This window comes from Dreissena polymorpha, chromosome 9, assembly GCF_020536995.1.
Source record: "Dreissena polymorpha isolate Duluth1 chromosome 9, UMN_Dpol_1.0, whole genome shotgun sequence".
Lineage (NCBI taxonomy): Eukaryota > Metazoa > Mollusca > Bivalvia > Myida > Dreissenidae > Dreissena > Dreissena polymorpha.
This window is the reverse complement of record NC_068363.1, coordinates 15,959,835-16,031,923: the sequence shown is the minus strand read 5'-3', so window position 1 is coordinate 16,031,923 and position 72,089 is coordinate 15,959,835. Positions and strand designations below refer to the sequence as shown.

The 72,089-nt window shown below is 35.1% G+C and overlaps 3 protein-coding genes across 6 annotated transcripts; 2 read left to right on the top strand and 1 right to left on the bottom strand.

Moving 5' to 3' along the window:
* Positions 1 to 14,708: 14,708 nt before the first annotated feature.
* LOC127843924 (uncharacterized) lies at positions 14,709 to 49,921 on the top strand. Of its 3 annotated transcripts, XM_052373821.1 has the most exons (10): positions 14,709 to 14,831; positions 27,796 to 27,922; positions 39,503 to 39,701; positions 40,903 to 40,974; positions 41,196 to 41,279; positions 41,500 to 42,340; positions 44,642 to 44,710; positions 46,937 to 46,999; positions 47,981 to 48,622; positions 49,325 to 49,921. In XM_052373821.1, the coding sequence occupies exons 1-10, from the start codon at positions 14,786 to 14,788 to the stop codon at positions 49,492 to 49,494; spliced, it is 2,313 nt and encodes a 770-aa protein (XP_052229781.1). In that variant the 5' UTR covers positions 14,709 to 14,785; the 3' UTR covers positions 49,495 to 49,921. The 3 variants fall into 3 exon arrangements, with proteins under 3 accessions (XP_052229781.1, XP_052229783.1, XP_052229782.1); XM_052373823.1 differs by lacking the exons at positions 44,642 to 44,710; positions 46,937 to 46,999; positions 47,981 to 48,622 and adding exons at positions 43,067 to 43,330; positions 47,264 to 47,311 and having other exon boundaries at positions 41,500 to 42,076; XM_052373822.1 differs by lacking the exons at positions 44,642 to 44,710; positions 46,937 to 46,999; positions 47,981 to 48,622 and adding exons at positions 43,067 to 43,330; positions 47,264 to 47,311 and having other exon boundaries at positions 41,500 to 42,472.
* Positions 49,922 to 57,626: 7,705 nt separating this feature from the next.
* LOC127843927 (uncharacterized) lies at positions 57,627 to 62,020 on the top strand. 2 transcript variants are annotated; one of them, XM_052373829.1, is made up of 5 exons: positions 57,627 to 57,777; positions 58,580 to 58,747; positions 60,170 to 60,311; positions 61,097 to 61,174; positions 61,864 to 62,020. In XM_052373829.1, exons 1-5 carry the CDS (start codon positions 57,642 to 57,644, stop codon positions 61,979 to 61,981), a joined length of 642 nt encoding a protein of 213 aa, XP_052229789.1. In that variant the 5' UTR covers positions 57,627 to 57,641; the 3' UTR covers positions 61,982 to 62,020. The 2 variants fall into 2 exon arrangements, with proteins under 2 accessions (XP_052229789.1, XP_052229790.1); XM_052373830.1 differs by lacking the exon at positions 61,097 to 61,174.
* Positions 62,021 to 63,156: 1,136 nt separating this feature from the next.
* Positions 63,157 to 64,968, bottom strand: LOC127845881 (putative nuclease HARBI1). The gene is made up of 3 exons (XM_052377056.1): positions 64,489 to 64,968; positions 63,645 to 63,871; positions 63,157 to 63,319 (listed from the first exon to the last, which is right to left on the bottom strand). The coding sequence occupies exons 1-3, from the start codon at positions 64,966 to 64,968 to the stop codon at positions 63,157 to 63,159; spliced, it is 870 nt and encodes a 289-aa protein (XP_052233016.1).
* Positions 64,969 to 72,089: the final 7,121 nt, after the last annotated feature.

The window sequence follows — 72,089 nt, the reverse complement described above, 5'->3', positions numbered from 1 at the left end:
AAGCAACACTCAACACTAAAAGTTACACTAGTTTGCGAAATCTGCATACAACTTTCTCTTTCATTCTTTTCAACTTTTCCCTCAATAAGTGAAATACGGTCCGTGACCATATTTTCCTCTTGTGTCTTAAATAAAAGCATTGGAATATTATAGAAGTCACGTTAATTACCCTCTCTACGTAAAATTTGTTCAGAAAATTAAGAAACAATGCACTTATCTGCGCGGGGTTAAACATGCTTCTTTGAAAACATGGTTGCCGGGTGTTGGGAAAGTTTTTATTGTTGATCTGTTGTGAAAGCTAGTGAACACTACCTGCTGAGAACAGTTCAGCTCCTTAGGTTATCAGGTGAGTGCCTTAGAATCTTTGGTCGACGTGTAATTATTCACCCCGTTGTTATTTCCTTGTAATTTATCCATGAACATATCAGTTTTCTTCTCAACTTTTGTTTGTCTACATTTGTGATTTAATTAGTTTTAAAAAGTCGTAGCGTAAAATATCAGCTCTGTCACACATTTTGATCTGTAATATTATAATAATTCCAATAACGTGGTTTCATGATATAAAACGCCGTCGCCTCGATTGCAACAGCGAAGTGCAGGTTGCTTATATATGCATAAAAGAATCGCATTTAGACGGCATTTACAAAATAAAGTCGATATGAGACGAACGACAATGTGAAAGGATATGACTAGCAGTTGCGGTAATTCTTTTCAGAAGTTTTGCTTTTTTGTGGTTTATATTATTCTGTAGCCGGAGGAACACCAGTTCAATTAGTGAAACTAGATACCATGTATAGACGTATGTATGTATATATATATATATGAATATATGAATATATATAATATATAGGCATTTCCCCAGGCGGTTTTAGCACAGCGGGCCCGCTGTGCCTGAACTTCGAAATCCATTTTGCCGCGGCGCTTGATTTTCCGATCATGTCGCCGCGACGCTTGTAAATTTGTCAAGCCCTTGCAAGCCGTGATCCATATATTTTGATGAGACGCAAGCACGATTTACGGGTCGTGTATAGGGGTCAGTTATGGTGTCTGTCCACTTAAAATGGTCAAAAGAGATCCATTATAAACCGGTATACGCGGCGTAAGAGTAATTAAAGGTATGCTCAATTTTGTGTTGTTTTATTTTAATTGCATGCAAATATTTATATATATATATATTATTTTTTTTATTCATATTTATTCCTTTATTTATTTATACATATATATTCATGACATTTTATGAGATAAAACAATTTATTGCATTTCCTGTCTCTCGATAGAAGGACTCGGGTAATACCTTTCATAAACAATTATATTCCAATGTCATTTTATTAATTAATTATTTATTAAGGTCGTGATTATTCATTTGCCAGTATATTCTCTATTTAAACACCTGAAGTGTACATCATTGCCGGCACCAATTTGCTATGCATAATAAATAATATTGTATTAAATCATATGTATCCAATTAGAGCATAGATAGTGATAGGCTTATATAATATAATCAAAATATTTTTTCCGATATTTACAGCAATTAGATACTTGATTTACCAAAAGTGGTCCAACGTTGAACAGAACATTTGACACAATTGTGAACCAAAAAGCGAAAGTTCTTAAAATGACATCCAATGTATCAATCTTCTGTGCAGGTGATTGGGACAACTGTTCTCTTCTAAACTTGACTCGAAACATGCCAGTAATAACGCAGGAAATTCTAGCGGCCTACAATATGTTTCTCTACGCCATCATCGCATTGGGTGTGTTGGGAAATCTTATTGTACTTTTCGTCTTCGTCAAGCACAAACCTGCTAGTACGACGGACTGGTTCATTTTGTTCATAGCGACCTGCGACTTTTTCTCATCTGTATTCAACGTTCTAGTCTATGTCACATTTACAAATACAGTCTGGACAAAATACGGAAATGACGTCATCTGCAAAATCCACATGTTCTTAAGCCAGTCCATAGTTTTATCTTTATCATTTCTGATTTGTGGGCTGGCAGTCGATCGATACCTTAAAATCTGCAAAGCAAGCAGTTTACTATTAACTTACAAACGGGCTAGAAACGGTTGCCTCGTGGTGAATCTTGTCACAACGGTGATGTCATACCATGTTTCTGGCTGTTTCAAAATGTTGGTGGATTGTGCAAATCAGTTTCGATGGACACCAATTTGTTTTTCTATTATCTTATGGTCTTCATCGTGTTTTGTTGTGCCACACTAACTGTCATCATAAGTTACACTAACGTGGCACTTACCGTGCGAAAAAGTGAGCGAACAATTCTGGACATCAAAAAATCTGCTTTTGAGAGACAAACACAGAGACCAAGAGGATCTTCTTTCTTTTCGAGGCTTAACGTTAAACGAAATAGAGTGGAACCTTTATCGACCCTTTTCGTTGTTGCTGAAACAAACAGTACGAGGTTCACAAGCCCTTCTAAACAAACTACATAATCTGCCACCACTATGGAACTTAAAGCATTCCCTTCATTTAAAGATGACCTGACAGATGCACCTAAACAAATGAAGAAAATTACTTTATCACATTCGGTGAAAAGTGAAATGGTCAAGCTAACATATCTTATGACAGCATCAATTTCGGAACCGGTGACACCAGGTATATCGCCTGCAACAGACCAAGCAATGGTTCGAGGTATTCGGAGCGCGATCAATAGATCACACACTTCGGAGAAGATTACGCCAAATGTATCGTCTGCAAGAAACCAACCAATGCTTCGAGGTTTCCGAGGCCTGACCGTTAGAACATCAACATCGGAGCAAGCAAAATAAAATGTTTCGTCTGCAAGAAACCGACCAATGGTTCGAGGTATTTGAAGCCTGAGCGTTAGAACACCAACATCGGAGCAGAAAAAATCAAATGTTTTGCCTGCAAGAGAACAACCAATGGTTCAAGGTATTCGCTTCGCGAGCACAAGAGCCGTTTGCACCACTTTCTTGGTTTGCGACATCTTTGTTATTTCATGGATACCACATTGGATTTGCTTTTTTCTCGTTACCGAGCCGGGCCATAAGTTAAAGCCTACGGTCGTCCGCTACATGTTGTTTGGAAGGATGACCTACTTGCTTAAAACAGTAGCAAATCCAATAATTTACTCTGCGTTCAATAAGAAATTCCTGGAAAAGGTCCGAGGACTTGTAAGTTTCAAGTAATGATGAGAGCAAGCTTTTTCTGTATTCATTCTTGAACAGTACAGAAATGAAATAAAATAATACATAGTTGTCCCAATAGTAGTCAAATTGTGTTAGACTAAAAAATGTTCGCATTATCGTTTTTAATCGGTTAATACACAACTTCTGTTTTCGTCCTGATGCAGGATTATTTACGAACTCAAGATAACGCCCTCGTGGTTTGCCTCCCATGCACCTGAATTCCATGGTTCGTGTTTGATTGGCTAATATTATTGGTAGCCTCTTCTATAAACATTTATGAAAACGTCGTCAATAATTGTATTCATCTTATTTCCAATGTTGACTTTCATGTAAGTATTTATTGAAAATGTTATATTTGCAAACCTCTTAGCAGTTATCATACGTTCTTTGTTAACTTCATGTAAGGATATAGCGTATGTTTTATGTTAATTTTCTCGCAAGCATTTATTTAACGTCTTATGCTTACTTTTATGTAAGCATTTATTGCATGCTCTTTGTACACTTTTATTTAAGCATATAGTGTATGTTCTATGTTAACTTTAATGTAATTTAATAGTATACTGTATGTAAAATTTAATGAAAACATTAATTGTAGGCTCTATATTAATTTTTATGTAATCATATATTGAATGCTCGATGTTAAATTTCATGTAAACATGTATTGTATTAACTATGTTTCCTTTCATGTAAAAACGTATTGTTTGCTCGATGATGACTTTCATGTTATCAGGTCTGGTATACTATATGTTACTTTTCATGTAAGCATTAATTGTTTGCTCTTTATCAATTGTCGCGTTATCATTTATTGAATGCTATGTCAATTCTTCATGTTAGAATTAAACGCGTGCTTAATGTTAATTTTCATATGCGCGTTCTCAATGAAATGTTAACTTTCATGCTAGCAGGTATTATATAGTCTGTTTTAACTTTCATGTAAGCATGTTTTTATGCTCCATATTAACTTTCATGTAAGAATTTCATGCATGCTCTGTATTAACATTTAAGTAATCGTATGCTCGATATTAACTTAAGCATTTATTGATTTTTCCGTTTAACTTTCCTTTAAGCAATCTTTTTACGCTCGATGTTCAGTCGATATAACTTGATATGTGTCGTAATACTACGTCAAATGATGTCGTTAACAAAGTGCACATACCAGGTAATGTTGTGTGTAAGCATTTATTTTACATATGATTGTTTCTTTCTAGATATCTGACACAATATGTAAGTCAACACGTGTCTTTGACTATTTATTAAGTGTGCACATAATTTCGTTTGCATTTGTTATAAATGTGGCAGAAAAATATACATATTTTTTATGAATCTTTTAACATGATCAGTATTTCTTGCATATCAATTATTAAAGGCGTCTGAGTGTTTAAAATGCATATAAAACTAGACATGACCCAATAAGAAACGGATGAATCATACTATGCAGTCTTGTCTGTTATGTTTCAGAAAAGTTTGTTTCAAATGATACTGAAATTGAGTTTATTTTCGGAGTGTTGTATCTATGCAAGGTCCAAAATTTTGTCATTGTTTTCTAAAGTCAGTATTTTTGGCAAAATGTATACGAACTACCTTCAATTCAATTTCAAGCAAACTCTCGATATACCTTTGTATTTAAATCAAAGAGACAGCGATGTTTGTGATTTCGAAATTATTTACTTAATTTACTAACAAACCTTAAATATATAGTTTTACAAATTTATAACAACACATATAAACATAAAATAAAACCAATTTGCCATACTCGGGAACTCTAGCAGCACAAGCGAACATGCTACCACCACACCACGTTGGCCTTTTAATCGGAACTCTATATTATGCCGCCAATACACGTATTTATGTTCGCTTAATTATCTACGGAAAACAAATGTTTCAAACGCTCTATTATTTTTCCGATTGAAACTGATGATTGACACAAACATAGCGGGCGGAGGCTGAAAGGGGCAGGGGGAGATAAAAAAAAATACGCAAAGAGGCAGGCAATGACGTGAAAAAGTACTTAAGTATTTCTATATTGAATATATTTCCGAAATAATGTGTGTTGATTTATTTTTGTTCCTATACAAATGCAACACAACTAAGCATGTATAAATTGCAGAAAATGTTAATTGTATTTATCTCAAATTGTTAGCTTTGTTTAAATATGCTATGAGCAAACAATCATAGTCTTTTTTTCAAATTGTTAACCACGTCTGTAAACATATATTTTGCAAAATCGAATGTAGATTCAATGTTTTATAATTTTCAGAAATGGTGTCGTCATTTATGTTTACTTACAGCGAGATTATACAATTTTTTATATGTGTTAAATTGTAATATATCTATAAAATATATTACAATTACACAACATAGGTAAGGCAAAATATACATTTAAGACGAATTTCATAAAATGCAGCAAAGACAAATTAGCGCCTAGAGCCGATTGTGACAAAGATATTACATACATATTTTCTTACAATAACCGAAGCATTAGTATTTTTAGTTAGTGTTCGTGGGTCGTATGAATATATATCGTTGCAGGAATTTAAAATGAACCGTTAAACTAAATTTAGATTCACATCGTACATGCATGATTTACATGCTGGCGAATTCGACTGTACAGACATTTTTGATTTCGGAATTAAATATCTGGCTTATTTCGCATTTTTCGACACATGTTCTTCTTAACTTTTATTTCAATTTATATAGAAATATATGTTTAATAAGTGTTTAACACATTTTATATAAATTAATATATATTTGATAAAATCGTTTTATTACGCGTTAACACCTTTCGATTTATTGTTTTTTTTTTTTTTTTTAAATACGAACATGAGAATGCCTTATTATATTGACATATTCTTTATAAATGTATTTGTCGAGGCGATGTACTATGTACAAGTCCTCAATAAAAATGTCTGTCTGTATGTTTGTAATTGGAAGTTCAAAGGTTCATTCTATGAGGACACGGAGTGTTTGTAGTCGTATTATATAGTTATGTTAACAGTTTGTTAAGTTGGATAAAAAGATTATTAAACGATTGAAAAAACTTGTGCTAGTGGACAGTTGGTTTGTCAGATGCACTTTCGTTTACAATCGGTAGTAAGTTAGCCGGCTTACAGCAGTGGACAGTTGAACAGTCGGATAATGTGAACGTTTAATCATCGAACAGTCGGTCAGTCAAATAAATTGAACATTTGACTGTAGTAGACAGTTCGGAAGTCGGCATTTGACTGAAGAGAACACAATATGGCAGACGGATAAAATTAACATTTGACCGCCGTTGACCGTACGTCGGTCGCATGATTTTGATAGTTAACCTCAGTAAACAATGTAGCAGTCGGATGAATTGAGCATTTAAATAAAGTGGACAGTCCTATGATTTGAACTTTTGACCACGGTGGAAGGTACGGAAGTCTATTTGATCGTCTTGGAAAGTCGGTCTCTCGGATGATTTGAATATTCGACCACAGTGACGAGTTGATATGTCGGATAATTTTATTTTATAATTTTATGCAGTGGACATTTGGGTGATATTTACTTTTGACTGCAGTTAACATTTTTGAGATTTTTACTGTTACCTCAAGGAACAGTTGGGAAGATGTTTTATCATTTAACCGTACTGGAACGATGGCCAGAACATCATTTCGGCAGTCTTAGATGTCGTCTCATCCAAGCTGCCATCTCAATTGTTGTCACATTTGACTTTCCAAATTAGATGACGACTTACGCGGTTGCTCACAGCGGATGCCCTTTTATCATGACGACCATCTTTAATGATTTACAACCCGAGTTCTATTTTCAGGGGGACACGCGTATACGGGAGCTAACCGCGTTTAAGTGAGAAAGTTGTTGCAAAACTTCAAAGATGACGTCGTTTAAGTGTTTTTCGTGAACGAGTAGCGGATACTTTCACCCGGTAAGCCAGTTTATATTTATATTTCTTTTAAATGAATAAGCCCTTTCGGCTCTACGGTGTTTGTGCTCCCCTCGGTTTTTTGTTTCAAAACCTTAGACGTCGGAATAAAAAAGTTATTGAAGCAAAACCGTCAACAAATTTGTTGTTTAATTACTTGACCTTCGAGATGTTGGATGTTCGAATATCATTTTCTCTCATAATAAATAGTATTTGTGCATGTGTACAGTAAAATATAACATAAATCACGAATATTTTATTTTATTTTATGCTTTCCGGTGGTTTATAGAGAAATATCAGTGAATTAAAACTGATAATTTCACTGTTTCAAACAATGAAAATTATCAGTGAAAATTATCGATAATTTTCACTGTTTATGTTAAATGACGTCATTTTTTTGACGAAATGACGTCATTTTCCAAGCGAAATTCTTCAGTTAAACCCTTTAACAATGTATATAAACTGTGAAAAAAAAGCATAAAATAAAAAGAAAATTTGTTGGGTTCGGTGGATTATCGATTTTAATTCACTCGTGATCATAGAAAATATATATTTTCACTCGTGGCTGCGCCACTCGTGAAAATATTATTTTCTATGATCACTCGTGAATTAAAATCGATAATCCACCGAATCCAACAAATATCCTCTATATCTCGACGCGTTGTTATGTCTATTAATTCATTTTATGCCGAATTATAACGGGTTAACCCCCATTTTTGGAACTAAACTTCCTTTCAAGCACATTTTGGGACCTGACTGCCAAATGATTAACAGCTCTTTCCTATGTTACAAGGTTTTATGCGAAATAACTTTCGTGAATAAATTCCGCATTGGTGCGAATGTCTTGGAAAACATTTTCACTTGAAGAAATCAAGAGTTTTCTTTTTTCTATTAATTGTTTTATTATTAATTTGTATTATTATATGTTTTATCGCGTACTTAACGCTAACATTTAGTGTGTGTAATATAAGACATTCGACGGTATTATAAACACAGTGTAATTCTTACCTGTTTATTTTAACACATATTGACATACTTATGTTTGAATATGCATCCAACGGAATACTATGCTTACTATTTCCAGATATCTAAACGCCAAGTGTATATGTTGAGAATGCCAAGATTAAAAAAGACGACGTAACGAAGTGTGTACCGCTCTAGAATGCGATATGTACATGAAAACCCACCAATCAAACAAAAAAGATTACGTGGAAGTACCTTGCCAAACAATCACATATACGTGCAATAAAAGTGTAATGACAAACAGAAGAGGGTACAGCCGGTTTGATACTAGTATAAGGTTGATGTAACCAAATACTGCCATTGTTGCGATTCGGAATACATGAAGCAATTTGGAATACCTGACATCTGCTTAGAAGATGCATATCGATGGATGTTTTTTTTTTATGATACTTAAATATGAATTGTTTATTTAATACAATGACATTTGACGCGTTTTACCATAACAATACTGATACATGTATGTGACTTTGATGTAACACATTTTGGACGACCTTCTTTTAAACCAGTTCTGAGTTGGTCACTATATTATAATCGCAAAAAGTAAATTTGTAGTGGATAGAAAGATTTGTGCAAATGCAATACACGATATGATTTCAGTAGAAGTGATCAATATAATTTTTATACATGTATGTTTTTTCACTTTTATACCTATATGAATACATATTATTTATGACTGTTGTATTGAGGGAATAAAGTATTGGTTCACTTAGAAAGATTATTTCGTTTGTTCCTAACATTGCCTTTTAATCGTAAGTAATGTTAATATGTCAAATGCAAAACGAATTAAATCCGACCCAAATCTTTTTTTTATCATGTAAATAAGTAGCACTCATAGCAATTATATGTCAGACGTGTCTATGAAGACTTTATAAATAAAACAAAAACACTACCAACATCAGCTGTACATGTTTTGTTATGTTCGTGTTTTTATTTGCTGTTTTAGTCCGGCTCTGTTCAAGGATTCTTTCTTGCATATTCTACATTTAAGCTCATTGGTCCATGAATGGGGCATGATATCTCAATCCTCCCCTGATGTAAAATTCCTCATTACATATACTGCAACGAAAGATGCACTTATTTTCGCCCTTTAACCTGCATCAAAAGACAGTAAAAGAATGGTTAAAAAAAGTTCATAGCAGAATAAGGTCGACATGTCATAAAATACATGAAATTAATTATAATATTACTGAAAGATTAACGTTCTATTATCTCGTACATCAGCCACCACACAACCCATCTTCTTGAAAATATTGATTCAATTGGTCGGCAGGTTTTTCGAACAGCATTTTTATTATTCTACAGTAAGTAACGTGATTAAGAAAACACTTATATTGCACCTGGTAACATGCTATAAAACTATAATATTGAAGTACACATATACACTTTATTTAAGATGGGTAGGTATATCATGTCAAGCTCTTTTACATATGAAAGAGCTGTTTGTCATTTGGAAGTCAGGTCCCAAAATGTGCTTAAAAGGAAGTCAGTTCCAAATAAGGGGGTTAAACCAATAATGTTTGCCAATAAATTAATTATCAGTGATAAAACGGCGTCGGTAAAATGAAATAATAATGATTTCATTTATATTTTACTGTTCACGTGTGTCAATACTGTGTATTATAAGAGAAAATGATATTTGTAGATCCAATTTCTCGAACGTCCCGTAAGTAGACAACAGATTTGTGGACGGTTTTCCTTCAATAACTTTTTTATCCCGACGTCTACGATCTTGAAACAAAAAACCGAGGGAAGCACACACACCGGAGAGCCGAAACGGCGTATTCATTTAAAATAATTATAAATACAAAGGGGCTTACCGGGTGAAAATATCCTCCCTTTCTTTAAGAAAATCAAACAAACGACGCCATCTTTGAAGTTTTGCAACAACTTTCTCACTTAAACGCGGTAAGCTCCCGTATACGCGTGCCCCCCTGATTTTGGATGACGTAAATATTGTGTTTCCATTTAGAATAACGTCAAACTCTGATCGCTATATTTGATGTAGCAACATCCGGATTGCATCTTTGAAAATAATCTACATGAAAAAACAACATCATTTAAATGATATTTTTTAATTTGTTTTGCTTATGATAAAAATAAATAGCCATGGTTGTATAGTTTCTGACTCTATGCCTTTTATTTTTTTGTACATTAAATGTACTTGATCACAGACATGGAGATTTGTTTGAATGTATCAATCAACGCTAGTTGACGGATTTGCGTATTTTCAAAATGGTCATAAAATGAATGTATAAATACTTATAATAACAAGGCAAACAAATACGATAAACAATTGTGCCCGGCTTGGAATTGGAACCTGAGGCCTCATGAAGCAAAAGTTAATATGCTACCACAACACGACGCAAGCTTTTAAAAGGGATGGTAGTTATAGTTTGTTAATGCTATCGATTGATGATTTTCAATAAATGACATATATTTTAAAATGGGTTTCTAGTGTGAAGTATAATTTGCTTGTTCGAATAAATTGCACGCTCTTTACTTATACATTTTTTTTATCTGTAAAAAATAAAAACCGCAACTATAAACTCCATTATGATAAGACGAATATAATTAAAACACAGGGCATTATATGAAAACAGTTGTTTGGGGCTCAAACCAGTATCATGTGGATTTGAAGGCTATCATCGTAACCACACGGTCATTCGAATTGTTATAAAAAATTATTTTTTATACGTTATGTCAGCGATCCACGTTTTGTTACAAATGAAACAAATCAACAGACGCATTCCAAATTATTCAATCGTTTTGCGTTTGTAACTTTTTAGACTTTCATAGATATCAAACTATCATTTTTCATCATATTAGTGTCACTTGCTTAGTGAGATAGAATGTTCTTTTTAACAGTCAAACATAAATTGGCAAATTGTAATTTTGATATTTTTTAAATCCCTTTATCGAAGCATTCAATAGTATTTTTTACAATTCGAGTGTCTGTAATATCTAATAAAAAATAGAAAAGCTGACATGGTATAATCTTTGTTAACTGTAAACATTTAATTTCGATGTATATATGTATTTGTGTTTCTCGTAATTTTGGTTTAATACGTCCAAATTTTTAACGGCGTGGATTTTTATTTTTAGTCAAATATACAAAAGTGCGTTATTAAGCCGTTTTGTTGTTACCTAAACGAATATGTCTTTTTCCCCTAAAAACTCTGAATAAGCCCTTGGAAAAAAGTATAGCAGATTTATTTAGTCTTGAAGCGTGTGACTATTAAATGTCTCCCAAAATGTTTCAATTTATGAAATTATCGATTGTATTGGTGATATAGAACAAAATAAAACCATGATGCGCACACGAATATTATAGCAAAATATGATTAAGCCTTAAAAACTACGTTCACTTAAAAACATGAGCTGATAACACTTGCTATGCCTGGTTTGCTAATTATGTGGCCTAAGATTGTTGATCATAGATAGGCAGCTATGTAACAACACACATGATATAGGCAGCTATAATGCCACATAAGTGAGATAGGCAGGTATGTTGCCACACAGGTGAGAGGCAGCTTTGTAAAACACAGGTGATATAGGCAGCTATAATGCCACATTGGTGAAATAAGACAGCTATGTTGCAACATATTTGAGATAGGCAGCTATGTTACCACACAAGTGCAATATGAAGCTATGTTGCTACACATGTTAATAGGCAGCTATGTTACCACACAGGTGAGATCGGAAGTTATGTTACCATGCAAGTTAGAAAGGCAGCTATGTTTCTACACAGGTGAGAGAGACAGCTATGTTGCCACACAGGCGAGATAGGCAGCTATTTTACCACAAAGGTGAGATAGGCAGCTATGTTTCTACGAAGGTGAGATAGGCAGCTATGTTGCCACACATGTTAAATAAGCAGCTATGTTGCAACACATGCGAAATAAGCAGCTATGTTACCACACAGGTGAGATGGAAAGCTATGTTACCATGCAGAGCAGATAGGCAGCTATGTTTCTACACATGTGGGATAGACAGCTATGCTGCCACACACGTGAGATCAGCTTTGTTGCAACTTAGGTGAGATATGAAGTTGTGTTGCAACACAGATGAGATAGCCAACAATTTTGCCAAACGTATGAGATAGGCAGATGTGTTACTACACAGGTTAGAAATGAAGCTATGTTGTCACACAGGTGAGATAGTCATCTATGTTGCAACGAAGGTAAGATAGGAAGCTATGTAACTACACAGGTGAGATAGGCAGCTATGGTGTCACACGAGTGAGATAGGCAGCTATGATGCTACTTAGTTGAGATAAACAGGTTTGTTGCTTCACATGTACGATAGGCTACTATCTTTCCACACAGGTGAGATGGACAGCTATGTTAGCACAGAGATGAGATAAGCAGCTGAGTTGCCAGACAGGCAGTTTTGTTACCACACACGTGAGATTGGCAGATATGTTACCACAAAGGTGAGATAAGAAGCTATGTTACAAAAAAAGGTGAGATAGGCAACTATTTTTCCACACTGGTGAGATAGGCAGCTATGTTACCACTTAGATGAGATATGCAGCTATGTTACCACACAAGTTTGATTGGTATCTATGTAACAACAACGGTGAGATAGGCAGCTATGTTTCCATACAGGTGATCTATGTTTCCACAAGGGTGAGATAAGCAGCTATGTTGTCACATGGGTCAGATAGGCAGCTATGTTGCTACAAAGTTGAGATAAGCAGCTTCGTGAATTCAAGTTGAGATAAGCAGCTTTGTTGCTTTACATGTACGATAGGCTGCGATGTTGCCACTAGGTGAGATGGGCAGCTATGTAAGCACACAGATGAGAAAAGTAGCTAAGTTGCCTGACTGGTTAGATAGGCAGTTATGTTACCAATCACGTGAGATTGGCAGCTATGTTACCACAAAGGTGAGATATGAAGCTATGTTACCACACAGGTGTGATAGACAGCTATGTTACCACACAAGTGAGATTGGCAGCTATGTTTCGTCACAGGTGAGATAGGCAACTATGTTACCACAAAGTGAGATATGCAGCTGCGTTGCCACAAAGGTGACATAGGAAGCGATGTTGCCATACAGGTGAGATAGCCAACAATGTTGCCAAACGTAAGAGATAGGCAGCTCCGTTACTACACAGGTTAGAAAGGAAGCTATGTTGTCACACAGGTGAGATAGTCATCTATGTCGCCACAAGGCCAAAATGGTGAGATAGGCAGCAATGTTGTCACATGGGTCAGATAGGCAGCTATGTTGCTACAATGTTGAGATAAGCAGCTTCGTTTATTCACATGAAAGGTTTGTTATGTTACCACACAGGAGATATAGGCGGCTAGGTATCCACACAGGTGACATAGGCAGCTATGTTACCATACAGGCGAAATATGCAGTTAGTGCGTCCATTTTTGTGTGGTTTGGAAATTAAGTGGAGTATTTATGATGTATATTATTGTAATCCATTTGAGTTTGAGAGGATTATATCGGAGTCACTGTTTGTTCTTGTTAGTTGGTTGGTATGTCAATCGGCATAAAATGAAATAATTGTTTATAGCAAACTATGTCAACATTTCTCAAGAAATACATAAGAAACTTGAAACATGTCGTAATTATATAATGAAGATGCTTAAGAAAATATAAATCCCCAGTAATACACACATTTCTATTTGATTTACCATTGAATATAGCTGACAAAGTGGTGAATGAGTATAACTAACATTTGAGATAAAAAGCCCTTGCGTTGCATATTAAAATATTTCTTTAACTTCAATATTTTTACCATGTTGGACTTAAATCAAACTTACAGTTTGTCCATAGTTATGCTGTTTGCTGCCCAGTATGTCATTAAGCAAAATGGTTATGATCAGTTTTCATTTTTCATCTCTGGGTGCACGTTCACGAGCTAAGCAGCTTTGCATGCAACAATTAATTGCGACGATGTGTATGAGGTATGTTTCAGCAACACCTGCTCAAGGTCAAGGTTAAACGTTAAGATAAAAGGTTTTATCTGCTATTTTCGTGAACTCATCTCCTAAACCCATTGAAGATGTTTATGATACAATGCCGACCGACGGCGTTAATGCATAAATCAGGCGTAATTTCTAGCCAATTCATACACCGATTTAATCTACCAATTTTGTTTATTGCATCTCAATCGTAAGCGTAATGTGCTTACAAGCTTTAATTTTTTTAACTCTAAAGACCACAACGGACTTTAAATTGCTGGCGTTAAAATCTCGTTTCACTTTGTGTTTGATCTTCTATGAACTGCACACAGGTAACATTCATGACACATAAATATTTTTTATCGAGTACAAATCCCATAATGCACTGAAATAGATAAGATAAAAGCTCTAAATAATCATAGTGGAATTTAGAATGTAAGCATTTAATGTCGTATGAACCAATACAATAATAATAAGCATACAATATGTCCCCTAGGTACATTACAAACTTAAGTTGTGGGAGGAGAACAAACAATTCAAATTATGCCTGAACGCCTTATTACGTTATCAGACTAGTATCTCGACAAGGGAAAGCAGTGTGGTGAAAAGCTTGAACAATCTTCCAGTTGTTTCCCCTCGGTATAACACAACCAAGCCCGGATGACAAGATAATTTATCAGATAACATCAGATAGTTTTCGAGTCAGGTGATGGCGAGTCCACAACTTTCGATTTCAGTTTTATAATAAGCATATGTAATAGACAGGGACCATGGGGCAGAGGGAAAGCTATCCGAAACTGACAGACTGTGTCAGAGGTACGTTTATGAATTGTACATTACCGTTTTTAGTATCAAAATTAAGATCAAATCGTTTCGAATAGAAGATACTATATGGTTACGCTTTTATCTTTACGTTTCCTTTTTCTAAAAACTTCTTCCAAAGCAAAATATACAACTGCTCTTTGATAAGAAATTCAGATGGGAAGCTTTTTGTACATGACATATTTGTCAACTGAGAGCGTCAATCTATCTGAAGACAATATATACATGAATTGTCAATAATTCAACTCTCAGCTTTATAATCCAAAGGGTTGCTGAGAGTTACAATTCCCTTTCTATTGTCCTAAGGTGCAAAATTTGATTACCACTGCAAGTGCTAAGGGACACTGATACTGCAAACACTTATCAACGTTTACCTGTTTAAAGCACAAACTCAATCATGCAAATGGTATCATTTTAAAGGCAAGAAATAATTGCTTATTTACTTTGTTATTCTTTCATACGCTCTATCCACCATATTTGAAGACTGTCGTAATGTTGCCGACTTAAATTGTCGCTATCGTCGAGGTCGTAGTACACAAATCAACTCAACTCAGTTTATTAAGTAAATAAAGGCCGTTGGCCCAAAATACACAGTATTTGATACACAATATAACACATGTTTGTAGTTGCGAACACGTCATCTTAATACTACAATATGTCAACATATTAAATTGTGTTAATGTTACATTAAAATATATCAGCTTATTCAATTTTGTTCAAGATGATACACATACAAACACAATTTCAATAGTGTGTCATTATCTGTTTTGCTCATCAGATTATAAAAGTCATGTACAGAATTTCCACCCATATATATTTACCAGTTATATAGAAATTCTCTAAGGACAACGTCATATTTACTGCATTGAAAAAAAAACGCATGGTATTCACAATCAATAATAGATAAATGTTTCTCGTTAAAACAAACATCATAAATTCTCAAATTATATGCAAGATGCAACTGCCTACCAATTTCAATAGTTTATTTGTGATTGGAGCATCTAAACTTGGCAAAGGCTATCTGATATTTTAGCGGAATTTCCAACTGCAAATATCTTTTGGTGTTAAGTAGAGATTTATAGTTCTTATAATGGTTACCTCTAGATGCATTGTTAACTTCACTGTGCCAATTTTGTGTGACGCAATCAATTATATAAATACGCTGACGAAAATTACACACATATAAGTCTACGTTGCCAACATCCTGAGAGATCCAGACGAATCCGAAACCATATATAAATATTGAAGATTTTAAATGTGTTGCCCAGCAAGTACGCCCGGCATTATCTACTGATATTAACATATTATAGCATTGTTTAGGAAATCTGTTATTAGGCATCATTAACAGTTTACACCAATATTTTATGCAATTAACAAAATATGTAACAGATAAGGGTAGTCGGCCACATTTGCCAAGGGCGATACATGTATTAGTAGTTTTCCTTTCATGCAAAATGCGTTTACAAAATTTATTTTGGACAGTTTTAATGGCATTTACATATTCATATCCCAATATCTGTGAGCCGTAACACAATGTTAGCTTTACCATGCTATCAAAAAGTAAATAGAGTTCTTTAATAGGGAAGTTTCCAAAAGTATCTTTATAACTTTAAATTGAGAATATTGCTTTTTGAGCTTGTGAACATAGTTTTTCTTGCGCCGCGTTCCACGATAATTTGGGTGTAAACAATTATCCCATGTATTTATAAGCGGAAGTGGTATTTATTTTCGTACCCCGATATGTCCAGCGCTCGTAATTTCTTAAAGGTCCGCCATTTCGAAAAACAAGAACTTCAGTTTTATCTAAATTAATCTCCATTCCCGTGGTAATGCAAAATTGATCAACAGCGTTTAACTATTGTTGAAGTTTAAAGGCCGTTTCAGCCCAGCTGGCAATATCGTCCGCAAACATGAGGCATAAAATGTCAGGTATTTCATTTGAAATAAAAATTCGGGACCCACATGTTTCACGTAGCATAACTGATAATTCATCTATAAATATGCAAATAGGGTAGAACTGGTCTTGTCAATCTGACGGGTACCAATATTACATTGAAAAATCTCTGATATAGTAATTTGACAATTGGTTCTATACTTCGCCGCAAAACCAGTGTCGGTTGTATTTATTATGTACTTTAACACAGGAAAAGAGAGAGCTGTACATATTTTTTAATACGTCAATGAATTTACCTTTAATTCCCTTTTTGATAAATGCTTGAAACATTACATTGTAGTTTATTTTATCAAATGCCTTTCTAAAGTCTATATATAAACAATATAATCTACACCCCTCTTTTGACAAATATTTTTGAGCCATCGCTTGAAGGCAAAAAACATTAGCCAGAGCTGAATAGCCGGCCCAAAAACCTGCATGAGATTCATCAAATTTATTGCTACTTTCCGCCCATTCATATAACCGTTTATTTAATATACCGGCAAATATTTTGTACATTATATTAATTAAAGAGATTCCATGGTAATTTCCAATAATATGAGTAGGTCTAGATTTGTGTATTGAAAATTATACTCTGACCCCAAGTTTTAGGAAAATAACCTGAATAAAAAATTCGATTAAAAAGTAATACTAAGAAGGGTGTAACATTGTTTAATGAATTTTTATAAAACTCAGCTGGTATTCCATCGATGCCACTGCTTTTATTATTTATTAAATTACGGATTTGAAATTCGACTTCTGCGAGTGTAAATGGCTCATTTAACGAAATCACATCATCGTTTACGGCATCTGCGTTATTGTTTATAACAATTCAAAGCGCTTGATCGCTGTATAATAAACTACGAAAGTAGTCGGGCCATTCATTAGCCTCGATACTAGTAGAAATGTTTTGTTTCGGTTTAGCTTGCTTTTTTTCCACAAGACATTCGGATTTTTTTCGATTCTGGAGTTGTTCCGCTCTATTTTTGTCTTTGTAACTCAAACATTTTAGCATTGCAATAATTTTTAAATATATTTCTGCGATCCTTATACTCATTCAGATCAGATGCTAAATTTGAAGCTCGAAATTTTCGTAAATATGTGTATTTTTGTTTCTAAGATTATCACATTGTTTATCCCACCAAAGTGGCTGTAATGATCGTTTGTAGTTAGGTAATAAAAGCATATTTTTGCCTGCCTCATAGTATACAGCGTTAATTTTGTCAATCACCGCTTCAATATTTGTAGTAATGAGATTCATTATTATATTATAATTTTCATTTAAGAGCGTATTTGTATTAAGTAAACGCGAAAGGCATCAGCAAATCTTTCTTGCCATTTGTATTTATTTACGCGCGAAACTTCTTTATTATTACCTAAATCATTGCGGTTGTTATTTATGTGTTCCAAGTTTATTCGACAGTTAATTGGAAAATTATCAGACTCTGAGCGGTCAAGTACTTTGAACATGCACAAATACGCGCGCGCTCGCGCACACACACACACACACGTGCACACACGCATACGAGCACGCATAATCCCGCACGCGAGCTCGCGCACACGTACGAACGCGCGCTCGCACAAACACAAACCATACACAAACAAGCACACATACACATACGCGCGCACGAACACAGGCACACGGACACACATTCACACACACGCGCATACACACACATACTTGAATCCGCGCGCACACTCCTTGACACGAACAAGCACAACACACGCGCATTACACACGCGCGGAACACACGCACACACACCCGCACGCACAAACACAAACACACACGCTCCGAATCATCCCCCACACAATTTGTACTGTCATATTATTATTATTATAAGTTACCATACAATCAACGGTGTTATATATATACGGTTTGTTTTCTCAATCACTATTTGAAGTAGTTTGTGTATTTCCATTATACTGAAGTGCGCTTTTTTATGCCTCTCATGAACTGTGATTTAAGGATATTTATCTATATCTGTATTTACATATGTAAGGGATATATTGTATATACTCTACAAATCAACTTCACTTATGTTGTCAATTAACCTCTTTCCAAACAGGACAACATATTTTTGTAATCTTTTTTGTTAATACAATTTACAATATTTATAGAGAGTAAGACGCTCATAATTTTTGTTACAATGGTATAAACACATCTGGTGGTAAGTCTAGTTCATTGTTTTCGGAACTAGATTAACTGTAGGCCAGATACAGTCAAAGCGAGAATACAAGAGTAACATTCCAGAGGTACAAACTGCTTAAAAACTTTTCCTTATCAAACAAAAACGTATGAATGTCCGTCACTCGATCTAATTAGTTTTTCGTTATCGTACGTTGTTAGATCGACAATGCGACGGACATAAGAATGTACTCGTGTATATGTCTCTTGATCTCAACACATTTCGTGTTATTTTGAAATGTGCTAAACGTCTCCTAGATAACATATTACTAAAACGTGTACTGATGGCATTAATTGTGTTTAACAATAAATGAGGATATACAGATATATTCAATAGATGATTTTAAATACAATAGTTGCATAGATTCTTTTTAACTATCATGAACCTCTTAACAAATAATAACACAACAAATGTTTGTATCAGGATAACTTTTTTGTCATTGCAATAGTCTTGCTATAGTCGTTATTGTAACATAAGCTTATTTATTTTTATATTTATAACGTGTCTAACGAGATACAGGTACTCGCAGTGAAAAATAATAATACAGCGAGAAGTTTGAAACACATTCATGTATACACACATACACTCACACGTATACAAACACACAAAACACACGCGCGCACTCAACCGCAGACACACGCGCATCCGCACACGCGCACACATGCATACGTACACACACAAACACACGCACTCGCGCACACACCCACACAACCGCGTGTTTTTGCACAGCTAGTACACATACACATACGCGCGCGCTCGCTCGCGCACACACAAGTGCGCACACACGCATACAAACACACAAAACACACGCGCGCACTCAACCGCAGACACATGCGCATCCGCACACGCGCGTCTTTTTTTCTTTTTACACAACTAGCACACACACACACACACACACACATACGCGTGCGCTCGCTCGCGCGCACACACACAAGTACGCACACACACGCATACGGGCACACACACACGCGCGCTCGCGCACACACACGCACACTGGCACACGAACCCACAACTGTACGCAAACAAGCACACACGCGCACACACATTCACACACACGCGCATACTCACACACACACACACACTAACAAACCCGTGCGCACACTCATTTACACGTGCATGCACAACACACGCGCATAAAACGCACAAGCAACACGCGCGCACACCCCCGCACACACCCGCACACACAAACACACACGCACCGAACCACCCTCCACACACGCTCAAGAAGTTCTTCTTATTATATTATTATTATTATTATAAGTTACCATACAATCTAACGTGTAATATGTGTACTTTTTGCTTCTCAGATCACTATTCGTCAATCAGTTTGTGTATTTTCCAGCGAACGGAAGTACGCTTTTTTGTGTCTCTATTGGGGACTTGTCGTTTTATTGTTGTTGTTTTTTCTCATTATTGTTATTTTTTTCATTTCTTCTTTTTCTATGGAATATTCAACTGTTTGTATCCATAATTTTTGTCTTCTATTTTTGTTTGCATATGTAGACATCTTATGTCTTATATATACTAATTGTTTTTAATGAAAATTCAATACTGCTCCAGCAGCTGGAGTTTCACTTCTTTATATTATAGTAGAATCTAACTGAACAGGTTTTAAAAATAGAAACTTACTGGACAAACACACACAAATTATCATTTATATCACCCACCACTTTTTAAATGATTAAATTATGTACTCTAAATGTTAAAGGGCTAAACAATAAAGACAAACGCATAAAATTTTTCAAATGGTTAGACGAAAAATAAATAGTATATGCCTATTACAGGAAAGTCACTTAACACATACTTTAGCACCAACCTTAAAAGATGAATGGGACGGTGACATCTATCTTAGTGGACAACATACTAATAAACAAGGCATTGCCTTTCTGATAAAAAATAATATAGGGATCACAGTCGATAACTTTAATGAAATAATTATTGGCAGACAAGCAAGTATAGATATCAAAATACACGAAACACAATTAACATTAATCAACATTTACGGCCCTAACATAGATGATCCTACTTTTTACGAAACATTACAATCCTTTATAATTAATAATCAAGATAAAAACATTATAGTCGGTGGTGATTTCAATATTGTTCTTAACCCATTATTAGATAAAAGAAAGGGAAACCTTTATACTCATCCTAAAAATAGAAACATTTTAAATAACATACTTGAAAACTACAATATGATAGACATATGGCGCACAGTTAATCCCAACGAAAGCAAATACACCTGGCACTCAAACACAAAACCAACAATATTTTGTAGATTACACTATTTTTTAATATCAGAGTCACTTTGCAACATTATTGAAACATGTAACATAAAACCAGGATTTATGACTGACCACTCTCTAGTTGAACTTAAACTGCACACAATACAACCTGAAAGAGGCCCAGGATACTTTAAAATTAACAACAACATCTTATTGGATACACAATATCAAACACAAATAAAACAGGAAATATTAAATACAGTTCAAAATAATAAAGATGCAAACCAAAACACCTTATGGGAAGTAATTAAAGGAAATATACGTAACACAACAATTAGATACACATCATTTAAACAAAAAGAAACACACAAACTTGAAACTGAAACCATCAAAACCATTGAAACACTTGAAAAACAATTGCATCAAACAAAAACAAATGATACCACCGACATTGAAAACGAAATAACATTAAAAAAACAAATATTAGATGGAATCTATCATACACATCTCAATGGAATAATACTAAGAGCGCGTGCACAGCATGTTGAACACAATGAAAGAAATACAAAATACTTCGCAAACATTGAAAAACGTAGAAGTGAACAAAAAACTGTTCACAAATTAGTAGTCAATGGTAAAGATATAACAAACATAACTCAAATACTAGAAGAACAACGTTTATTTTTCGAAACCCTCTATAAACGAAAAAATGTTGAAAATAACACCCTTTTTAAAAATACACATCACGCTTTAAACCAAGAGGAAAAAGAACTGTGCGACGGATTGCTTAATGAATATGGATGTGGATTAGCACTAAAAGAAATGCAAAATAACAAAAGCCCAGGATCTGATGGCATCACAATCGAATTTTATAAAATATTCTGGAACGATATAAAACACATCTAATTAATTCACTTAACTATTCATTTAACAACGAAAACTTAACTACGCTACAAAAACAAGGTATAATATCACTTATTCCAAAACCTGGAAAAAACTTAGAATCCTTATCAAACTGGCGCCCGATTAGTTTACTAAACAATGATTATAAAATTGCAACTAAAAGCATAGCAAACAGAATAAAAAAAATATTACCATCAATCATTTCAAAATCTCAATCTGGTTTCATAAAAGGACGTTACATTGGTGAAAACGTTCGTCTTATCCAAGAATGCATAAACTATTTCAACAACTCAAACAATCCTGGTCTAATATTCTTTGCAGACTTTGAAAAGGCATTCGATTCGCTTGATCATTCATTTATGTTCTCTTGCTTAGAAAATATGAACTTTGGTGAAAGTCTCATTCAATGGGTCAAACTATTCTATACCGATATTAACAGTATAATCATTAACAATGGCTTCTTTTCAAACAGTTTTAACATCGAACGAGGGGTTCGACAAGGATGTCCACTCTCATCATCGCTATTTATTATTTGCATCGAGTATCTATCACATCACATCCAATCAAATACACACATAAAAGGCATATCACTAGAACCTGATGAAGATATCACACAGTCCCTATTTGCTGACGATGCAACTTATTTTTTAAACGACAATTACGATTCTTTCCATAACCTAATAGAGTCACTAACCCTTTACGGAATGACATCGGGTCTTAAACTAAACAAAAGTAAATGTACTGTGCTACGAGTAGGTAAATTAAAACAAAGTAATGTCCTATATAAAAAAGAAATGAAATTTAATTGGACATCCGATGAAGCCACAACGTTAGGAATTACTTTCACAAATAATGAAAAGGATACAGTTCTTAAAAACATACTACCTAAATAACAGAATTTTAAAAACTGCTTAAAATCATGGCATCACCGTAAACTTACACTAATCGGAAAAACACAGTATTGAAAACGTTTGCACTTCCTAAATTAATTTATGTATTAACAGTTCTCCCAAATCCACCAAATGATGTTATTAACGATATAAAATCAGCAATATTTAATTTCATATGGGACGGTAAGCCTGATAAAATAAAACGAACTCAGTTAATTCAATCTGTAGAAAATGGAGGTATCCAATTAACGAACATTGACTCATTCTTGAATGCAATCAAATGCAGCTGGGTTAAAAGATACCTAGATGATACCAATACAAGTAAATGGAAATTATTCTACCAGAAAATCCTAAAAAAATATGGTGACTCATTACTCTTTGAATGCAACATCAGCAATACTATCTTACATGAAATTGCAAACGAAAACATATTTCTGTCTGATGTTCTATTAGCATGGAGTGATGTCACTCATAACCTAGAAACCCAAACCAGCAGTAAAATTATTTTATGGAACAATAAAGACATAACTTTAAACAATAAGACGTTTTTCTATAAAGATTGGTTTGAACGAAGCATTAAATATGTCGACCAATTATATGACTACAGAATTAAAGGGGCCTTTTCACAGATTTTGGCATTTTTTAACTTATTCATTTAATGCTTTATATCGATAAATGTAAACATTGGATCGTAAAAGCTCCAGTAAAAAATCAAGAATAAAATTTAAAAAAGGAAAAGAACATTGCCCGGACCAGGTTTCGAACAAGTGACCCCTGGAGTCCTGCCAGAGTCCTGAAGTAAAAACGCTCTAGCCTACTAAGCTATTCCGCCGAGTACATATACTTGAAGTATTTTATACCTTATATAAGCAATCTTCGTAGTTTCACAAAATTTAACGACAAAAACAGAACTCTCCAAATTATTCAATCGTTTCGCGTTGCAACGCTTTATAATTTTTAGGTTTTAAAATCGTCAAAAGATGCATATAATGGCTATATTAGACCATGGTAAATGTTCAGTATTACTGTTTCCTCACAAATATCATAACTAAAACGAAAATTTGCGAATCTGAAACAACTTTTTTCAATTTTTTTAATTTACCAAAGCGTGAAAAGATCCCTTTTAGGATTTCTACTCTTTTGATGATATATGCTACATATACGGAATACCTTCAAATAATTTTCTGAAGTACTACACACTAATCAAAAGCATACCCATACATATTAAATCTGAAATCAATACAAATAATACACCATGTACTCAAACAACATTCGTAGAAAACATACTTGGAAGAAAAAACAAACCGAATAAAATATTTTACACACTACAAATTAAAAACCCTACAGAAAACTCCAAAACCCACAATAAATGGCAAGTCTTTTTCGGAGAACATGAACTTAATTGGAAACACATATTTACCATGCCATATAAAGCAACTATTGAAAGCACACTGAGAAATTTTCAATATAAATACATCCATAGAATTATAGCTACAAATAAATATCTTTTTAAATGCAAATTATCTAACTCAAATCTGCGTGACTTCTGCGGTGAAAACATCGAAACTATAGAACATCTTTTTTGGGAGTGCAAACACATCCAGCCTATTTGGAATCAATTAGTATCTTTTCTTGAACAACAGCAACTAAACGTTAAACTATCTTTCTTAAATGTAAGTTTCGGAATTTATTCATTGAAATCAATAGACTGTAATAATATTGTGAATTTTATTATTATATTGATGAAATATTTTATCTTTAACATGAAGTACAAAAAACAAGTACCAAATTTTAATTGTTTTGTCCATAGTCTTAAACTAAAAATCCAGATTGAGAAAGAAATAGCCCTCAGTAATGACACATTACAAATCTTTGAACAAAAATGGAATCGGATTAAATTCTCATGTTTGTCCACTTATATACATTTCACTCTAATGTTAGTTTATCTTTCTAAAATATTTGTGTATATTTTTTTCAATCTTATAAGATCATTGTGAATATACAAAAAAAAAACACACAAGTCCAGTATGCTTTCTTCCGACTTTATACAACTCATCATTTTTCATAACTATTCTTCTGTTGTTCTTTTCTTTTCTCTTTAGAAAAAATATATATTAGCATATATTGTATAACATGTCTGAACTCTATTGCTTTTTAAAATCACTATGTTGTATGATCATATACATGAATAAATTGTATGTATTATATTGAATAAAAAAAAAACACCAAAAAAAATAAATTCTGATGAAGCAATCATGTACTCTACAACAATTGTCCCTTCGTTTGAAACACATGTGAAATGGCCTTCCTTATCGTTCGCGAATCTTCCATTTAGAATATGTACATCAAACACACATCATAAATTGACTAACGATTTTCCAAAATTATTTCCCCTTAATTTATCTCTATTAGCGCGTTGCATTACAAAATCACTGCCTTCATAATCTATGTCTCCAAATATGTAATATAAATCATCGCAAGGTATGAAATCTAAGTAATCTTGCGTTCTAGAATTTAAGTCTCCTGATAAGAAAAATAGAGCATCGGGATATGTAAATTTTAGCTATTCTAAGTTAGGAAACATACAATGTATACCATTCTTCTCATCTGTTAGGTTATATATTGATGACATCTCTGGGGAGATATAAGTATTATACATAATGGCATATTTTGACTTAAACAATTTAGAAAATTTACAGTACAAAACAACACAATCATAAAAGTGAGTATTAATACGTGAGATTATATTTAACTTCTGTAAATGGTTAAAAATAAAAACACATATGCCTCTACTGTTACGTATACTGTTTGGATTTAACTCTCTAACATGATCATAACATGATCATAACATGTGTAGGATTCTAATTATGAATTAAATTCACCACAACAGTTTCCCAAAGTTTCACATAGACTAATAGTATCAAATGAAGATAAATATGTTTTAAATTCTAGATTGGTTATACGTTTACGTAAGCCTGCAATATTCCAGCTATCGATATTTATATCGAGCAATTTCCTCGTGCTGTCATTGTTTGTTGTGTTTCGGCAAAATTCCTAGTCCATGAATGAAGTGTCGGAGCGTACGTCATCCTCGTGAGAGCTTATATCGTCTCTGGTTGGTGGATTCTCATCATATGGCGGGATGCGTTCACTTACGTCTTCATTCACGTGGTTGATCCTGTTATTACCATCCAATCGGTGATGTGCATCATTATTGTTGCCTGGGTGACCAATGGAAACAATTGACTGTGTAATGTCGTTGTTTTTGTACACTTGGTCATTCACAATTAATTTATCATAGCGTATTACGTCATAGTTATAATTTCTACTCTCTTGTTCTATACGCTCTCCGAGAATTTGTCTATGTTTACGTACTTTGTCGCTGAAGTCCTGTTGAACAGAGTGTGACCGATTATGTTGTAACTGCCTATTCGCCCGTCCTAAAATCAGTTCACAGTCCTTGAACCGTGTAAACCGTACCATGATTGTACATTTGCTTGGGTCCCGAGATTTTATGCGATGTGCACGATCGATTTCGAACGTATCTTCTTCGTCCCCAAAATTCAATGTATCTTTTAGAAATGAGCGCGCTTTTCTTTCCGAAACATCCCAGTTTTCAGTTAAAAATCCGTCTATACCGTTAAAAAGAAGATTGTTTCGACGGGATTGATTTTCAAGCTGATCCAACTTATTTTTCATTTGTGACACTTCCTCCCGTAGTAATATGTTATCACTCCAAAGCCGGTCATTGTCTTGCTTTAATTCGCTGATGGTTGAACAAATTGAGTCAATTTTAGAATTTATACCGCCGATTTATGTGACTAAGCGTTCATTTTGTTTATTAAGGTCGATTTTCATATTTCTTAGAAAAGTAAACATTTCAGAATCATTACTGGAATCAATGGTTGACCTACTTTGGTTATTTTGAGTAGTCCCGCTGGTATTCAATGGCGATGGCGACGGTTGAGAAAAGGCATAAGATGACATTGTCCGCTGCCTCGTCACCACGCCGTCTAATGTATCGTGTCGAGGGTTGTGGCTTTAGAGAGACCTTCACAGGCCCGTGATTCTAGAGGCTGCTTTTTGTTACGTGCCCGGTCATGTCTAGGCGGACCAGGATTTCTCTCCACATCGCCACACAAAAAAAAGACAGCCATGCACGTGTTCAGGCGCCAAATGAGAGAAATCGACTGTTTAACTCCTTTTGACAATATTTGCACCTTTACACATTTGGTACGTCTTTGTTTAACCACAAAACATCCAATTCGCACACGCCAGGTAGTAATATCCACTCCCATTTTACTAAAATATTGAAAAAATCGGCAAAACTAGACACGTGCAAAAAACACATCCATCTTATTCAAGGGACGCAACTTCTGCCAATATCGTTTGTACATCGTGATGTTTGATGTAGCCTAAGTCGATTACGAACAAATGTCGAATATTTACACTGTTCCGAATTTCAACATAAAACTGTCAACAAAAATAGTGTGTTGAAACATCGATGTGTTTTTATAGGGTTCATGCGAAGAATAACTTCCATAGGTTGTAATTCAGGTAAATTTAATGTGTCTTAAAAGTGTATTCATCGTTTTCCTTAATTGGTTACGAACGTCTGTTTAGTGATGCGCACGGAATCGCTGTGCAGAACTGCGGTTGTGTTTAAGAAAGGGTGCCTAAGGACTCCCAGAGGCGTCATAGCAAAAATTATCAAAGAATCTGGGGGTCTTTTATTTTATTATGGACTAGATATACATGTAGATAATTAATTGTCATACGAACACATTTTTATGTAATAGTTTACTGGTTACGCCCATACAGGTGAACACGCACATGAAGACCAAATGCTGGCCGTTACACCACCGAAAAAAGACTATAAACAAGCGTATAAACGCACTGAAGCTGAAAAAATAAGGCTGCAACAACAAAAGGAGGCATTAGAACGAAGGTAATTTGTTTTTAAACATAACAAAACAAAATATGAGAACGAATCTATTTTTTATTGTCCTTCCGGATGAAAACAACAATAACAGTTATTTATTGACTACGATTGTACGAAAATACGATTTTTTTCGAAAATATTAGGAGGTGTAAAGAGAACTTCATTTAACAACGTTCATCTCTCTAAATCGTTATTGCCGGTGCATTTCGTTTTAAATATTTATAATTGTATCATTATACTAAATTTGTGAGTATTGTTTTAGAAATCTTCAATTTTTAATCACAGTTTCCTACACCATTTATTCAAATGGGGTGTTTAGGAGTTAGATACCAGATAATTAATATATTTCCTCCTTGTTTTGCGAAATTAGTGCTTTTAATTTCCCCGTTGTTCTAACAATATATATAAGCAGTAGTGGGTAAAATCACTTTAATTGTCACCTAAGCGAAGGAAGCATTTCGTAATTGTGATTCCTGATGTGTATTTTATGCCTCAGTCCGGATAATTCTGATATTTCGAAATAAACTAAAGAAATGATGATCATATTAAAACAACGTTTTGCTTGCAACAGCCATTTGCTGTAGGCCATGTCCTAATAGGGGTCTCCATGCCCCCTCCCCCCCCCCCTCTGAGAATAATTTTCACCTATACCAAGTTGTTCAGTAACTCAAGTAAGTAAATTTTTTCACTTGTCCTCAAAGATAAACTCAATTGAAAGTGATCATATCAACCAGTTTCCATGGCAACCGCGACTCAAAATTGGAAAACTGACCAGGGCGACTATATCACATTATTATTATATTATATCTTATCGTAATACAAACAAATTAGTGTTTAAACAAAGGCTACACATTGTACTTTATTTCAAAGACCAAATTTTATATTATTATCATATTCATGAATATTACTGAGAAACTAACAAAATCGGGTAAAAAAACTATTAATGATCATAACTTTGTAACTATATAATCAAGTTTGATGAATTTGGTGTCTATACCTAGGTTTTAAGGGACAAAGAACACATAAAGATCATCCAAACTTGATTAAGTTTACAACAGGACACATAAATCAAACATGGCGTCCAAAATGGCCGCCAAGATGGCCGCCAAAACCTATAAATGATCATAACTATGTAAATATCCACTCAAATTTGATTTTTTGGTGGCCATACATAGGTTTCAAGGGCCAAAGAACACATTAAGATCATCATACATTGTTTAAGTTTAATATAGTGCACACAAATCCAACAGGCGTCAAAAATGGCCACCAAGATGGCCGCAAAGATGGCCGCCAAAACCTATTTAACATAACTATGTAACTTTCCCTCAAATTTGATGAATTTTGTGTCTATACCAAGGTTTCAGGGGGCAAAGAACACATTTATATCATCAGACAAAGTGTAAGTTAAATATGTAAATAATCCATAATGAAATCCATAATGTTGTCAAAAATGGCCGCCAAGGTGGCCGCAAAAACCTATTAATGATTATAACTATGTTACTATCCACTCAAATTTGACGATTTTGGTGTCCATACATAGGTTTCAGGGGGCACAGAACACATTAAGATCATCAAACATTGTTCAAGTTTATTACATTCCACACAAACCCAACACAGCATCCAAAATGGCCGCCAAGATGGCCGCCAAAACCTATTTATGATCATAAAAGATAACTATGTAACTATCCACTAAAATTTGATGAATTTGGTGTCTATACCCAGGTTTCGGGGAGCAAAAACATATTAATATCACATTTATGTCATCAGACAAAATGTAAGCTAATTATGTTACACAGAAATCCAATACGGCGTCCAAAATGGCCATCGACACAATACGTTGGACCACAAGTCCATAACTTGTTACTCAAACGTTATGGTTGTTATGTAAAACGCCATAGTTTAGGAGACAATTAACACTTTAATCGAATTGAGGTTATCACTAAGCAGTTAAATAATCATAAAATCCAATTTACGACATTTGGAAGAGACAATGAACTAGCACATGACTTCATGATAGGATCAGGTTTTACAAACTTTTGTAGACTTCATTTTTTACCGTTGCTAAAAATCCTTGAAGATTAATTACAGCCTGAATAAGCATGAGTTTTTTCAAAAGGTTAATATTATACACTTTGTATTCCTTTGACTATTTATTTACATCAAAACGGAAGTAGATGGTCTTATTGTCCCTTTCGGAGTAAAGCAGGATCAAGATGAGCAAATCTGTATCCTCGCCCACCAACGTTGTGGTGCTACGACGGGATCGTTATAATGTTGATTTAACAAATTTAACGTCTGCATCCACTGAAGACAGAACAACATAGCATCCCACTTTAGTCAGAGTTGTGTTGATCAGAGCAATCATGCCGACCTTGTTTCTGTCACGAGACAAAAAGTCTTCCTTTTTTACATGAGCATTCTGTTTCTTTGCTTAAACTCACAATATGATTCACGTTTGTTTCATCGTCTCCGGTGCGTGTTGTCCTTGTTATAATGACAGTCTTCGTAGCCATCGAACCCCACTGGCGCTTGTCCGTAATGCCTTTTTTCTGAATCTTCATAAGACTCGGCTATTGCGTTATTTCAGTCGCCCTTGTCAATGGTCAACGATGCAGCAAGTGCCACCATCATGCATCTGTTTCGTGAATACAGTGTATCATAGCCTCACATGATTTTTCTACAGCATACTCACAAATTGCCTGAGCGATCTGAGGCTTATCTGCTGTACAAAGTATGTTCTTGGCTTCAAAGAAGGCAGCAGGATGGAAGCTCAGTGCATAAGACAATACGACTGCAAGGGAAGGATCTCCAGATTTGGACACAACAAGGAAACGCTTGAACTGAAGAGCAGGATAACAAGCACGGTCAGAAGCGATCTTAAAAGCCAAGGTATTCCCAATAGCTTTGGCTCTGTATTTTCTCGTAAATTTATAAGCAAAGACTGACTTTCCAATCATATCTCTTATGATCGTTTTCCAAACCGCCTTAATTGAATGAACATTAATATCTGATCCAGCCAAAGTCCCATTGACCATGTTTCTCAGAGTAGGGTCAGCTGTGTATGGTGAGCAGTTTGTAATATGTGTCTGCATTTTCTCTAGATTAGAAGAATCCCCTTTGATTCACGCCTCTGTTGAGTCTTTGTGTTGACTTGTAGTATAGGTCAGTTCTGTGAAATCCTGCATTGCACTGTTGTGCTAGGATGTTGCAGATAGGGTCCAAGGGGTTTGCATTTCCTCGGTCATTCCACTGCCGCGAGTTAGACTACATGAATTCATTAGAAACATCATTAATGTTTACTCGATGACAAACTCACGTCCTAGCCCAGCTCAGCACATATTGCACCTACGAACAACGTGAAAACCAATACCGAACTTCGATACACGTACAGGTGCGTTTCCCCTAGGTTGCTTATTTGCTGCAGATACATGTAGTTATAAGCAGATTGCAGGTAATGTACCCAGCTGCAGCAAAGATGGATAGCATATCGGACACTGCCTGCTAATGCATCAGCCAACACACAGTACGATATGCTTGAATTTGTAATCATAAGCGGATAATTCAGCCATACTATGCTTGTCCTTTAAGTCATGGCAAGTTCATGTTTTTTCTTCTCTGTAGCCCTCTCGAGTTTGATCAAAATCGCATAGCATTCATCATCTGCTAGCGTCGTTTTGCCCCTAAGAAGGGAAGAGTACAAGTGGCATGATCCAGCAGTATCTGATCTTCCTTGGTCATTTCGGCTGTAAGATTGCTGTGTATGCACTTTTCAATAAGAAGATGGTCCCGTGAAGCCCTCTGGGCAGCTTTTCGTGTCAAAATGTGCACAATTGCCTTTTCTCCATAGACAGCCTCAAGTATGTTTTTAAGGCAGTTTCTTCCATGAGGGATTCTTTGCCCCCCCCCCCACTTGTTCATACGTTTATGAAACATCTCAAATTCTGAACAACATGTTCAACTACATTGTGGCGCATCAATGATGATTTCGGCAGCCTTCCAATACAAGGGTTGGTCAAACGTTACATTTGTGTGAAGGTTGTGGCAAGGTTGCAAACTAAGGCTTATGTTGACAGAATGCACGCTTTGTCCCCATTGTACATATTATTCATATGCAAGAATTTGACTGACAACAACCCAGGGTTCAGGCTTTTCTAATGCAAGATACGCATCATTCCCAGCCAACTCAGTGATGCATAATGCTGAAAAATATCGATCCTCTTGTCAAAATCCAGAAATCTTGGCAAGTCCAAACTATTTCACATAACACGCATCACGTCGAAAGTAATGGACTTGTGGTCCTTCATATTTTTGTCGTTGGACGCCATGTGAGATTTCTGTGCAACATAATACACTTAAACTATGTCTGACAATCTCAATGTGTTCTTTGCCCCTCGAAACCTCGGTTTATATATCAAAATCATCAAATGTGAGTGGATAGTTACATAGTTATGCTCATTAATAGGTTATGGTGGCCATCTTTGCGGCCATTTTGGACGCTATGTTTGATTTGTGTGTAATAAAATAAACTAAAACAATGTGTGATGATCTTAATGTGTTCTTTGCCAATTAAACCTATGTATAGCTACCAAAATAATCAACTTTGAGTGAATATTTACATAGTTATGATTATTAATAGGTTGTGGTGGCCATCTTGGCGGCCATGTTAGACGCAATTTAGGATTCTTGTGTACTATTGTAAACTTAAACAATGTCTGGTGATCTGTAAGTGTTCTTTGCCCCTTGAAACCTAGGTAAAGACACCAAATTCATCAAATTTGAGTGGATAGTTACATAGGTATGATCATTTATAGGTCATGGTGGCCATGATCTTGGCGGCCATTTTGGACGTTATGTTGGATTTGTGTGTAATATAATAAACTTAAACAATGTATGATGATCCTATAGGTTCTTCGGCCCTTGAAACCTATGTATGGCCACCAAAAAAATCAAATTTGAGTGGATATTTACATAGTTGAGATCATTTGTAGGTTTTGGCGGCCATCTTGGCGGCCATTTTGGACGCCATGTTTGATTTATGTGTCCTATTGTAAACTTTAACAAGTTGTGACGATCTTTATGTGTTCTTTGTCCCTTGAAACCTAGGTATAAACACCAAATTCATCAAACTTGATTGTATAGTTACAAAGTTATGATCATTAATAGTTATTTTACCCGATTTTGCTAGTTTCTCATTTATATTCATGAATATGCAAATGAGATAAATATAAAATTTGGTCTTTAAAATAAAGTACAATGTGTAGTCTTTGTCTAAACACGAATTTGTTTGTATTACGATAAGATATAATATAATAATGATGTGATATAGTCGCCCTGGTCCGTTTTCCAATTTTGAGTCGCGGTTGCCATGGAAACTGGTTGATATGAACACTTTCAATTGAGTTTATCTTTGAGGACAAGTAAAAAAAAATTACTTACTTGAGTTACTGAACAACTTGGTATGGGTGAAAATTAATCCCAGGGGGGGGGGTTGCATGGAGACCCCTATTAGGACATGGCCTAATACTTACAGATAACAAGGGGGCCATGATGGACTTGATTCGCTCCACTGTTTATTTAGGCGAAAAAAGCTTGCAATGCGCATGGGTTGAAATGTACTCAAGCATGTAACTTTCTCTTTCTATCCCTCGTCCCAATGGGCATTTAAACTTTGACGGGTGAGCATTTTTATATATGGAAAACGTTACTACGGTGTTAACTAAACAGACTAAAAAGCCCGGGAATTGTCACACAGATCCTTTGCTTATAACGTAGGTACATTTATCTTTCCAAAAGATATTGTCGTTCTTTCTATTTCACATATTTTTAAATGCTGAAGATCAAATCTACGCATGTTCTACAAGATTAATGAAAGTTCCTTCATTCAATCATGAATCTTTTTCCAAAATTCCAAAAAGTGTTTGTAGGTTTCAAAGTTTCTGTTACTTATATAGTTCATGACATATGCAAAATACCTAATGACGTAGATCACCTGAACTTTACTTCATTCTTGAGGCATAAGTGAGTGTAGCAGGATTCTTAACGTGGTGAAGAAATTGTTTATTGTACAGAGAGGATATTTGCCTGAGGAAACATTAAGTTAAGAGTTTTTCAGGTTCATGAGGTGCCGAAAGGCAGTAGGAATGATAACTTTGTAGAGGTTGTTTGTTAAACAAAGTAAATGTTGTGTTGCGACATTTTTTCCCACAGCTTCGTGACCCGATTTCCGATTATCTCTATAAACATACATTTCCAAAAAATAAAATAAATAGTTGCGCATCTGCTTACATGTATTGATAGATTTTTTATTGATAAACATCTCCCATGCTTCAAAAAGTGAAGATAATGTCTACAAACGGACGCAAAAAGACTTGATTCCCATACATGCATGTAGGTTTGTTGTTGTGGTTGTTGTTGTTGTGACCTTTCACGCTCGACATGTATGCATTTATCTCTTATAATTAAAAAGTTATTCCAAGTGTATTTTGATAAACTTTTAGTTTGAGAAGAAAATAGTTTATTCATCCCATAATGAATAAATAGCAAAAAAAGCATAAACATGCAAAGTTCAACGACTAACTGTGGCCATGTTTTTTGACGAATCAAATTTTCTTGAACAACTTTTTAATGGGAGCCTTCAAGGGATAAATTTTGCCCCAGGGGCATAATTTGAACAAACTTGGTAGAGAACTATGAGATGTCACTACATACCAAATTTGGTAGCCCAAGGCCCATTGGTTATGGACAGGAAGATTTGTAAAGTCTGCACAAAAGAGGCTTTATATAAGCATATGTTCAGTTTTGTGACACCCGGGGCAGGGTCAAATTTGAGCCCAGGCGAATAATTTGAACAAATTTGTTAGAGGAATATAAGATGTCACTACATACCAAATTTGGTAGCCCTAGGCTCTATAATTATGAACAAGAAGATTTTTAAAGTTTGCACAATATAGGCCTTATTTAAGCATATATTCATTTTTGTGACCACCGGGGCAGGGTCAAATTTGACCCGAGGGGCATAATTTGAAAAAAACTTGGTAGAGAACTTTTAATACATACCAAATTTGGTAGAAAAAGGCCCAATGGTTATGGACAAAAAGCTTTTTAAAGTTTGCACAAAATAGGCCCAATATAAGCATATGTTCAATTTTGTGATCCCTGGGGAACGGTCAAATTTGATCCCAGGGGAATAATTTAAACAAACTTGGTAGAGGACTATTAGATGTCACTACATACCAAATTTGGTAGCCCTATGTCATACGGTTATGGACAAGTAGATTTTTGATGTTTGCACAAAATAGGCATTATTTAAGCGTATGTTCATTTTTGTGACCCCCGGGGCAGGGTCAAATTTGAACCCAGGGCCATAATTTGAACAAACTAAGTAGAAAACTATTAGATGTCACTACATACCGAATTTGGTAGCCATATGCCCTACGGTAATGGACAAGTAGATTTTTAAAGTTTGCACATAAAAGGCTTTATATAAGCATATGTTCATTTTTGTGACCCCAGGGACAGGGTCAAATTTGACCCCAGAGGCATAATTTGAACAAATTTGGTAGAGGACTATTAGATGTCACTACATACCAAATTTGGTAGCCCTATGCCATACGGTTATGGACAAGTAGATTTTTAAAGTTTGCACAAAATAGGCCTTATTTACGCGTATGTTCATTTTTGTGACCCCCGGGGCAGGGTCAAATTTGACCCCAGGGGCATAATTTGAACAAATTAAGTAGAGAACTATTAGATGTCACTACATACCGAATTCGGTAGCCCTAGGCCCTACGTTTATGGAAAAGAAGCGTTTTAAAGTTTGCACAAAATAGGCTAAATATAAGCATTTGTTCATTTTCGTGACCCCCGGGACAGGGTCAAATTTGACCCCAGGGGCATAATTTGAACAAACTTGGTAGAGGACTATTAGATGTCACTACATACCAAATTTGGTAGCCCTATGCCATACGGTTATGGAAAAATAGATTTTTAATGTTTGCACAAATAGGCCTTATTTAAGCGTATGTTCATTTTTGTGACCCCGGGGCAGGGTCAAATTTGACCCAAGGGGCATAATTTGAACAAACTAAGTAGATAACTATTAGATGTCACTGCATACCGAATTTGGTAGCCATAGTCCCTACGGTTATGGACAAGAATTTTTAAAGTTTGCACATTACAGGCTTTATATAAGCATATGTTCATTTTTGTGACCCCCGGGACAGGGTCAAATTTGACCCCATGGGCATAGTTTGAACAAATTTGGTAGAGGACTATTAGATGTCACTACATACCAAATTTGGTAGCCCTATGCCATACGGTTAGGGACAAGTAGATTTTTTAAGTTTGCACAAAATAGGCCTTATTTAAGCGTATGTTCATTTTCATGACCCCCGGGGCAGGGTCAAATTTGACCCCAAGGGCATTATTTGAACAAACTAAGTAGAGAACTGTTAGTTGTCACTACATACCGAATTTGGTAGCCCTAGGCCCTACGGTTATGGACAAGAAGCTTTTTAAAGTTTGCACAAAATAGGCTTAATATAAGCATATGTTCATTTTTGTGACCCCCGGTACAGGGTCAAATTTGACCCCAGGGCATAATTTAAACAAATTTGGTAGAGGACTATTAGATGTCACTACATACCAAATGTGGTAGCACTAGGCCCAATGGTTATGGATAAGAAATTTTTAAAGTTTGCACAAAATAGGCTTTATATAAGCATATGTTCAATGTATTGACTCCCGGGGCGGGGTCAAATTTGACCACAGGGGCATAATTTGAACAAATTTGAAAGAGGTTCACCCCAGAAAAATTTGTGAGAAGTTTTATCAGAATTGGACTTGTAGTTTGGGAGAAGATGTTAAAAGAAAAAGTTAACGCACGGACGCACGCACGCACGACGGACACAGGACCATGACATAGGCCCCGCTGGCCTCTTGCAAGTGGAGCTAAAAATCAAACTAGAGCATATTATTTCTAAAAGGCAATTGCGGTTTTCCCGCGAACTATCATTGTCTTTCGTTTAAGAATTGCGACATAATTGCCCACATATGCTAACATACTAGATGCCTTGCACGTAATATACAATCTGACGTTATCAACGACTGAAATATTACTGACTGTTGTTTGCTAGTGTTAATATCTCTTAATTTTTTTTAAACAGTTAACTGAACTATTGTTATCTTTACGTAAACAAATATGGGTAGGGTGGATGGAGGATTTTGAAGAGGATATGTTTTAAACTCTGGTGAAAAAGAAGTCTTCCTTCTGGAAAAGGTCTGTTTTAAAGGAGCCTTTTCAAGTTTTAGTAAATTGGAAAGAAATAAAACAAGTTGTTTCATATTCCCAAATTTTCGTTTTAGTTATGATATTTGTGAGGAAACAGTAATACTTAACATTTACCATGCTCTAAAATAGCAATTATATGCATCTTTTGACGATTTAAAAACCAGAAAATTATAAAGCGTTGCAACGCGAAACGATTGAATAATTTGGAAAGTTCTGTTGTTGTCATTATATTTTGTGACACTACGAGGATTGCTTATATAAGTATAAAATACATCCCTCATTGAATGAGCACTGATGGCCAAGTGGTCTAAGTGGTAAGACGTTTACTCCAGAACTCCAGGGGTCAGTGGTTCGCGCCCTGTTGAGGGTTATTTTTTTAATTTTATTCTTGATGTTTTACTGGAGCTTTTAAGATCCTATGTTTACACATCAACACATGCCAAAATCTGTAAAACGGCCTCTTTAATAAGTTTAACCAACAAAATGACAATTGAATATTCTTTTCTTATCGGGTCCAGATTTGCAGAAAATTTCCGTGGAAATACTCAACCGTTGCGAGTTCGGTCGAATAGGTACAAAATAAGGTCTCAACTCACACTTAGGGCACCAATTAAGTTTGTTAGTCTTTGGAATCCAAAAAAGACTGATTTTTTGTCAGGAAATCTTATACTGCAGTTATACACCAGTAACATTAGATTGGAAAAATAAATAGAATGAAGGCAAAAAGAAACTTCTGCATCTTTTGTCCTGTCATTAAGGTAATTAGTATAGTGCACATGCTCAATTATGTTATCTTTTTTATTTTACACGAATTACAATTCAAAACAACAACGCACACACTGCAAATGTTACAAAAATGAATAAACATGAATTTTCTGAAACGTCATTGAACTTTCATGAGCAGTGTGAGAACATTTTCAGGGTTATCTTATATAATTGTAACGTAAATGATGAAATAACAAACACCTATTTTTAAACAAACAACAGCATACAAGAACGTATTCCATACATGTTCCCACAGTGGTGGCGGCGGATGCAAATTCCGAATGGCCATTGCTGACCTTTTTCAAATAGGATCAATAACTGAATCACAATATGCTTTTCTTATCAATACTATCAAAATATTGTACATGTATTGGTTATACATACTTTATGCAAGTGTGATCAAAATTGAAAATAATTTTTATATTAAAACAACAAAACCATGCATAGGACGGTTAATATATACAGAACTTAAGGTACGTAACATAGTCCGCTAACATTTAACTGTCCAGATTTATGTAACATAAAATGTCCCGTACATTTGTATTGGGTAGTGGACGCAATGAATATAAAAGGCAGCATGATTTAAGTCCATATTTTCTCGTATTATGACAAGAAAATAACAAAGAACACGTGTCTTTTTTGGCGTTTCATCCATAATATCGAAGATAATATTAGTATACACATGTCTTTATCATATTCTAACAACCAATTATTGACGAATTAACTGACGTTGTATTTTGTTGAAAGTAGTAGCCCTGTTTAATGTAATAAATGAAAAAAATACTCTGTTAACCTTTTTAAAAAATACTATGTAAACCTTTTTAAATTGAACAAATGGAACTAAACATGTCTTATACATGTCCTTTAAGGTTTCGGCCTAAACGTGTTTGTTTTTCTTTTTTCGCAAGTGCGCATAGTCCTGTATAGCTTTACTAAATTATATCCAAGAATGTATTGTTAAACACAACGTTTACAATTCTGGGCAAGATTGAATGAAAACATAGGTTTATATCACCCGACACCACAAGTGTTATTCTTTATGGAAGGCGGAAACATTTTGAGGATATCATTAACTAAGTAACCGACAAAATAACCTACACCAGATGTGCAGCTCTATTTCCACAAATACAAAAACAGTAACAAAAAAACAACAACAATGCAGCAAACTTAAGAATGATGTGGCAGTAAAGTTTCTAAGAACCGCACTCTAAAATTCAAATGTACCTTTAACTTTTTTTATTTTTGCAAAAACTAGGAACAGTAAAACTCAAGGTCAATGTTCAACATTGATTATTATCGGTGATAAAAAATATTCTATGTTTATTGCTTTCTCTAACGGACAATGTATTATTTGTTAAGGGTTTACTATTCACGATTAACTACGCTTACAAAATACCTAACACCTGAGGCCAACCCGCCTAATATTTTTTGTGAACACGTGGCTTCAAAAACATCATGTTACACAAATTCCACATTTCTGGTGCAAACACAACACACTATTAGCCAGGGACCTACTATACATCTCATTTCAGGTTAGGTAAACTGATGTCCGCACTATTACTCGACAGCAACCCTGCCATTACTGACCTGAGCGACCCCAACCGGTCGACAAAACTTGACGACCAGTTCTCGAGTCTCTATATCCATGAGTGGATGGAGGCATACATGTGTCTACAAGACCTCCATTTTTCACAACAGCATATAATTCAAATACTTTTAGACGTTTTGATGGTAGGTGTGTGTGTATGTGTTTGTGTGTTTTGCGTGTGTGTGTGCGTGCGTGCGCGCGTGCGTGCGTGCGTGTGTGCTCTTAACTATTTCAAATTCGTCTGAATGTGTGTACATTCGATCATTATTGCAACGCATGTGGCTATTAAAACCGTAAATCGCATTGTGAATCGTCTTTTGTATACTTTGTAAACACGTAAGGTCACCTTTGCAATTGATTACAAATCTGACATATTTGTTCATGTTATAACTATATATTTTCCAAAATAAAAGAGATTACATTAAAAAAAGCAACACAGACGCTGTATGCATTACTCGCTGTCTGAACTTGCATTTCAGCTTTACTGTAAATGTTATTATAGAAAATCCAAGCTTTCACAATATGAATGATACATCTAAACTGTTTAATATTATTGACACATTCTGTACATAACACGCCCCAACTATCGAACATTATGTTTTATTTTATTAGCTTTTGCTGTGTTTGATTTTTTTTGGAAGGAGGGTATTTGTTTATTTGTTAAATAAGAGAACAGGTTCTGTACGATCCACTAACCAAAACAGTTCTTCAGAATGTTGTCAATATGTTATTTATTAAGTTATTAAGCTCAATATTAACCTCTTCATGTTGATCTTATACTTATTAAACAACTCCTGACCGAACAGTCCGTGAGCTCATTTTTGTAATCTGACACGAACACATTGTAATCAGTTTATTATTTGTAAACGTGTGTTTTTAATCATTATTGTAGGGTTGAAAAACAACATTGCATGTGAAATGTATGACGCTTATTGAATAAAATAAAACCTATTACCAGTAGACTTGTTCTTGTTTGTTGACAAAAGAAAAGTCAATATTAAGATCGGAAACAACATAGTAGACAAATTTCAAGATTTTGATAATTTCTAGAACGTGTGCTCTGATGCATCAATTTTATAGATTTCTTCTCTTACCAGTCACAGCGAAATTGTCACTTAAAGAGCTTTGACTCGCATCTAAATCAAACTAAATGTTTTTGTTTTCTCTTATATCTTGAAAGAAATAGGGAAAGAACGAACGAAAGTAAGAAATTAATCAATTTCAACTAAGAAAAAAGGCGTTGGGTTTGTACAAACACGTTATGGCATGTCTCTTGTTGATGGAAACTAACACCAATGAACAGAAATACCCGTCATAACTCTTTTACGTGTTTTTCTTTTGCAGTTTTCGTACGAGTTTTGTCGCTTCAAATTAGAGGGGACATGGATATTCGTTCAAAAATGGTTTCTTGTAAAGGTAAATTGAATGAATTGTCAATAAGTACTCCTTAATATAGATTCATTTTAATAAAAATGTTTGAAAGCACATATTTAAATTATATTTGTTAATGGTTTATTTGCATCAATAATTGAACGTAATCGTCACATAAAAATAATTTAATTCATTTATGTGATGTTATAATTTAAAAGCTATAGTGTTCAAACGAAACATGTTCTAAATGGATAACTTGGTTATAGGATTCTTCATCAGTTGAAACAATCAAGGCCCTTAAAGATGGAAGGAAACAAAATATATTAAAACATATACCAGAAATACAAGAGGTAGAGCATACAGTTGTATATAACACTAAACGGAACAATTTTGTGTTCAATAGATGATTATCACTATAATAATTAAACAAGTATAGTTATGCTAACATAATATTCACCTTATGTTTAATAAGTAATTGATCAAATCTAAACAGTTGAATTTAGCATTTTCTCCTTTTGTTTAAATATACTCATGTATTAGAATGTCCTCAACGTTTGTTTTTTCATTTAGGAATTTTACTTGGAAGTACGTGAATTATTTAAAAGCAACAAGAGATTGACCGACTTGATAAACAAAATGAAAGTGCAGAGCTACATAAATAAATGCATTAAGTTGTGCCTTATGATGAACGCCTGTGATCCACCGGTTTTTCTAGAAATACCGGAATGGAAACCGCTCAAAGAACGTGGAGGGGATAAACAAGAAAGCAAAGATACCGAAGGCGTTACAACAAACAGTAGCATAGAAGAGATTGGAGATGGTAGACAAGATATAAAAGATACCAAAAGTGTTCAAAAACACAGAAGCACTGAAGAGATTGGAGATGGTGGACAAGATATCAAGGATAATACAGCCGTTACAACACACAGTAACATGGAAGAGATTGAAGGTGGTGGACAATTTATCAAAGATATCAAAGGCGATACAATTTTCCGTAACACGGACGAGATTGAAGATGTTGGACAATATATCAAAGATAACAAAGGAGTTACAACAGAAAGTAAGGCGGAAGAGATTGGAGGTGGTGGAAAATATATCAAAGATGCAAAAGGCGTTACAAGAGACAATGAAACGGAACCGATTGGAGGTTGTGCACAAAATATCATAGATGATAAAGGCATTACAAGAGAGAGTATCACGGAAGAGATGGATGGTGATGGAAAATATATCAGAGATGGCAAAGGCGTTACAACTGACAGTAACACGGAAGAGATCGGAGACGAGGGACAATATATCAACGATAACAAAGGCCTTACAACATACAACGAAACGGAAACAATTCGAGTTTGTGGACATGATATCAAAGATGACAAAGGCGTTACAAGAAACAGTATCACGGAAAAGATGGGAGGTGGTGTAAAAGATATCATAGATGGCAAAGTCGCTTCAACAGACAGTAACACGGAAGAGATCGGAGATGGTGGAAAATATATCAAAGATGCCGGAAACGTTACAGCAGACAATGAAACGGAACCGATTGGAGGTTGTGGACAAGATATCAAAGATAATAAAGGCATTACAACAGAGAATATAACGGAAGAGATCGATGGTGATGGAAAATATATCAGAGATGGCAAAGGCGTTACACCAGACAGTAACACGGAAGAGATCGGAGATGTGGGACAATATATCAACGAAAACAAAGGCCTTACAACAAACAATGAAACGGAAAAGATTGGAGTTTGTGGACAAGATATCAAAAATGACAAAGGCGTTAGAAAAGACAATATCACGGAAGAGATGGGAGGTGGTGGAAAACATATCAGAGATTGCAAAGTCGCTACAACAGACAGTAACACGGAAGGGATCGGGGATGGTGGGCATAATATGAAAGATACCAAAGGCCTTACAACAGACAATCAAACGGAAACGACTGGAGGTTGTGGACAAGATGTCAAAGATGACAAAGGCGTTACAAGAGACAGTACCACGGAAGAGATTGGAGGAGGTGGAAAAGATATCAGAGATGGCAAAGTCTCTACAACAGATAGTAACAGGGAAGAGATCGGAGATGGTGGAAAAGATATCAAAGGTGCCAAAAAAGTTACAACAGACAATGAAACGGAACTTATTGGAGGTTGTGGACAAGATATCAAAGATGATAAAGGCGTTACAAGAGAGAGTATCACGGAAGAGATGGATGGTGATGGAAAATATATCAGAGATGGCAAAGGCATTACAACAGACAGTAACACGGAAGAGATCGGAGATAGGGGACAATATATCAACGAAAACAAAGGCCTTACAACAAACAATGAAACGGAAACGATTGGAGGTTGTGGACAAGATATCAAAGATGACAAAGGCGTTACAAGAGACAGTATCACGGAAGAGATGGGAGGTGGTGGAAAAGATATCAGAGATGGCAAAGTCGCTACAACAGACAGTAACACGGAAGAGATCGGAGATGGTGGAAAAGATGCCGAAGGCATTACAACATACAAAGAAACGGAACCGATTGGAGGTTGTGGACAAGATATTAAAGATGACAAAGGCGTTACCAGAGATAGTATCACGGAAGAGATGGATGGTGATGTAAAATATATCAGAGATGGCAAAGGCGTTACACCAAACAGTAACACGGAAGAGTTCGGAGACGAGGGACAATATATAAACGATAACAAAGGCCTTACAACATACAACGAAACGGAAACAATTGGAGGTTGTGGACATGATATCAAAGATGACAAAGGCGTTACATCAGACAGTATCACGGAAAAGATGGGAGATGGTGGAAAAGATATGAAAGATGTGGGAAACGTTACAACAGACAATGAAACGGAACCGATTGGAGGTTATGGACAAGATATTAAAGATGATAGAAGCATTACAACAGAGAATATCACAGAAGAGATCGATGGTGATGGAAAATATATCAGAGATGGCAAAAGCGTTACACCACACAGTAACACGGAAGAGATCGGAGATGTGGGACAATATATCAAAGAAAACAAAGGCCTTACAACTAACAATGAAACGGAAACGATTGGAGGTTGTGGACAAGATATCAAATATGACAAAGGCGTGAGAAGAGACAGTCTCACGGAAGAGATGGGAGGTGATGGAAAACATATCAGAGATGGCAAAGTCGCTACAACAGACAGTAACACGGAAGGGATCGGAGATGGTGGACAAACTATGAAAGATAGCAACAGCTTTACAACAGACAATCAAACGGAAACGACTGGAGGTTGTGGACAAGATGTCAAAGATGACAAAGGCGTTACAAGAGACAGTACCAGGAAAGAGATGGGAGGTGATGGAAAAGATATCAGAGATGGCAAAGTCGCTACAACAGACAGTAACACGGAAGAGATCGGAGAAGGTGGAAAAGATATCAAAGATGCCGAAAACGTCAAAACAGACAATGAAACGGAACCGATTGGAGGTTGTGGACAAGATATCAAAGACGATAAAGGTATTACAAGTCAGAGTATCACGGAAGAGATGGATGGTGATAAAAAGTATATCAGAGATTGCAAAGGCATTACAACAGACAGTAACACGGAAGAGATCGGAGATGAGGGACAATATATCAACGAAAACAAAGGCCTTACAACAAACAATGAAACGGAAACGATTGGAGGTTGTGGACAAGATATCAAAGATGACAAAGGCGTTACAAGAGACAGTATCACGGAAGAGATGGGAGGTGGTGGAAAAGATATCAGAGATGGCAAAGTCGCTACAACAGACAGTAACACGGAAGAGATCGGAGATGGTGGAAAAGATGCCGAAGGCATTACAACATACAAAGAAACGGAACCGATTGGAGGTTGTGGACAAGATATTAAAGATGACAAAGGCGTTACCAGAGATAGTATCACGGAAGAGATGGATGGTGATGTAAAATATATCAGAGATGGCAAAGGCGTTACACCAGACAGTAACACGGAAGAGATCGGAGACGAGGGACAATATATAAACGATAACAACGGCCTTACAACATACAACGAAACGGAAACAATTGGAGGCTGTGGACATGATATCAAAGATGACAAAGGCGTTACATCAGACAGTATCACGGAAAAGATGGGAGATGGTGGAAAAGATATCAAAGATGCCGGAAACGTTACAACAGACAATGAAACGGAACCGATTGGAGGTTATGGACAAGATATCAAAGATGATAAAGGCATTACAACAGAGAATATCACAGAAGAGATCGATGGTGATGGAAAATATATCAGAGATGGCAAAAGCGTTACACCACACAGTAACACGGAAGAGATCGGAGATGTGGGACAATATATCAAAGAAAACAAAGGCCTTACAACTAACAATGAAACGGAAACGATTGAAAGTTGTGGACAAGATATCAAATATGACAAAGGCGTGAGAAGAGACAGTCTCACGGAAGAGATGGGAGGTGATGGAAAACATATCAGAGATTGCAAAGTCGCTACAACAGACAGTAACACGGAAGGGATCGGAGATGGTGGACAAAATATGAAAGATAGCAACAGCTTTACAACAGACAATCAAACGGAAACGACTGGAGGTTGTGGACAAGATGTCAAAGATGACAAAGGCGTTACAAGAGACAGTACCAGGAAAGAGATTGGAGGTGATGGAAAAGATATCAGAGATGGCAAAGTCGCTACAACAGACAGTAACACGGAAGAGATCGGAGAAGGTGGAAAAGATATCAAAGATGCCGAAAACGTCAAAACAGACAATGAAACGGAACCGATTGGAGGTTGTGGACAAGATATCAAAGACGATAAAGGTATTACAAGTCAGAGTATCACGGGAGAGATGGATGGTGATAAAAAGTATATCAGAGATTGCAAAGGCATTACAACAGACAGTAACACGGAAGAGATCGGAGATGGGGGACAATATATCAACGAAAACAAAGGCCTTACAACAAACAATGAAACGGAAACGATTGGAGGTTGTGGACAAGATATCAAAGATGACAAAGGCGTTACAAGAGACAGTATCTCGGAAGAGATGGGAGGTGGTGGAAAAGATATCAGAGATGGCAAAGTCGCTACAACAGACAGTAACACGGAAGAGATCGGAGATGGTGGAAAAGATGCCGAAGGCATTATAACATACAAAGAAACGGAACCGATTGGAGGTTGTGGACAAGATATTAAAGATGACAAAGGCGTTACCAGAGATAGTATCACGGATGAGATGGATGGTGATGTAAAATATATCAGAGATGGCAAAGGCGGCACACCAGACAGTAACACGGAAGAGATCGGAGACGATGGACAATATATAAACGATAACAAAGGCCTTACATCATACAACGAAACGGAAACAATTGGAGGTTGTGGACATGATATCAAAGATGACAAAGGCGTTACATCAGACAGTATCACGGAAAAGATGGGAGATGGTGGAAAAGATATCAAAGATGCCGGAAACGTTACAACAGACAATGAAACGGAACCGATTGGAGGTTATGGACAAGATATCAAAGATGATAAAGGCATTACAACAGAGAATATCACAGAAGAGATCGATGATGATGGAAAATATATCAGAAATGGCAAAAGCGTTACACCACACAGTAACACGGAAGAGATCGGAGATGTGGGACAATATATCAAAGAAAACAAAGGCCTTACAACTAACAATGAAACGGAAACGATTGAAAGTTGTGGACAAGATATCAAATATGACAAAGGCGTGAGAAGAGACAGTCTCACGGAAGAGATGGGAGATGATCGAAAACATATCAGAGATGGCAAAGTCGCTACAACAGACAGTAACACGGAAGGGATCGGAGATGGTGGACAAAATATGAAAGATAGCAACAGCTTTACAACAGACAATCAAACGGAAACGACTGGAGGTTGTGGACAAGATGTCAAAGATGACAAAGGCGTTACAAGAGACAGTACCAGGAAAGAGATGGGAGGTGATGGAAAAGATATCAGAGATGGCAAAGTCGCTACAACAGACAGTAACACGGAAGAGATCGGAGAAGGTGGAAAAGATATCAAAGATGCCGAAAACGTCAAAACAGACAATGAAACGGAACCGATTGGAGGTTGTGGACAAGATATCAAAGACGATAAAGGTATTACAAGTCAGAGTATCACGGGAGAGATGGATGGTGATAAAAAGTATATCAGAGATTGCAAAGGCATTACAACAGACAGTAACACGGAAGAGATCGGAGATGGTGGACAATATATCAACGAAAACAAAGGCCTTACAACAAACAATGAAACGGAAACGATTGGAGTTTGTGGACAAGATATCAAAGATGACAAAGGCGTTACAATAGACAGTATCACGGAAGAGATGGGAGGTGGTGGAAAACATATCAGAGATGGCAAAGTCGTTACAACAGACAGTAACACGGAAGGGATCGGAGACGGTGGACAATATATGAAAGATAACAAAGGCCTTACAACAGACAATCAAACGGAAACGACTGGAGGTTGTGGACAAGATGTCAAAGATGACAAAGGCGTTACAAGAGACAGTAACACGGAAGAGAATGGAGGTGGTGGAAAAGATATCAGAGATGGCAAAGTCGCTACAATAGACAGGAACACGGAAGAGATTGGAGATGGTGGAAAAGATATCAAAGATGACAAAAACGTTACAAAAGACAATGAAACGGAACCGATTGGAGGTTGTGGACAAGATATCAAAGATGATAAAGACATTACAAGAGAGAGTATCACGGAAGAGATGGATGGTGATGGAAAATATATCAGAGATGGCAAAGGCATTACAACAGACAGTAACACGGAAGAGATCGGAGATAGGGGACAATATATCAACGAAAACGAAGGCCTTACAACAAACAATGAAACGGGAACGATTGGAGGTTGTGGACAAGATATCAAAGATGACAAAGGCGTTACAAGAGACAGTATCACGGAAGAGATGGGAGGTGGTGGAAAAGATATCAGAGATGGCAAAGTCGCTACAACAGACAGTAACACGGAAGAGATCGGAGATGGTGGAAAAGATGCCGAAGGCATTACAACATACAAAGAAACGGAACCGATTGGAGGTTGTGGACAAGATATTAAAGATGACAAAGGCGTTACAAGAGATAGTATCACGGAAGAGATGGATGGTGATGTAAAATATATCAGAGATGGCAAAGGCGTTACACCAGACAGTAACACGGAAGAGATCGGAGACGAGGGACAATATATCAACGATAACAAAGGCCTTACAACACACAACGAAACGGAAACAATTGGAGGTTGTGGACATGATATCAAAGATGACAAAGGCGTTACATCAGACAGTATCACGGAAAAGATGGGAGATTGTGGAAAAGATATCAAAGATGCCGGAAACGTTACAACAGACAATGAAACGGAACCGATTGGAGGTTATGGACAAGATATCAAAGATGATAAAGGCATTACAACAGAGAATATCACAGAAGAGATCGATGGTGATGGAAAATATATCAGAGATGGCAAAAGCGTTACACCACACAGTAACACGGAAGAGATCGGAGATGTGGGACAATATATCAAAGAAAACAAAGGCCTTACAACTAACAATGAAACGGAAACGATTGGAGGTTGTGGACAAGATATCAAATATGACAAAGGCGTTAGAAGAGACAGTCTCACGGAAGTGATGGGAGGTGGTGGAAAACATATCAGAGATGGCATAGTCGTTACAACAGACAGTAACACGGGAGGGATCGGAGATGGTGGACAATATATGAAAGATAACAAAAGCCTTACAACAGACAATCAAACGGAAACGACTGGAGGTTGTGGACAAGATGTCAAAGATGACAAAGGCGTTACAAGAGACAGTACCAGGGAAGAGAAGGGAGGTGGTGGAAATGATATCAGAGATGAGAAAGTCGCTACAATAGACAATAACACGAAAGAGATCGGAGATGGTGGAAAAGATTTCAAAGATGCCGAAAACGTTACAAAAGACAATGAAACGGAACCGATTGGAGGTTGTGGACAAGATATCAAAGATGACAAAGGCGTTACAGATAGTACCATGGAAAAGAATGGATATGTTGGACAAGGTATTAAATATACCATAGTTCGAACAGACAGCAACAATGAAGCGATTGGAGATATTGGACAAGAACATATTGGTGATGTTGGACAAGATTTCAAAGATAACAATGGCGTTAAAACAGACAGTAACACAGAAGAGAGTGGAGGTGGTGGACACGATATAAAAGATATCAAAGGTGTTACAACAGACAGTTACATGGAAAAAAATGGAGATGGTGGACAAGGTACTCCAACTAAATCCAAAGTAAGTGGAGGCAACTTTGGAAAACGTTTAATAGAGGCAAAATCAGACAGAAATAATAGCCGTGTTGTAGAGTCATCTCATATTGAAGAATGTTTTAAATTGGGTACGGATTTGAACAAAAGACCGGTATTTGACCAAAACAAGTTCACACAATTCACGAGAGGTGGAAAGTATGTCGAATACTATGTTTGGCCTGTTGTTTATCTGCATGAACACGGTGATGTGCTTAGCAAGGGTATTGCTCAAGGCACAGACGACCCAATAACCAACCTTTAAAACATGCTAAGTTAGTTGTTGATCGTTTTAATCAAGATGATATTTGTATTATGAACATGAATAAGTTGGTCCTGCAGTGACTAATTTCGGCTTATTAAGGTAACATTTGTCAGAATTTCTGAACTAATGCAAACGATTCATTAGCAAACGATTAACACTTAAAGAATTGTTTTATTATGTGAAATTCGTGTCAAATTTGTTTATAAACAGAATGTTTAACGACGCAAAGCCTATAATTCCCTACAAACTGCAATACAACTCACTTTCTGCATGATTGATCTACTGACGGGGACTTCACACCGAAAGGGAGAGTATTTCATTGCAATAGGCATTCGGCCAATTAAACTTAAAATCTGATAGACTTAACACATGTTTATGAACTTTATATAAAATGTAACCTTTTTAATAATATATATTTGCAATTTAACACGTTTATGTTATTTTTGTTATTCTTCATTTGAGCAACATGAGCTAATTAAAGGAACTGTCAACCACGACGACGAAGAAAAGTTGTAAAATACCGTATTTTTTTTACAATTATTAGTTTTTATTTTATGCTTTCCGGTGGTTTATAGAGAAATATCAGTGAATTAAAACTGATAATTTCACTGTTTCAAACAATGAAAATTATCAGTGAAAATTATCGATAATTTTCATGTTAAATGACGTCATTTTTTTGACGAAATGACGTCATTTTCCCAGCGAAATTCTTTAGTTTAACTCTTTAACAATGTATATAATCTGTGAAAAAAACAACTTCAGTCTAACGCTCTCCTAACTGAGCTATTTCGGCTGACATCATTTATGTACTGCTATTTGGTGAAGTTGTGTATAGCGATCGTTATTATATGTCTATTAATAAACTAATACATTGTACGTTTTCGAACCACTACGCCTTCCAATAAACTTGCTTGCGCGATAGGTCGTCAAATATCGTACGACATTGATTCTCCACTAAATAAGCAAATTAGAAAAACCACAAAATAAATATATTTTGAGTAAGTTTTGTTTTTATACAAAAGCAGAAAGTTTCGCGTATTTGCCCAGTCCCTGTGATCTTTCCCCTGTGATCAGTTGTGGATCAGTTATTAATTCAAACAATTAGCTTTGCATTATTGGCAATAATTGTTGTAATAAATGTAATAGGCACAAATGCAGTACTTATTTACACTTATTTACACAAAAAATCACCACTATGCAAGATATTCTTAAAACAAAAATATATACATTGATTCGTAAAATAACTTCTCCTCCCATAGGCGAAAAAAAAGCATTACATACTAGTCGCCGCTCTCCAGAGCGACGCCAATAAAGAATTTACATCATATTTGTAAAACTGAAATTGAATGAAATAAATTAATTCCACAACAATATTCAGACTCATATTAAAAGATTGAATGTTCATTAATTTTTACACTTCCTTAAAGTCTAAAATGAAAAATGTTTTTGAAAAAAGAAGTTGAAGCAATAAGGAAATGCGGCCAAACCAATTAAGCAGCATTAATTTAAAAAGCTGTATAAAGTGTGGGCATTGAGGGAATGACAATACAGAGGCCATTATAAATACAATATGGTTGCTATTCACCACAAATTTTTGCCAGAAGAGAACAAAAAAACAACACAATTTAAGGTAAAAACACCGTTTCAAACATGCTTAAATGAAGAATATTCACAATGCATCTCGTCTAAGATCAAATAAAAATTCACAACAGATATTAAACAAATGCAAATAATTTCCTTCAGTATGCCTTTCTTTTAAAGAGTGAGTCGAAATATACCTAATAATACATAAATATTTCAGCTTTTAGCTTAACATAAAAATTGTATATCCTCCGATGACCGTATATCGAGCGGTGAATGAAACAATAACAGACATTCTGAATTAATGCAAACAATCCGGCAATAAAGGATTTAAATTCAAACAGATTTAAATACAAAAAGATTTATTTAATTCCCGTTAAATACATGTCAAAATTGTTTATTTACAGCGTGTTTCACCACGCAAAGCCGATAGTTCAATAAACACCCGCAATAACATACACTACGCGTGATGTTTACCAGGTATCGAGACGTAACATCCGGAAAGGGAGGGAGAGTACTCGATTGCAATATGCATCAGGCCTACTTAACTTAAACAAGAAATATCTTTAAAAAAGATATACGGCGTTGATTGTGGTCGATGTTTATGAACGATCAAAAGTTATCGCTATGAGATAAAAAGTAGCGGATGCCTTTTTTCTGCGCAGTTCTTAGCTACATCACAAGAAAATCAATTACGGGGTGTTGCGCCAGATTTCGTGGCTTATTTTGCTTTATTTGATATTATTACTCAGATATCTATATTTACAGAATAGAAAAACACAAGAAACATGAAAATAAACGAGTGCATATAGGTCAGCCGGCAATACTCGAATCTTATTTAATTGCATAATTATAGTATAGTAAATTATTGTGCTCATGCTTAATAAACTTGTCTAAATGGATAAATATTTCTAATTAATTTTATCAAAATTGGTCCTTATCATGCAAATGTTGAAAACATATTAAAAATCGATGATTGACATACCACAATAATATCGCCGAATATCTTTATTTAGTATCTTTCTGATCAAAACAGACTTCAAGTGCACAAAGTTTACGAGACGGCGTTTATATAAAGATTTCTGCAACTGACCGCAAACTGACCTTGATACCTTGCGGATTGGAATGCAATGCATTAAAGTTAGGTCACAATTCAGCTGCTGAAACAACGGCTTGTTTAAAGCTTTAAACATTTTCTTGTTTAACGGTTAATTTAGAAAACAATTTTTGATATGTTCGTCAAAGCGTATATCAGGTTACGTAACAACGATTGTTATATGATCAAAATTTTTTGAGTGCACATAATGCAATATCGTAGTAATTACCAACTATGAGAACACAGCCTTCAAGCTCTGGCGCTGACATTCTTCTAAATATAAAGGGACACGCACTCTGTATTGATGTCGAGAATTGAGTGTGAAACTGCTACATCTGTCAAACCTAATTATTAGAGATAGAGCTACAATTGTTTCATGCTGAATACGCAATTAACTTCGTTGCTAAAAGAACTGTAGTATCCCTGTCCCTACACTTCCCAAAAATAGAAAGTCGATGGAATAACATATTAATGTTAATGTGAAATCTGTTTGTAGATTGACCGTTTTCTACTGCGAAAAGTTTCAGGCCTACCGGCGGAAAATTTTATATTCGAATTGATTGGTCGTTTACAAAGGTCAGGCTAAGATGAAAAGCTGGCGTATAGAGCTAACGCCGAAAAATTGTATTCACTAAATTATTAAAAGATTTCATAAAATGAAATTCATCGAAAAGGGAGTATTCTCACTAAACACACGTATATCGCCTGACGCGATGTGCGCGCACTGCTTTATTCTAAAACTACGATAACTTTATGCAACATTTTCAAAAAATCGAGAGGAAATACTTTTTTTGAAGTGCTTTGTTAGTCAGCTTCACTTTGCAATCTATGTGGAAATTTAATTAAGAGGACCAATAAAATGTATGGAATATGGATACATTTTGATTATTTTAAATTAAGTAAGATTGTAAAATGCAATTATGCCTCAGTTTTTGTTGTGCTTGTATTTATTTTCAAGCGTAGTAGTGTTAATGAAATAAAATACTCAAAGTGCATGCGTTAGACATAACCAACATAGCCGTGTTCTTCATGTGAACAAAATGGTCGATATCAGGAGACACTCGACATACTCGATATAAGAAAATGTTACGATAAAAACATTTATTCTGTCGCCTGAACTTTATATTAACAGAACATAATTGATTCCACTGTTAGAACCTGACACTCATAAAAGCCTTACATAATTTAGTAAGACAATCATAATACACCTGCTTTAGTAATACTTAATCAAAAAGAAACTATTAAACAATTTATTTTAATTTAGATTTGTAACTTTCAAAGATATAACAACAATAACGTTTGACATCAATAACTGCTTTCAAAGTACATGTAGTTATTGAAACCAAGTTTACTTATCAAATAAAGATGAGTTTATGTAAACTGTGCCGGGATTTAGAGGGAGACGACTATATTGAGTTTGTCGAGAGGCCGACAGAGACCGGTGCAAATGACGAGGCTACAACTGCTTAGTCAATAATTTTGGCAAATGATCATGGGAAATCCAAATGTGTGGTCGCAACTTACATGTACGTTGTTACTGCGATCAAAATAAGATCAATATTATAATAAAATATTTAAATAAGTAATAGTATCTGTACCGACTGAGTAGTGGTGTTAGAAATGTACCAAGTTTGAACATGTAATAGTTACGGAACTAAAGTTTAAGTCTAAATAGACATTTGGAGTTTTTTCGAAACGTTGGAATCCATTCTCTTCACGAAGAATGTTTTGTTCAATATTTATAGACTTTATTCATTGTTAAAGCTTTACCCATTACTTCAGTATAGTTGTAAGTTTGTGAATGCTATAATTCACCTATAATGATACAGATTTTCGAATTAGTATTTTTGCCACATTACACGTTTTGTATTTTCAATTTAATGAACAATTATTTTAAGCTTATGTGCGATAAAACACAAATAAAGACATAGGGTGCAATGAAGACATAGGGTACAATTATCGCTTAGTTGATCAAATCGTTATCGATTTGTTTATACTCTGTGTCGCGGCGAAAACAAGTATTTACTTTACACATGTGATTTCAGTTAAAATATTAGAAAGCGTCCAACGATTATTTAAACTTCAATGTATGTTTAAAGTGCACTAAATGATTTTTTGTTTTATTTTTATTGTGCTTCATTGCGGATTCTTCCTGAGATGCATATGTGATTGAACTGTAGAATAAAACATTTATCATGGTGGTTCTATTATATTTGTTTGTATTTCGTTTCATCTTGCCCCTCTGAAAGTAATTGTTATGTGTAATATCTTTACGAGTGCGCCAAGTGTCGGCTGCAAAATTTTAGCTCTGATAAAACGTTGGATTTTAGTGATAATCTGGACTTTTAGAACCTGGATTTTTTTCACAGTGTTACATGAACATATAACAAATACTATTTGCTTATTTGTAGTATGTTTTTCATTTTAATTAGTGAATTAATTAGATACAAATAATCTAATATGTATATAGTGTATATAACTGTATACTTTGTACATATATTGTTCACCTTTTAGTGAGCGAAACATCAAGGGATTATGTCATTCAGTCAGTACAATAGAGATCAATTACTGCATTGTGCAGGTGTGGATAGAAACTTGATAAAACCGATCAATGAAACGCTTTCATTATTGAAACAGAGTCGCCCGGGGGGAGGGGGGGTAAACATAAGCTGAAACGAAATCAGAATATAAACCAGGGTCTTCACTTGAAGAATTTTAAATAACTTCCAAGAGTAATTCCTACAATAACAAGTAACTTGTTAAATACAGCAAAACCTCTGCAAACCACCCATAAAACGATCATTCATGATAACCTATTAAAAGTCAAAATTGAAGTTAAAACCACCGTTAGCGGGCAAGAAAACATCAAAATATGCAACATAAATCCTAGATCTGTAAAAAAACAAGACCCTGTCTCTCAGTTTGATCTTGTAGCTATATCAGAAACCTTGCTTGGCACATCGACAGATAAAATCTGCTTTACTAAGCTCTTATCTGAAGACTACCAAATAAAACATTTACCTCGTCACAGTGGTCGCCGTGGGGGTGGAGTCGCTCTAATACACAAGACTAGCATTGAAATAAAAGTATTGACTTCAACTAAAGAGAAACAATTCACTACCTTTGAACACACGGACTGCAGTGCAAACATTAAAGACTACTCTCTACGATTGGCTGTGATCTACAGACCATCCCCATCCATCGACAATGGCTTGAAATCAAGTACTTTCTTAGAGGAAGAATGGTCCCAGTTTTTATCAAAATATGCAACAACAGATAAAAACATCATTTGACCGGTGATTTGAACTTCCACCTTGACGATCTGTATGATAAAGATACTATTAAATTCAATAACATACTCCATTCCTTTGGTATGATGCAGCCTGTAAAAGAGCCAATACACGTACGAGGCCACACTCTGGACGTTGTTATCACCAGGAACACTGTGGAAACGGTATCCGACGTAGCTCAGGAAGCATTTCTAAAGACCATTTTGCCGTCATCTTCAATGCAAGAGCATCAAAACCAGCTCCGGTAAGAAATACTGTAACCTTTCGGAGACTACGAGAGATCAATATTTAAACATTTAAACAAGATATCACAGAGTCAGAAATTTAATTTGAAAATATACATGACCCTGAAACCCTTGTCCAAACTTATTATACTAAAGTTTCGGCTTTGGTAAACGAACATGCTTCACTAAGAACAAAATCTATCACCCTGCGGCCAACTTGCCCGTGGTACACAGATGAACTTCATGACGCTAAATATCAAACGAAGTTTGAAAAGAAAATGGCTAAAATCGAGAATCACTATTGATCATGAAATTTATAGAAACCACTGCGCCAAAATGAACAAAATGTTGAAAAAAGCACGTGTAGATTTTTATTCAGATAAAGTAACATCCTGTGGCCGAGATCAAAAGAACATGCACAAAATCACAAAACACTTTCTAGATGGTCCATCTGAAATAGCTCTACCGTCTGGCAAAACATCCGATGAGTTAGCACAAGATTTCAATGATTTTTTCATAGATAAAGTTGAAGGTATCAGAAAAGATATTTTTGAACATGCCCTTTCTCATTCAAATTCAAAACAGAGTAATGATAATAACCCAACAGCAGAAACATGCAGTTATACACATTTCCGTCCGACAACAGAGGAAGAAGTTGAAAATATCATCATGCAATCCCCAAATAAATCTCGCGAGCTTGGCCCTATTTCAACTTGGCTCCTGAAAGAATGCAAAACTGAACTGCTACCAATACTGACAAAAATCATCAATTTTTCGATGGAAACAGCAAGTGTGCCAAGATCCTGTAAAACATCACGTATAAGACCTTTATTGAAAAAGCCCACCTTCGATAAAGAAACACTACAAAACTATCGCCCGGTTTTGAATCTTCCATATGTTTCAAAATTATTGGAGAAAGTTGTCAGCAAACGAATTGATGAACATTTGACAGAAAACAATTTAAATAAAGAAAACCAGTCTGCATACAGGAAGTTTCACTCAACAGAAACAGCTTTGTTAAAAGTACAAAACGATGTCCTACAATCATTAGATAAGAAAAATGTCACTGTCTTTATTATGCTGGATCTTTCTGCCGCTTTCGACACCATCGACCACAAAACCCTTTTAAAACCCCTCGAACAGCAGTTTGGCTTTAATACCACTGCAGTGGGTAGCTTCCTACCTATCTGACCGCTTCAAAACGGTGAGCATCGACGGCAAGGTATCAGAACCAGTGCTGCTGAACTTCAGCATACCCCAGGGGCGGTATTCTGAACATTTCTTAGATATTTTATATAGAAATTTCTAATTCTTAATTTTTTTCACTTAGAAAGTTTTTTTTCTAAGATTTTCCTCTAAGAATTTTTCTAAGACCATTCTTAGAGAAAAATCGTTCTTAGAAAATAAAACGATTTTCGTTCGAAAAAGATTTCTATTTTTGACAGATTGAGCGCTTTTGCATTTGTGCGCATGCGCGATTATTACTGCGAAGCAAAACAATATGGCAACTTTGAAGGACAATGTGTGTCATTTCAAAACGCGAGTGTAATGTGTTTTAAGGCTTCAAACACATTATTTTAATTGAATATTGGATGTTATTCCATCTGCTATTCGTTAAAGCCGATAATACTGAAATCGCTCAAACGTTCAGAGTAGAGAACGGTTAATAATTAATGTGCGTCGAATCATATTCGCGTGAATGTGGATCAATTGTTAGTTGATGTTACGTGTCTATACAATCTTCAATCGAAAGCAATAAAATGTGTCAAGTCTGAATATAACACGGATGGTTGCATAATGGTATGTGTGGAATAAAGTAATTCTACATATTTATTTCATAGTTATGTCATTGTGTAACCATTCGACTTCGTCACGAATAGGAATTCCCGTCTCTAAAAATAGAACATTTTACTTGGGATGTAAACAGACGACAACTGTCAAAATCAGTGTTAAACAATGGCGACAAATAAAAAGGAACGGGAACAAAAATTTTCGTTGGACGATTGTTTAATCCTTTGTAATTTAATGGCTGAAGGAAGTGGCATCAGCGGATTAACCAACCATGAGCTACTGAAACATAGATTTACAGAAGGTAATTAAATTCAGGGCCAAAACACCAACTTTGTGGAAAGGGCCACAGCCTTATTCAGGGAAAAAATACACACTTTTCTGGTTTTGGGGAATGAACAATACTGAGATAGATTTTTTGATAAAAATGCATGAATTTAAAGAAATTTTTGTGGGAAAGGGACTTTTTGGTTAATCAGAAGAAAAAGAGGCCCCTTGCGAAGAAGGTTTTTTTGGCACTGAAATTATAGTTAAGTGTGTTATGTTTCTAACAGATTTTCCAATTGCACCATTGAACAAACAGTTGTTTTAGTACATTATAAAACAAGTAACTTTATACAAATATTTCAACCTAACTTAAAGTAGTTGCAATAATCAAACTCCCAGCTTCTGACCCTGATCTGTAAGAATATACTCATAAAACTCGAAGCATTCAAGAAGAACTAAGCTCAAAGTTTTTACATCCATGACTTTGTAACAAATATCTACTTTATATACATTTTCATATTATGTAGACATTTCACCCACAAAATGTGAGTAAAACATCTAGGGGGGAAACGGGGGAAAATAACTGCCACCCTGTTGGAATGATGGAAAGTATAGTTTGATCCAAAAAGTTGCACATTCCCATTCTCTAATCTCATGAACTTAAAAATGGAAGATAATCTCATCATATTCATAATTTTCTTTTTAATGTTAATAATAATAATAAACATCAAAATATTCGTACCAATTTATTTGCTTTATTTGCTACTTTTAAAACAATCGAATCAATGCTTATATCATGTTAATTGTTTTATGAATGAAATAAATATATTTAATAACAGGAATAACTAGCCAAACAAAAAAGAAGATGTGGACAAGAGTGTCGGACTTGTACAATGGAAAAGCCAGCAAGTCTAGATCTGCTGACAAGCTAGAAAAAAAATGGGTGAACCTGGTGGCCAAGCACAGAATAATATATACGGATCACGTGAGAGACCGTGCACTGACTGGTAGTCATCAATTAATTGCAAACTGAGAAATATAATATTTATATAAAAAGGAAAAGAATATTATCAAATATAATGCTTTACCTCTGAAATGAGTACCCAGTATTTTGTTCTTATACATTTATGTCTTATATATCACTTTGGAAATGTAAGTTCTCTTCATGTAAAGTACATGTATCAACAAAATTGAGTCTTATGTCATTTTTAACAATATAGCTTGTTTAATTTTGCTGGCAAGTAAAAACCTGTTGGTAATGATCACAGGTGGTTAGCGTGTGGCTATGATATTAATTAGTGAAAACATCATTTTGAATGATAAATAATCATATTATAACGAAAAATTAACTTTTCTGAAAAAAATATTTCACTATCAAATATATATGTATAACAAGGTATGCAACTCAAAATCAGCCCAAAACGGGGTGCATCGCTTTGAACAGCCATATCTTTATCAATTTTGCAGCGATTTTCACGATTTCGGTCTTATTCAACGCAGAAATGAATTTCCTTTCTGGAAATGTATATGTCTTGCAATATTTTTACAAATGCTGGGTCAACTTTTAAGAAATAACACGATACACAACACGCATGACCCAGTTGACAGTGATCATGCTTACTTTAAGACTGAAATCTTCACGGAGTAAAGGGCAACTTCCCTATAAAGTTCATGTAGTTCGATACCATAATTCAATAAAACGTATGAAAAAACATTATTACCGTTCTTGTCGTAACATTCTGCATCAAGACTAACTGTCCAGCGCCGTTTGAAACCTTTGTTTACATACATTTCAACTAACTGACATTTTAAACATACGAGTGATTTCATTGGTCCAATGCGGAGGTGTGTCTTTACAACTGGAGATTTCATTCATAAAGAATACATGATCACTGTCAACTGGGTCATGCGTGTTGTGTATCGTGTTATTTCTTAAAAGTTGACCCAGCATTTGTTAAAATATTGCAAGACATATACATTTCCAGAAAGGAAATTCATTTCTGCGTTGAATAAGACCGAGATCGTGAAAATCGCTGCAAAATTTATGAAGATATGGCTGTTCAAAGCGATGCACCCCGTTTTGGGCTGATTTTGAGTTGCATACCTTGTTATATATATATTTGATAGTGAAATATATTTTTTTTCAGAAAAGTTAATTTTTCGTTATAATATGATTATTTATCATTCAAAATGATGTTTTCACTAATTAATATCATAGCCACACGCTAACCACCTGTGGTAATGATGTATCAATACACCTTCAAAAAATTCAGTTTTTTTAATTAAGTCATTACCGTACACCGATAGTAGCAAGTTTAAAATTATGCAATAGTAAAACTCTCATTTAAGTTTTGAATAAAGTTCATAAGTGTGATTATATAATTTTAACCACACATTCATAAATTCTTGAATGAAATTTGTTATTTAAGGAGGAGGTTGTTTGCAAAAAACTCTGGACATCGTGACAGAGGCGGTCATGAATGTAATTGGAATTGAGTCGCCTTCAATCGCTGGTGCTGCAGGTGTGGCACTTGACTCCAGCTTCAGTCTATTGGAGTCATTTTCAGCTGCGTATGATGATTATTTATTATCTTTTAAGTTAAAAGCAGATAAACCGTATACTACTGTTTTACCTTTTTATCCCCCGCCGGAGGCGTAGGGATATTGTTTTGGCATTGTCCGTCCGGCTGTCCGTCCGTCCGGCACTTTTGTGTCCGGATCAATATTTTGGATGTGCTTTGGCGGATTTCATTGAAACTTGGTATGAGTATATATATGCATAAGACGATGATGCACGCCATATGGCATTGTACACGATCTGTTAATAATGGAGTTATGGCCCTTTGTATCTTGAAAAAATGTTTTTACTATAGGCACTTTTGTGTCCGGAGCCATATCTTGGAAGTGCTTTGGGGCATTTCATTGAAACTTGGTATGAGTATATATATGGATAAGACGATGATGCATGCCAAATGGCATTGTACACCATCTGTTAATAACGGAGTAATGGCCCTTTGATTTGTAGTATGTTCATCCGTTCGATTTGCACCCATCCTTAAACAAAAGATATGTTGCGGGGGATATCAATTCTACGAATTTGCTTGTTTATATATAATAAGGCATTTAATGTTCATACTCATTAATGTAATATTCGAGACAAACTACAGGAAACACAAGCACAATCATAAAAAAAGTTTTATCAATTTCCTTCTTAAAAACGTAATACAAAAACAAGTGAAAAAAAAATCGTACAGAAATGCATAACCAAGAATTATCTAAAATGCTTCATTGATTTTTAAGTACCCCAAATTATTTGTGGGCTTACATATACGCTTCATGAAACAAACTTTTTTCAGCGCAATACCTTCCCATACAGTAACACAATACTTGGAAGTGGTGGCAGGGCCAAGTGAATCGGTGGATTATGGTAGCAGGTATTAACAAAATATATTTTCATAATAAAAGAAAACAAAAAGACAACAGATAAAAACATAATATCATATGTTTGGTGTATACAAATTATCATTTGCAGTCAAGTAGTTTTTAAAAATGCCTTTCAACATGTGATTGATATTATATTAACCCTTTGAGCGCTGTAACCGATTTTGCAGGCCTTTGCAAACAGTTTGGATCCAGATGAGACGCCACAGAACGTGGCGTCTCATCAGGATCCAAAGTGTTTGCTATTCTGATAGTATTCTTTGAAAAAAAATCAAAGAAAATGCTAATTTTAGAAATTTAGCAGACAACATTTTAGCAGACAACAAATTTCCCAGCATGCAAAGGGTTAATAAACATACCATTGTAAATTTGTACAAAATATAGTGAAAACTTAAAATATCTTTTTATCTGATTGCTAATGTAAGTGGAAATACTCATTCAGTCTTATTGTGAATGTAAGAGAGACAATTGAGAGTGTTGGGGAGCATCTATTTGTTGACAAATAAATATCAGAAAACTCATCAGTGTTTTATTAGATTTAACAATTGCTATATTCAACAAAACAAAAAATAACTTCAAGTTTCCGCTTGTTGATACTAAATTAACTATATAATCCTAAGCACATTTATTTGTTCAGTCTAGTTCATATGTCAAAGTATGACTAATGAATTCTCTTTGTCAGATGTAACTGCAGCTGTCACGGAAACGACCAACTACATGGAATGTCTTTGGAGCAACTGAAAAGAAAAAAAATTATACTTGAAATCCAGTTGTTAACACAAAAGCTACAGTCACCATAAATGTTTTTTTTAACGTAAGCTTTTGTTTTTTTTTATCAAAATCCTGAGTCCATAAAAAAATTAAATACTTTTTAAAAATAGCATTTGTTTTAATGAAAATTTAATGCATTTTTGATACAGAAAGCAATTTTGAAAGCATGAAATGCTTAAATATTTATTATTTTTGAAGACACTTTTACAATATACAATAATATATAGAATCTTCTAAATCACCTTTTTTAACACATGTATGGACTTCATTTTCAGTTGTATATTTTGTACAGTTGTGTCAGTATTACTGACAAGTTTAATTCTGTTTAATAATTTAGAAGTACGATAAAATGGTCTTCATTTAAACATTCAATGTTATTGTTCTTTATTGTTGAAAGGTACATACTTTTACAGTTCGATAATTATATTGTATCACCAAAATTGGTAACAAGTTTATGCTATTTTTTACTGTTAACTGCAATGATAATTAACATCAAAGAAATCGTTAACATTTAGATGTTTGTAAACAATGTACATGGGTTGTTCACTCTAATGTGTATATTGATATTAACTCTTATGTCCATATTGAAATTGTTCAGTCATTAATTTAATTTGTTTTACCGTACCTTAGTTAAAATATGTTAGTGCTACAAAATCCCTGTATCGCTGAAAGAAGCTCAGGCACCTAGTCCCCCGAGTTATAACTCGTATTACCTGCTCTGTGGCAGGGGTATCATCGGGCGCCACCCGACTCTTTGTAGCTAGGTTCGGCTTATATCGGGCTTCTCCCCCCATTTAAAGTTTAAAAATCCGAGTGTCACTTGTGTTCGAAGGCACAGCACTTTAAATTAACACACATTTTAAATACTTGTTTTGTCTTTATCCAATGTAAAAGAACAAACATTTTATAGACTTGTTTTGTCTTAATCAGTTGTAAATGGGCACACATTTTTAAGACTTGTTTTGTCTCTTTCAGACGTTAATGAACACACATGTTATAGACTTGTTTTGTCTTTATCCAATGTAAAAGAACAAACATTTTATAGACTTGTTTTGTCTTAATCAGTTGTAAATGGGCACACATTTTTAAGACTTGTTTTGTCTCTTTCAGATGTTAATGAACACACATGTTATAGACTTGTTTTGTCTTTATCCGATGTAAATGAACACACATTTTATAGACTTGTTTTGTCTATGTGCGTACCTTAGTTAAAATATGTTAGTGCTACGAAATCCCTGTATCGCAGCCCATTCTGAATTCCTTGGTAAGGTACTTCCTGCTGCATGTTGGCTGGTATATCATCCCCAATCATTGGGATGTTCATTTCTTTGCAAATGTTATGCAACACTCCACATGCCATGATAACTCTGTAAAAATTTAATAAATATAGTTAATTTATTTTGCTGATATACTGTTTAAATCACAATTCTCTAAATTAGTGTGTGATATTATTATTGCAATATATAAAAACTTTATTTATTATTGTTTGTATTGCTACACCACATGAAATAAAAAACTTATTTTATGCCATGGATATAGTTGTAAACATACATTCAAAAAGCACTAACCATAACCTGATATTGTTTTATTTCAAAATGTATCATTCTAATATGTTCTCATTGTTCTATTAAATATTGTAGACAATGAATATGAATCATCTTATTGTTCAATTAAAAAAAATAAATCATGTACCTGTTGTAGTTAACCTGTCCTGCATTGGCTGGGTTTAAATAAGGAGTGAGCAACCACTGCTTGCATGGGTAGCCACTGTCCCCGAGCAGATATTTGTGCTCGCTGGCCACATGCCCACGTTCAAAGAGTTGGTATACGCTACTCTCCCTTAGGATCCGGCTGTCATGGGTTGATCCTGGCCACCGTGCAACTATATCAATAAGTCGGTCTTGGCCATTGAATATCACCTAAAATTAAACAGTTGTGGTAGTTTGTGTGTCTTGAACATCCAATTGTTTCCAGTGATTCTATCTATTATTATGATTAGTTTATCAGAGTCTCATCAGCATACATGTATATACAATCACAACATACAATAAAAACATAAGCATAATAATAAAATGCTGCCAATTTGAAATATCGAGTTATAAGAGACTATAAAATTATATAACAAAGAATCGTCTTACACTTATAGTAAAATGAATGGGAGCTAACCCCTGAGTTCAAATTACAGAGACTGTAACATGAACTACAGAGTTACCTCTATTCCAAATACCATAAAGTTATATAGTATCCACTAAAGTCTGGAAATCAATTAAAACAGCTTTGTACAATGTTAGAGTTATGAGAACAATTCACATATAGCACAGTACAGTTAAAGACTATATAACATAATAAAAGTTTGATTATGTCACTGTCAAATGCATCATTTTATTAAAAAAGTTAAACATAGAATCATAGATGTTCAATTACATCCAGTATACAGACACATTTTGAATGAAAATTGGAAAACTATGTATGAATGTAGGAAGTTAGGCTTCTATATGTAAAAATAAATGTGTACATGAATTGCTATTTTTTTTACCTGGGTATTAATCGAGTGATATCCCATTCTATTAACATATGCGTCCTCATTGACATGCGGAGCTTGAATTTGGACTTGCGTCCCGTCAACCACTCCAACAACATTGACAAAGTTGGCTATACCTTGGAAGTCCGTCTTCACCCTGGTTATATCATGCATACTGGTTGGGAATGTTATGTTTCTTGTCATCGTTTCCTGGTTAGCCAGCATCTCTGTGAATTGTGTCACAGCTCTTGATACAGATGGCTGTGACAGTTTATGGATGTCTCCATCATTGATTTGAAAGTCACCCGACGCAAAATAGCGTAGGGTGACAATTATTTTTTCCAAAGCGGAGACATTTCTTTGGCCAAGTGTTCTTGGCGCTAATCGATCGCCATATTCATCATTCAGCCGATCAATACCATCCTTATCTAGACGATATCTACGAACAACCTCCATGTTTGTGAGGTTTTCATAGGTATCGAGTCTTTCATTCATATCTACAAGTCAATAAATAAACAAGGTTTATATCCATATTATCTTACTTGCAAAACAAATACACAAATAATAATATTAGAAACATTGTGTAGTTTTCTGAGAAAACTGGGAATAATGCTTGTGCGTAAATTGTCATCCCAGATTAGCCTGTGCAATCCGCACAGGCTAATCAGGGACGAAAATTTCCGCTTTTATGAAAAAAATTCAAACGATCATGAACACATTATAGTGGGATGCAACAGTTGCTAATTTCCTCATTAGGTGGGATTTCATTTGTCGGGTCAGGTATGAGTGCTTATAGGTCCTTTAGATTTTCACATCTTATACCAATGTTCATTTCATAGGCAATTGCTCAATGAGTATATTGATATCACCATCCAATTACAAATTTAATATGAACAGTTCAACCAACAATATAAACAACGCTAGGATGACAATAAATAAAAATGGAAAACAAAATAATTACATCACGTTTTTAAGAAATTAAGTATAAAACTTTAAAAGTGAAAATAGTATAGTAAATTGACATGTGATTTAGATTACACTTTCTCCAATTCAAGAATTGTTACGATACCAATTTCTAAATCCATACAGATTTATAAAATTACAGTATGAGCATTTAACTTGAAAGCACAAGAGATGATGTGCTTTTGCATCGTTATGTTCCTATTTAAATTGGAAACGTTCATTTAAAGTTTTCGAAGATGTAAACAAAACTGATACGTCCGCCATAAGTCCGCCATATTTGTTTTGACGGAAATGTATCTAAGGAGGTTTCGTCACTTTACAGTTTCGTATTTTGTAAAATAGGAAAGTGAAGGTTTCGACATAGTAATACATTCTAGGATGATAATAACTGTCAACGTATATATTGTGGTGAATTTTGTTCCCACATTTTAAATGCGTTTGTAAACATACGAGAGATGGATATTTATGTTACGTTATCTACATATTAGGTGCGTTTACGTCATTTAAAATGTAAAGATTGTTTAACAATGTTAAATTTAACTTACCTGTGGTGGTTTGACGTGAAATTCGATATTTTTTTCAATAAATCAACACAAAATGGCCGAAAAATATTTTCTCTAAGAAAATTCTATACGTTATAGACAGGTGTAGAGGTTTCTAACTTTTATAGTAAAATTCGGCGACTCTTAGAAAATTCTAAGACATTAGAACGTTTCTAAGACAAAAACTAAGAAAATATTACAGTTATAGTAAAATTCTTAGAAAAAATGTGAATTCTTAGTGAAAATTTTGTCTAAGAAAGTTTCAGAATACCACCCCAGGGATCTGTGTTAAGCCCAAAATTTTATAACATGTATACTAAGCCTGTTGGGGAGATTTGCAAAAAAACATGGATTCGGGCATCACTTCTACTCCGATTACTCGCAGCTCTACCTTCCCTTCGAACCCATCGATGGAGCAGCCCAAAACGAGACACTAAATCGAGTTGAAAAGTGCCTCCAAGATATAATCTCGTGGATGAAAACAAATATGCTCAGCGACAAAACCGAGGTCATAGTATTTTTAAGTCAAAACAACGCCAAGTACGTAGACGGGTTAACTGTTAAAGTAGGAGACTCGACAATTAAACCATCGCAATACGTTCGAAATTTCAGTGCTTGGTTTGATTCAAGAAAGAGTATGGAACACCATATTAATGCTATAAGTAGATCATGTTTCGGTCAGATTAGGCAAATAGTTCACATCAGGCAATATCTTACACCAAATGCCACAAAGTTCTTGGTCAATTCACTTGTTACATCTCGGCTAGACTACTAGCAATTCACTGCCGCATGGAACACAAAAATCAGCTATCAAGAAACTACAAAATGTTCAAAACACTGCGGCGCATGTAATCACACGAACATCCGGCTATAGTCATATAACACCGATCCTAAAGGTTTACACTGGCCCCCAGTAGAAAAAAGAATTCACTTAAAAATACTTCCCAATGCGTTCAAAGCCTTAAATGGACAATCACCTATAAATCTAAAAAACCTACTTGAAGTCTACGAAACAAGGCGAAACTTAAGATCAAATAACGAAGCGACTTCATTAGTGATTCCAACGAAGATTCAATCCGTATCATACGGGGAACATTAGTGATTCCGACGAAGATTCAATCCGTATCATACGGGGAACGGAGTTTCATGTACGCTGCTCCCAAACTCTGGAACTCACTTCCATCAAACATTCGAGGTTCTTCAACACTGAACTCCTTCAAAAAGGCACTGAAAACTCACCTCTTCCTCCAATCTTATGCAACATAAGCAGTGGTTTATTCATTTCATTAAATAAAATTTCAATCAGCATGAACTAGAATTTACCCTTTTAAAGGAAGCATACGTATTTCTTTGGGGGTTTGTGGACACGTGGTAATGGTATTCTTACGTTACCATTGTCTCAGTTTTGTCTTTCTGATCTTTATAATCTATGGTTAGTGTGCATGTGTTGACGTAGTACTTATAGTTTAAGTTTTAAGTTTTATTGCTTCATTCATTGATAGCTATACACATAGAGTAGTTCTTAGTGTCTTGTTGATCTTTTTTAATCTATGGTTACTGTGCATGTTTTTACGTAGTACTTATAGTATAGGTATAATAGAGAAGTTTTATAGTATAATTGAGAAGTTTTGATCGATTTCTTTTGAACAGTGTTGCAAAATGTATTCGTATCTGCGATACGTGAAATGTTCTTATGTAAAGTGCGTTTGAACGTGCACTCTTGCATGAAAAGGGCGCTATATAAATCCGGTATAATAATAATAATTATGTAAATTAAATTTCGTCGCTGTCGTTCTCAAACCTTGTAGCTACAAAATGCCAACTTTTCAGGAGAGAGAAACAACCGTCACATTGTTTTATAACAATGTTTTTGAAATTGAAATTTTGTAAAAATACCACACAAATGAAGCTGCAAAATACGTTATAAGCCGTAGACGCGAAAGTCATACTGATAATTCAGAAATGGTAGCTACGATATTTCGTCACCACAGTTTTGTCATGTTTAAGAGGTACGACAATTCGTCCTGATAGGACACTAATATGAAACAGTTTGCTTCACTCCATTTTACACCACGAATTAATACATTTATCGCTGGAAAGGAGTGTGGAACCGAATTCGGACACGAAAAGCTCTTAGGGTTTTTAGAGCTCTTAGCTCTTGGTTAAAAGTATCACAATGTGGTGTCAAGACTGATCATGTTGAATGGGGCAAGACGAACACACAAACTGAAGCGTTAATAAGTTAAGCAAAGAATACTGTAATCAAGTGACTTTATTACCAATTGGTGAACGTTACCATTAACTTAAATCTTTTTCATTACTTAACCAAAACAATATAAACAATCGGAATGCTAATAAAAATTGTTATTGCTGACAACATGCTATTTAAAAATCTATTTAAATAACCCAAACACATATCAGCCGGTAGGATTAAAAAACAACAACACATGTTTATGGATGAAGCAAAATGACATCAGAATTATGCATTAAGTTACGCGTAAGCAATATTTAATGAGCTGGTATTGAGATTAAAACTTGAGTCATAAAATATAGAATTTATTATCAAGGTGTTGTAATTTCAACAATAACTGAAAACTGAACATGAAATGCACGAACTCGGAAACAGTTATAACAAGAAGCCTTTTTTTACCAAAACATATGTCTCCCTGAATGTAGTTTTACTAAACTTGGACCATAGGTTAGGAGATATTGAGCGGAAAGCACAGCTAGACTTAAAAACCAAGGGTTTGGGAGATATGGAGCGGACAAGACACTTCAGGAAGACTGTCATGAAAGGGCCATACTTTTGTAAAAAATATCATCCGAGCGGAACGATGTCATAATAAGCACAACTATACTTCATATTGATGATTCCTCTGAAGCTTCATAAAATTGGACTATGGATTTAGGAGAAATGGGGCGGACAAGACACTTAGCACATAATGGACATAACTCCGTCAAAAATCACTCAAGCGAAAATATGTGGCGATATGCACAACTAGACTTCATACAGCTCACTTTCATGAAATTTCATCAAAAATGGACCAAGGGTATAGGAGATGTGTAGCGGACAAGATATTACAGACAGACAGACAGACGGACATCGAGGGCGAAACCAAAATGTCTCCCGAAAATATCGGGAGGCATAATTACATGTGAGTGAATAATTATTTTGTGATGAAACTGGTTAACTGACTATTTCGTATCATAATCAAACAACTTTATAGCTCGTAAACTGCTCCTTCAACTCTAAGCACAATAAAATATGAACAATAGAATTGATGCTATTTTGCATTTTACAATATTTTTCAGATTTATAATGAATAATAAACTCATAGATTGATAGGTAATATAAAAAATATGCACACGTAATTTTAAAATGTACGTGAATATAACAATTCGCATAACTAGTTTTGCTTACACCAGAAACTAATAAGTGTATACCTGTTAACAGAGAGATTACGGAATCACATCTAATAGTTTACGTTTAAGTGACAGGAAGATCATCATAGAACTTGTGATAATCTATGGGAAGAACGTCCTTGATTTCTTGTAGGTGGTCATATTTGGCCCGTTTTAGGGGAAATTTCCCAGAATACAACCGAGACGGTTTATCTGCAAACCAGACTTGTTTGTCTTTCTCGCAGGTAGTAATTCAAACTCATCTTCATAATCTATTATGTTTGAAATACCGCCATCTACAGAGTACAGTAGTACCCGTATATCACTAACTGTTTTAGACCCGACTCCTAATCCTGGACGGATCGAATTGTACTCGTTTAGTTCACTATAATCATAAAAAAACGTGTAGTCAAGGTACTTCACAGTATATGGCACAGTTTTACGTGCTGACCGTATAAGGTTTACATACTCACAGGGAAGATGGATGTTTCTATGTCGTATTTGTCTTTCTATGACACTGTGCATTGAGTCACATTCCATGTTGGTGTTCCCCTTTTCTAGGTATTTGTGTTCTATAACGACCTGCAGCGTGTGATACCAAATCAAATATTGTATAATTATGGCATGATAATTTTGTTTTGTTGTAGATGCAACTTGCGTTAAGTTTAGGACAGAGAAGTAGACTTTGTAAGTCTGCAATTATGATTAATATTTTACCATCACTTTCAGATGCTGCTTTCTTGTCCGACTCTTTAGACAGGTTGGCACCGTTATTTCCTTTTTTATATGTTCGTCATAGTCACAATCGGTTACCGTTCCTGCGCAGTATGACCAGTACAGGTATGACACAGATCCTTTTTAAGTTAATAAATGCTTAGGTTCATACTGTTTACTAAGTCATTGAACACTGTTCGACTCAAAGCTTCTTTTGACTCAACTGTACATATGCGTACATATTCTCTATACAAATATGCAAAACAGGTAGATGTCGGTTCAATGTATTCTCTACTTGTTGACGCCCGACAATAATGTGAAGGGACTTTTGGCAAAGAGTCTAAGAATTGTCTAACGAATACCTTGAGCTCCCCTTTTGTGTTTTGTTTTTTTTCGTTTCCATTGACTCTTGGTGGGGAGAACATACCATTTTAAACATTTTAAATCCATTCATACATATTTTTTTCGCAAAAGCCTAGTGTAGCCTGAAACATTTCTTTGCAAACTGTTAACCTACTTTCACCAATTCTAAGAAAATACAAGTACTCTCTACTCTTACTGCAATTAAGTGTTCTTACGCGTTCAACCAAATTTACCACATATACCATTTTTTCGGAATAACTCATAGTGCACCAAAACTTTGAAAAAATTGCTTGCCTGTCTACTATCCATACATTTGCGCCCTTCTTTATAATTACGACATTTTTACCACATGTACGTTCAATCGAAATACTATCAGGCTTTACAACAGCGTATTCTTTTCTCACACTTTCAGTTATCTCTCGGCCAACGTATTTATAACCATGTTCTCTTAGATTTATGTTTCTCTTCTTTGTTGATTTGATAGATTTAATTTTGTTTTGCAGATGTAATCTTTCATTTGTTTCTAATATCTGCTCATGATCAATTTGATGTGGACAATCTCTGTTTGTTACATTTGCATCATGTTCTGTCACATTTGCACCATGTACTATTACGTTTGCACTATGTTCTATTATATTTACATCATGTTCTGTTATATTTGCATCGTGTTCTGATACATGTTCACCATGTTATTTTACCTTTGCACCATGTTCTTTTACATTTTGAATCATGTTTTTTAAATTTTCATCATGTTTTTTTTACATTTGCTCAATGATCACTTATTTCAAAAATGTAAGTCAGTTCATAATTCGTTTCCGTTTCATGGTCAACACTAGTATTCCACGCAATAGCATTTATCACATTTAAAGAACAACTTGACTGCTCAGTAACATTTTTATTCGATTCTGAGCCAATCATAATATCACAAAAATGTCTTACAACTTTTGTCGGAATCAAGTCTTCATTTTGTCTTGTTAGTGTTGCATTAAACATCGAATGTGCCTTTACTTTATCTAAATCTTGTACTAAAGAAGCAATTAATGTTTTACAGGTTTCTGTGTCTGAGGTGGAATCACTGGAGTATGAATCCGACACAGTGTCATCTATTTTCAAAAACTCGCCACTCACAATACTTTGAAAACTGAACTTTCTCTTTTTATAATAGGCACATAATCAGGATCATGTACATCATCATCGTGATCGGATTCTGATTTGTTGTTTACATCAACTGGTTCCTGCAATGTTGCTTCGCTTTCTGCAATTTCACCGTTATCATTGCCTATGTTTACACCTGAGACGTTTAAGTCTTGTTCCAATTTTTCTCTAATGCAAGTTTCACTAAACGTTTTTCTCGCGAGAACATTTTTATCGCCTTAAATGAATTTTAATTTGACAGTCAAGCCATTTTTCTTTCAATTGGTCCATAAAAGTCACAGTTTCGTTCGGTTTGAAGGATACTTGAATATAGTACATATACGAGTTTATAACTTTACCACTCTGTTCTACGTTAACAAGAATTCCTGACAAATCAAAAACTATCAACTCCAGTGCTGAGCCAATTTCGACTACAGTTGATGCTCTAACACTTGTATATGAACGATACATTTGGTCAAGTGTTTTACCACAGCAATA

Bases quoted from the DNA above. Each gene is read 5' to 3' on its own strand.
- LOC127843924 (XM_052373821.1), top strand. From the start codon at position 14,786: ATGGGGCAGAGGGAAAGCTATCCGAAACTGACAGACTGTGTCAGAG. The intron at 39,702-40,902 runs GTAGGTGTGTGT...TTTCTTTTGCAG, and splicing joins TACTTTTAGACGTTTTGATG to TTTTCGTACGAGTTTTGTCG. The intron at 40,975-41,195 runs GTAAATTGAATG...ACTTGGTTATAG, and splicing joins AAAAATGGTTTCTTGTAAAG to GATTCTTCATCAGTTGAAAC.
- LOC127843927 (XM_052373829.1), top strand. From the start codon at position 57,642: ATGGCGACAAATAAAAAGGAACGGGAACAAAAATTTTCGTTGGACGAT. The intron at 57,778-58,579 runs GTAATTAAATTC...ATTTAATAACAG, and splicing joins GAAACATAGATTTACAGAAG to GAATAACTAGCCAAACAAAA. The intron at 60,312-61,096 runs GTATGATGATTA...AACTTTTTTCAG, and splicing joins TTGGAGTCATTTTCAGCTGC to CGCAATACCTTCCCATACAG.
- LOC127845881 (XM_052377056.1), bottom strand. From the start codon at position 64,968: ATGAATGAAAGACTCGATACCTATGAAAACCTCACAAACATGGAGGTT. The intron at 63,872-64,488 runs GTAAAAAAAATA...GTTTAATTTTAG, and splicing joins ATCACTCGATTAATACCCAG to GTGATATTCAATGGCCAAGA. The intron at 63,320-63,644 runs GTACATGATTTA...AAATTTTTACAG, and splicing joins GGACAGGTTAACTACAACAG to AGTTATCATGGCATGTGGAG.